This window comes from Lipotes vexillifer, unplaced genomic scaffold, assembly GCF_000442215.2.
Source record: "Lipotes vexillifer unplaced genomic scaffold, Lipotes_vexillifer_v1.1 scaffold116, whole genome shotgun sequence".
NCBI lineage: Eukaryota > Metazoa > Chordata > Mammalia > Artiodactyla > Lipotidae > Lipotes > Lipotes vexillifer.
The window spans coordinates 976127-1046907 of record NW_006786698.1 but is presented as its reverse complement, the minus strand read 5'-3'; the positions used below and the strand labels follow the sequence as shown (position 1 = coordinate 1046907).

Genomic DNA, 70781 nt, shown 5'->3' with positions numbered 1-70781 from the left:
GAAAGAGTGATTCAACAAAGCAAAGTGGAGCTTAAATTCTCATGGCAGAGATAAACAATAAACAAGTAAACAAATAAATAATATAAAACTACTATTAGCACCGTGAAGAAAATAAAGCAGAGTAAGGGACCAGTGAGTGTTTAGGTGAGGGTCAAGCAAAGCCTCCCTACTGAGAACTGATCAGAGAACTGAATGATGAGATAAAGCGAAGATCTGGGGGAAGAAAATTCCAGGTAGAGATAACAGCAAGTGTAAAGACCATGAGGCAGGAACCACCCTGGCTGGTTGAGGAACAGCAAGAAGGCCAATATGCCTGGAGCAGAGTAAACAGGGAAGAGGAAGAAATGAAAGTGCCTGATTTTGTTGACTGTGTAAACATTGGACAGGAGTTTGGAGAGAATGGAAATGAATTAGGAAAAAATTGTGAGAATCAAACATTTCTGTGGTTGATATCATAGTCTATAAATCAACCTGGAACAGAGGTTCTTAATCTGGGACACCACAGCTGCACTTCAGGCTTCCAGTCAGCATTTCAGTGGCCTGCCCTTAAATACAAGTCAACAGCCAAGGTCACGGGGCACCTGAGGAAAGACCCCCTCCAGAGAGGCAGAGTTCAAAGCACTGATAGACAAGGAAGAAGACAGTGCAGAAGCAGGAGAAATGCTATTCTGAAAAACCTCATTAGAGTCTTCAGGATGATAGGGAAGTCCTACTACAGAACTGCAGCAGCCTAGGGCAGAAGGATAGAGGGGTGGCAGAAATGAAGGTTCTAATAAAAAAATTGGAACTGATACATTATGTAATATGTTGCAGAATATTGATCAGAGATTCACACTTCTTTAGGAAAGTTTGAGAATGAATTAATTATAAATGCATAAAAAACTAAGCAAATGAAAAAATGAGACAACTATTATCTAGGAAAAAAATTTTAAAGAAAAATATATAAAACTTGGCTCAGTTTCAAACAAAATTTACATACTCATACACACTAAATATTGAATTAATTCCTTTTGGTCTTATAGGAAGTAGCCTGTATTTTGATAACTTTGGCCTTGAACAATTGGGAAAACTGATACTAAATGAAAAATACCAAACTAGTGTAACAATAAAAGAATAATATGGGAAAGTGAACTCTGTGTATGTGTGTGCTGTGTGTGCATGTGTGTGTGTGTTCTAGATGGGCTGAGGTTCATAACACCAAAAGAACTAGCTAAAAGAGTTGAAAATTTAATAATTAATGGCGACAATATTTGTGAGAAACATTTGCTATTGTTTATTTTATCTGAACTCTAAGTTGTGCCAAGTTTGTCAAAAATATTTTCTGACAAAATAAAAACCCAGGTTCATGGGCCAAGCCACCTGAAAACTAGCTAAGGTAGTCACTGTGTGCTCTTACCTGGGAGTTCTAAGAGCATCAGTAAGCAGAGAGACTACAGATCTGTATTTTTTTTATAAAAAGATAGGCCCTTAAAAGAAAAATTGTTTTAAAAAGTACAGCATCCACCAAATTGATCAATCACTGACAGCTGCCAACAGCTCAAGGTGAGGAAGGACCAACTATTACGAGACTCCATGAAAAGCAAATCTTGACTGTAGATTGGAAGAGTTTTTTTAACCCTAAACGTTTGACTGAGATACTTGATAGAAATTTCAGGGTTTATTTATGAAACAAAAACTTGAATGGATATTGAAATGTAGTGGGTTGAATGGAAGCTCCCAAAATGATAGGTCCGTGACCTAATCCCCAGAATCGGTGAATGTTACCTTATTTGGAAAAAGACTTTTTGCAGATGTGATTAAGTTAAGGATCTTGAGATGAGGAAATCAATGTAAATTATCCAAGCAGGCCCAAAATTCAGTGATGAGACACACAGAGAAGAGAGCAGACACAGAGGAGAAGGTGAGGTGAGCAAGGTGGCAGAGGTGGGAGTGACGTGGCCATAAGCCGAGGAATGCCAACAACCACCAGAAGCTGAAAGAGGCAAGGAAGGATTCTCCCCTAGAGCCTTCGCATAGAGTGCAGTCCTGCCAACACCTTGATTTTGGACTTCTGGCCTCCAAAACTGTGAGAGAATAAATTTATGTTATTTTAAGCTATTATTATAAGCCATCATTGTGGTGATTTGTTAGGGTAGCCACTGGAAATTATGAAGTGCCTACTGTTAGTTTCCAGTGGGTACCCTAACAAAGATTACATTTAAGGTACATAAGAGATTATACATCAAAAAATCAATATTAAGAGTGGAAAGGCAATAATACACATATATTTGGGATGGGCAGTGGGGAAGCAGGCTTTAAACATGCCTGTGATAATCCTTCAAAGTCTTAAGGTATATACTAACATAGCTTCCACTCTTCTTTTCAGTTGACTAGCTTCTGTGGCTTTTTCATTTTAGGCAAAAACGTACATAGATATTGCCATATAGATAATAGACATAAGCAGATTTATATCAGCATACAATACATTTACAATGGTTGATTCTTAACATTTTCAGAGATCTCTACTTCAAATGCACCACCACCACCTTGCTCCTCTTCATCTATCTCTTTATGGGTTTGGGGTTTTCTTTGTTTTTTGTTTTTTAAGATAAGGCTAAAACAAACCTGATAAGTCACCCTCACTAACATTTTAGTGGTGATATTTTTCAGGAGGGATTTGAATTTTATTAAGCGACTATTGAAAAAGAAAAAAGAAATCTCTTTATTGTTTTGTGAGGTCTTTTGTTTATTTCTTTCATATTTCAACTTTGAAAGGGCAGAAATTCAGGTCTTCAGAGACAGAGCCATCCTCACGTCACAGTAACATGGAGGCTTTGTTCCAGTTTACCTACTGCTGCAGTTGGTGTTTTAAGAAAGACCTGAGGTTCATATTTATAAACACAATTTGTAATTCTTCTCTTAGCCTCAAGTCAAAACAGCTGAAAAATGCCTGGTTTTCCTTCTCCAGACTCCAAGCCCCAAATCCCCATTCAATCTATAACCCCTTTTTTGTTTCTCTTTCTCTCTTCAAGATTAAAGTTCGCCTTTGGTGTTCATGCTTTCTTTACCATATTTCATGTATATAGACATCAACATGTGGTTGGGTCTATGTGAGGAAGCACTCTACGAAGAACAGTGTGGGTTCCACACTATCTAGAGAGGATCCAAGTGGAAAAATCTGCTTGTGCACTGAGTTTGTCAGGTAAACTCTCCTAGGTGGCTACTTGGTCATCATGCACACTCTGGGTTCCTTTAGGTTGGTGCAAACTATGGTGAGTAAATATATAATCTGAGCAAGGAAACAGAAGTAAGATGTGTTTTACTTCCCTGAGTCAATGCCAAGTACCTGCCTAAGTAAATGCTTTTAGGAAGAGATCCAACATTATATAACTATAATGATAAATCTAGTAAATAGGAAAGAAAAATACACAACCTATGAAAATTAATTAGTTTTTAAATTGGAGGTTAAAAGTTCACCCCCCATTCATTTCTGTTGGACTTCTAAATAATTAAACTTCACATGCATAATTGACAGCAAAAATTGTTGAAAAGTAAGAAACACTATCAGGAATATTAATATATCTCTACTTTGTTCAAAATCTCAGTAATATAAGTGTGCTTGGTTAATCTTGTAAAGATTTTATAAGATGAGAATTAGGCCCAATGTGCCTATTTTCTAAATCCTACTGACAAAGCTGAATTCAGCTCATTTACTTCCCCATGAATTATTGGATCACGAGTTAAACATATTTATTGAAATATTTTAATAGTGAATTTAAAGACATTTATAATTAAAAGGAAAATGTAGGTGTTAGTAACCTCTCCTCCTCCTCCTCCTTTTAAAAATTTCTTCCATGTGGAAATAGAAAAAAAAAGAAACTGTAACTTTAAGCAATTATAATAAATTAGCATAGTTCATGATTAGAGTAGCCTTCTGATTGATTATATGTTTTGAACTTAATTTCATCTTTTTTTTACAAGTACACACGTGCTGTGAGATAACAATCGTCATTTCTGCTTGCTTCTAAAATCTATTATCTTCTGATGTTGTGTAATCCATCTCAATTTTGATCCATGATGATTAGGAAGATACATAGAATCCACTTAATCCATCACCTTTTAAAAAATTCTAACTGTGGCCTGCCAAGAGTAGCCTTGGAGTTCAGAGGCTGATACAAACTCTTCTTTACTATTTCCTTAGGACACACTTCAGTCAATGCCAATTTCACCTTCCTGGAGTGACCAGAAGGCTTGTCCCTCTCTGAGCCTTTCTCCTTCATTTTCTATTAGATTTCCTCCAGGTATTGGCCTTGACCTCTGCTCTTGAGCTTACAAAGTCCATCAAAGTTTCCTGCCCTGGAACTTACTATCTCAAGTCCTCTCTTACTTCAGATCCTCCCCTATCGTATCGTAAGCTCTTTGAGGACATGGACTTTACATATTCTTCTCCAAATCCCCAATTCCTACAATTGCGCTTGGCACACAATAGATATTTAATAAACATATGTTCAGTGAATAAATTCTCACAGGCATTTTTAGAGTAACTAAAAGAACTTTCTCCTGCTAATATTGATCACTTTGCTTAAAGACCACAGGGAGCCTAAATGGAAAAGACAAAGAAGGTGAAGAAAACAGAAAATCCCATCCTACTAGAATAATAAACCACTCCTGGAAAGGGAGCCATAGGCCAGCATCTGGGAAGATAGAATGGGTGCTAATTGGGTGTGGACATATTGATTGATCACATCTACACCACAAACCAAGATGAAGTTACATATCTGAAATCTGAAAACAGAACTCAGTGGAAAATGCATTAGGGTATGAGCATTTGGAAAAGAAAGTTGACAGACGTGAGATGAATAGCCTTTCAAAAAGATGGCGTCACTATCAGAGGCCATGTGGCTGCTACAGAGATTAGGCCAAGATATTATCCTAGTCAAGTAATAAAGAAGCCACATCACAGAAAGGTGAGCTCACATTAATTTCCAACTATTGCAGTCTTCCTGAACAGGGGCTCCTTCTCTTCCTAGGCTCTGAATTAGTTTACATATAGGAAAAATATTTTGGTAGTGGGAGGGAGAAATCACTAAAACTATCCTTTGCATTTACAAGTTGTGGAGAAGTATTTGAACAGTGTTATACAAAAACAGTCTTTCTCCCAGTTCATCAAATTCATTTCACCTCAAGGACGCTCACTGGTACGTGGAAAGGAAATATGATATATAGAAGGGAATCTGGCCAATGGGGTGATTTGCTTAGTAGTCTGTTGGTAATTGAAAGGGTAGTTCAGGTGACTGCAGTCTGATGTTGATGGATGGGCTTCAGAAGGTCCCTATACCTTCTGAAATGATAGGCATATCAAAAAGGACAAATCTCTATTTTGAACCATATCTTCCTTCTAAGGAACTTGAATCTGTCAAAGGGAACCACGAGGTCTCAGAAAATGCTTGATGCTGCTTACAGAGCAAGTGGTCCCTTTGTTGGGCTAAGCACCTGGATTCTTTCTTTCAATATTTTTTTTTGGGAAAAAGATCCATGGTTTTCATCAGATACTTATCTGTACATAGAGGCAAAGAAATTGAGAAGGAAAGGAACTAATAGAGAGGAAAATTTTTTTAATAAGTAATATTGAATATTTCTGGACTCTCTTGGTATTTTTTGTTTTTTAAATCTCCGTGTGTCTCTTTTTTTTTAATAACGAAGACAGATCAACATCTCCAGGAAATTAAGATTCTTTTTTGGCATTTCCTCTTTTTCTTCTTTCTAGATATTTGTGCTTTGACATCGCTGCAAAGATCTTTTCAGAGCCAAGATGACTCATTCCTTTCCTTGAATTTTTCAATTTTGAAAGACAAATTCTCAGCCTTTTCTTTTTGAAACTCACCTCACAAATTTTCATTAGGGTCTTGGCTCACAAGAAACCCAAGTGGATAACATGTGCTCCTTGAGTATCAGCAAATGGCTAGTATGTGAGTTTATGAAGGGTTTAAACCTGTCTTAAGCCAATTTGCTCATTACAAGTTTTAGATTATTTGTTATAGTTACTGGTTGTTACCAGTAGAGGTAGTTGAAGGTTAATATCTACAAATTTGTCAACAGTGTATAATGAAAGTCAGTCTTGGACCAAAAATCTGCCACATATACATTTATTAAACAAATGTTTACTAGCAAGTGGGCACGAAACAGGATAAAACCGTTGATACAAACTCTTCTATAAATTCTTTGAAATCCCAGTTCTCTGTACTCTGAAGAGGTTTGAACACAAGTTGCATAAGAGGTCCGTGTGATACTGACACAATGTTCTGGAGGCAGGAACATTGTAGAGGCAGTAACCTTAGGGATCATCCTTCAGAATACAAATTACTAGAGTCTTATACCTTCTTCATACAATGGGGAGGGAATCTTCTAAAATATTTTTTCTAATACATATATCACAAAGCCACTAATTCTGCCAATGAGTGAACAGTTTTTAACCTTTGTTGTACTGATTAGCAAAGTCTTTGGCGTTGACGGGAGACCAAGACATCTGTAGCCCTTGTGGTATAGCTGCTTCTGGAGTGCAGCCTTCCTTAAAAGCAAAGAGGTAACCCCAAAATTGTGAATTTCTGATTAAGGCAATGACTACTCTAGAGTCGAGCTCAAATTAAAACAAATATGTCATCAGGTTGTCAAGGCTGAAGTGCTTTACAATAACATACAGATGTCACAGCAGCCGCTTAAGCTTTTCCCTCATTCTTGAGTCGTGCGCACATGACCTCTTCTAAGCTAAATCGGCTTCTCTGCACCTCATGCAAAGAGCAGCTTTGGGGGAGTTGGGAGGTTAGAAGGTTTAGTTGAAGGAAGGTTGCCCAGAGTTAGGGGGCAGTACCACAGCTTCAGAGCCAAGAAGAGGAACCTATCGGGGTCCACTCAGCAAGAAGGGCCCTGAATGTTAGCCCTGGCAGCTTAATGTCCAAACAAGTTCACATTGTAACATACCTAACATGGCTGGTCACCTTCCTCAGAGATTAGCTCCCTTTCTGACTGGCGATTTCTGGCAACAGAGCTTTCCACCTTCTCTGTCATCTAAAATCATAACCTTGGTACCTTTCCTCTCTGCGTTTTCACATCCATTCCATCCCAATGCCTGTCTGGTATCCATTTATGGTATTTCCCAAACTACGACATCATTTGTGGGGCCCAGTGCAAAATAAAAATGCAGTACCCCTGTTCGAAAAGCAGAAAAAATGATACCGTGAAAGGAGCTAAGCAGTCTTTCCCTCTCAGTCTTTCCTGGTGTTTTTTCATTTGTGATTCAATGAAGCATTCCCTCAACATAGGGTCACTCAGGGCTTCCCTAGTGGTGCAGTGGTTAAGGATCGCCTGCCATTGCAGGGGACACAGGTTCGAGCCCTGGTCCAGGAAGATCCCAAATGCCGCGGAGCAACTAAGCCTGTGAGCCACAACTACTGAGCCTGCGCTCTAGAGCCCATGTTCTGCAACAAGAGAAGCCACCACGATGAGAAGCCCGCGCACCACAACGAAGAGTAGCCCTCACTCGCCGCAACGAAGAGTAGCCCTCACTCGCCGCAACTAGAGAAAGCCCGCGTGCAGCAACAAAGACCCAACGTAGCCAAATGAATAAATAAATAAAAACATGACTACCCCCGCCCCATGACTACTGGCGGCCAGGTCCACTGTCCCATTAGCTGCTGGATCACCTTCCAGGCCCCAGGTGGGATCAGGAAATACCCAGTGGATGATGACCCGTAAGATTACAACCTGTGTGCCAGGACATGCTTAGTGGCTAGGTGGGAGGGGGACAAGAGCTTGCTCCCAGGGAGTTACCCACTGAATATGTTGTGGCCCTGCCAGCTGGGGCTGGGCCTCCAGGCCCCTCTGTGACATGCTGCAGAGCATGCATGGCCATCTGTAACCCTCTCCATGCCAGCAAGAGACCCCACTGGGGCAGAGGGTGGCAGTGATCACTAGGCCAGGGCAGGGAAAGGAAGCTGGGCACAGCCAAGGACACCAGGGGTGGGGCGTGAGGCTGGTGGTCGAGAACCCACCCTGGGGAGATGAGGAGGCTTGGGGAGGTGGATAGGATTCCTGGGGAACAGTGGCTGCATGCATCCAAAACATGCTTCATTGCCCCATCCAGATTTCACTTACAAAACACAGATTGAAAGATAAAATTGTTAAGAATTTTAAGACAGTGACCGCAGAGCATTAAACCCCAAGCTGGGTCCTTGTGACCGTGGGGCCCTGTGATGGTTAGTTTTATATATGACCACTTGACTGGGTCACTGGGCGCCCAGCTATTCGGTCAAACATTATTCCGGGTGTTAGTGTGAGAGTGTTTTAGGATGATATTAACGTTTAAATCTGTAGATGGAGTAAAGCAGATTGCCCTCTCTAATGTAAGTAGGCTTTATCCAGTAGGTTGAAGTTAGAATAGAACGAAAAGGCTGACCCTCCTCTGAGTAAAAGAGGATGCATCCTGCATGACTGCCTCCAAAATGGGACATGAGCTTTTTCCTTTTCAGACTCTGCCCAGGTCTTAAACCTGCTGGCCTTGGGACTGGAACTACATTAGTGGCTCTTCCGGGTCCCCAGCTTGCCAGCTCACCCTGCAGATTTGGGGACTTAGCCTCCATAAAAGCATGAGCCAATTACGTATATTAGCCTATTGCTTCTGTTTCTGTGGAGAGCCTGACTAATATAGGCTCTACATGACTGAGTGCTCCCCTGTAAAGCCTACCTTGGGTATCTTCCATACCCTTCAGTTTCTTTCGATTCCCACCTTTGCAAGGTGAGCTCAGAACTTTGTCTCTTCTTGGGAGCCCTATGCCAGAGCTCCCAGCTAATCTCTCATTTGGGGTACTTCCCTGTCAGAGTCTCACAAATAAAATCAATCATTGCCACCCTCTTTTAAGAAACGTCCCATGGTTCTCCTTTATCATAAGCTTCCTTAATTACATTAACACTTTGGGATCTAGCCTCAAAGTAAATTTTCCCTCAATATCAGCCATTTGCCCTCATTAATTTTATTTCCTTCATACTTACATTTGGGTACAGGGGTCATTTCCACCATGATACTTTTGCCCACATTTTTCTTCAAGCCTGAAATGAAGCCTACTGCCCTTTAAGGCCCAATTTAAGCTATTTTTTCTTTCACATAGCCCATGAGAAATCTACCTAACAGCAGTTTACAGTGGACTAACCTTCTTGGATCTCCTGTACTTGACCCCTGCCCTCACCTGTATTTATGCATTTCTTGTATCTACTGTCATAAGCTTTGGCATGTATTTTTCCCACAGTGTGACTACAAGTTATTCATAGATACCATGGTACATGGATCATGTTTCCTAGGATGATATTATGTTCCTATTAGGAGCTCAAAGGATATTCTTGAAAGGATGAATGGTTGAGTTAATTATTGCTCATTGTAGTAGCTTGAATGGTGCCCCCCCCCAAAAGATATACCCACATCCCAACCCCTGCACTTGTGAAGGTGACCTTATCTGGAAAAGGTTTCTTTGTAAATGTAATTAAGGATCTTGAGATAAGAGCATACTGGATTATCCATCGGGCCCTAAATGCAAAGACAAGTGTCCTTATAAGACACAGAAGAGGAAAAGACACAGAGAGAAGAGGAAAAAGACAGGAGACAATAGACACATTGATTGGAGTGATGCATTCACAAGCCAAGGAACGCCTGAAGCCACTAGAAGCTGGAAGAAGAAAGGAAGAATTCCCCCCTAGATCCTTGAGGGAGCACAACCCTGTCAGCCCCTGATTTCAGAATTCTAGCCTCCAGAACTGTGAGATAATGAATTTCTGCTGTTTAATCCACCTAGGTTTTGGTAATTTGTTATGGGCAGCCTTAGGAAACTAACATATCCATCTTTCCCTTGGGCTGTTTGTAGAATTGGTCTCCATTATATCTGTGTATAATAGTAGAACCATCTTTATCTTAGACACTAACAAGACAATTGCTGTAGGCACCTCACATATGTAGTGTTTGAAATGTTTAAAATCTCGGGTGCAAAATTGCTCAGGCTCTTTCAAAAACTGCCATTCAAATTACATGATTTTTCAAGAATGCTGTCTTACTCTAATAGTCAAAAATGCCTCATGTGTATTCTAAAACCTTTTATTTTGAGATCATTGTAGATTCACATGTACATTCACATGTAGATACCCAGTTGGTAAACTCAAATGGTAACATCTTACAAAATTATAGTGCAATGTCACAACCAGGATATCAACATGGATACAATCCAATGATCTTATTCAGATTTCCCCAATTTTAATTGTACTCATTGGTGTGTGTGTATTTATTTTATATAATTTGATCACCTTTATTGGTTCACGTATCCACGACCTCAGTCAAAAAACAAAACTATTCTTCTGCCGCAAGGATCCCTCAGATTGCCCTTTTATAACCATACCCACCTCCTTATGTCCCCACCCACAACTACCCTTGAGGATAACAAATTGGTGAATCTCAAGAGAATTATGCTGAGTGAAAAAAGTCAATTCCAAAAGGTTATAGACCATACGATTCCACTATATAACATTCTTGAAATGATAAAATTACAGAGATGGATAACAGGTTAGTGGTCGCCAGGAGGTGTGTATTCTCTTGAAAGTAAAAGTTATTTAAAATTTCTCAGGGGACTTAAAGTTGTCTTATACAGCAAATTAATTTTTTGATTCAGTAAATATTTAGGGAAATCTTTTGTTCGCCTGACATTATTTTGACACTGGGAATACTCAATCCTTGCCTTGGGAAATGCACTAAAATGTCAAATGAGAAGACTCTCATTATATGGAATAATATGTTAAGCCCTTTGGTGGGGAAAATGACCCACCATGTATGAGAGGCTTAAAGAGAGACACGATATAACTGAACAATTACAACAACAACAAACAAACAGACAAACTGCTGATGGAAATAATCAATAAACAATCTATAATAGGAATAGAAAAGAATTTTATTTGAGCCAAACTGAGGGCTATAGCCCAGGAGACACAGATTCAAGAAACACTTGAATTGTGTTCCATCTGACTACAAATTGGAGGAGGTTTATAAAGGCAAAAATCACAAGGTTACAGTTAGTTACATGAGTTATAGTTGGAGCTGGCAAGAAGTAAGAATGCTGGGACTTCCCTGGTGGTCCATTGGTAAAGAATCCACCTTACAATGCGGGGGACGTGGGTTCGATCCCTGGTCAGGGAACTAAGATCCCACATGCAGCCGGGCAACTGAGCCCACGCAACACAACTACTGAGCTAGAGCCCGCGTGCTGCAAACTACAGAGTTCACGTGCCCTGGAGCCTGCACGCCACAATTAGAGAAGAGAAAACCTGCACCCCACAACTAGAGAGAAGCCCGAGCTCCACAACAAAAGATCCCGCATGCCTCAACAAAGATCCCACGTGCCGCAACTAAGACCCGATGCAGCCAAAAATAAATTAAATAAATAAATCTTTAAAAATAAGGTTGCAGCTGGCAGCTGCTAGCAGATATTATTTTGAGAACAGCTGGTGGTGTCCTTGAATTCGATACAGTTTGGAAAATTCAAGTTATCAGTGATGTAGTAACATGTCTGAAACCACAGTGGGCACATAACTCTATTATGAATGCCTGAATTGCAGTTATTCTATTTTGATTTTAAGACGCATTCTTTTCTTTAATGGTTAAAGCAGATGTACAATGCATGTTTTACAGACCATAAGACAAACTGTGCTAGGTAGCATAAAGTTCAAGCCAAATCTTGTATAAGCCAGAATGACTTCCCCATACCTCAGTATGTGAAAATTTCTTCCATCAAAACAAACAAAAAAAAAAAAAAAAAAGAAAAGGGATGGGACTGAAGAACAGGTACAATGGTTATTACATAAGAAATAAGTAAAAGTTCTGTCTCCAGTAAGGAACTGTGAGAAACTGTGAGAGAATTCAGGAGATGAGTTGAGGATGTGAGAGAGTAAATAGTTTAGGTTAAGATACAGGTGCAGACAGTTAATAATAAGCCATGTGCCCTCTGGATTCCTGGAAAAGGGTAAATGCACCAGTGATGAGCTTGACCACTTAGGTCTACCATTGGTGATGGAGAGATGATAGTTCTGCTGGGTTGGATAGAGCCATGAGGTGTCATCTCCTATGAATCAGACAAGCTGTACATGAAGCAGCAGTACAGAAAACAGCTGAACAACAGAGCCTTACAAAGATGAGTCCCAAGAGTTTTAGGGAGAACCAAAGTAAGGCCGTGCAAAGTTCCAGAACAACTGGTAGTCTGAACTAATAAGCAGATATCTCATAAAAGTTTTGCAGGCAGATCAGGGGGACGGTGGGTGAGGGCATTTAAGAATTCTCTCATTCTTGGGCTTCCCTGGTGGCACAGTGGTTGAGAGTCTGCCTGCCGATGCAGGGGACACGGATTCGTGCCCCGGTCCAGGAAGATCCCACAGGCCGCGGAGCGGCTGGGCCCGTGAGCCATGGCCGCTGAGCCTGCGCGTCCGGAGCCTGTGCTCTGCAGCGGGAGAGGCCACAGTGGTGAGAGGCCCGTGTACCGCAAAAAAACCCAAAAAAACAAGAGTTCTCTCATTCTCATATGGCAAATGAGTTTTATCTCCTATACTAAAACTATACTAAATGTTTTCCACTACTAAAGAAAAAAACCCCAAACTTTGTCAGGGAATTGTTATTGTTTTCATTTATGGGGTGGAAACTGGCTTGGACAGAGGAAGCAACTTGTCTAAGGTCACCTAGCAGCTAGTGATAGAGCCAGCATCTAAATTCATCTGTCTTGACTCCAAATCCAGCCCAACTCTCCCATCTCAATGATTCGGTCAGGGAGGGGTGTCCTGGAGGTACAGAAGAGAAACGGAATTTGGGAAGGTGACATTATTTTGGAATCTATAGAAACTGAAGGTTAAATTCCCCACTCCTGGATTTTTAAAGTGAAGTGAGCAATTTCCCTGGCTTTTGTTTCAGGAATAGAGATGGAAATTTTGAGTATTGGATAGAACTCCACAAAATACCAGATGCTATATTTGAGCAGAACTTCTCTGAGTAAATAAATTACGCTTAAAAATATGTACCAAAACTCAGTGAGGCCACAGCAGTTCTACAAGAAACATTTCAAAATAAAAGTGCAAAAAATGAACAGGTTAGGGACTCATAAATATCCTTTCATATTTAATCAGGATACAAGTTCAGAATTCAGATGTGGTATCTTGGTGGGGGGGTGGGGGGGTGGTATTGAAGAAACTGCAATAGAAATTGACCTAAAATTAAATGCGGCTCATGAAACAAATTTTAGTAGGTAGACTGATTCCCTTCCCTATCTAGGTCATAGGTATATCAAGGAAAGGCATTTTGCACATACAGCCTTGCACAAGTCATACAGACTATAGGATTTGAAAGTCAATGGCATGGTCTGGGATTCCAGTGTTTCCAACTAATTCTTTGGACAGGTGATATTGAAATAAGTAACATTAGGAAAAAGGTTCAACAGATTTAAGAATGTATAAAACTACGTGAAAAGAACACACAAAGATGGCAGCAAAGCATGGAATAGGCTTTGTTTTGTTTTATTTTGTTTTGCTACTTGTATGTTTCTTAGACCTGCTGTAATCACATGTGATTTTGGCCTCCTGGAGTGTTGCTGAATTATGTTTAGTGACCACTAAATCCACTAGAGAACAGGTCTTGATGCAATACTATCCGTTGGAGGATATTTTGTTACCCATATTCCTGTGGCTTTGGCCCTTCAAAGCAAACAATGCATTACAATTTCATGTAACTAGAGATCTTAATGTTTAATAAAAATACCACAGTCACAGTGAATCCTTTTGTGCTTAGAGTAAAGGGTTCTCATATTCAGTTCTTAATCAAGGACTGAAGTTACAGACTGAAGCAATTATGTCTTAGGAAAATACAAAGTTTGTTCCGTATTTGTTCAGTTGCTTGTTCTCAGAGGATTTTCTAATAGATTTTTTTTTTTAATGAGATGTGGAAAGAAGTGTTTTTAGATGACTTTATGTGAGGCTTATTCATTCATTTAATTAGAGTTAGGGGTGCAGCCACATTTTCCCATTTGCTCTGTAGCAGTAAAAAAAAAATAATTTTCTCCCAAGGTCTGATAAATATATATTTTAAAATACCTCATAGACTATGTGAGTATTGTGTACATGCAAGATATGTGTTGTTTCTGCATGTGTGTGTGTGTGTGTGTGTGTGTATGTGTGTGTATTTAGGCTGACCTCTGGCTTCTGTATCTTTGCTTGGCATTACAAACAGGTAACATTGCCATATAAGATTTCAAAAAGTATTTTTTAGATTATGGTACTGAGTCAGACATTTTTCTAGCCAGTAATGTTTTATAAAACAGAATAATAAACTATTCTTCTGAAGAAACCGCTAGTAATCTTAATAATTGTTTATAATACACACTCGTACATACTTTCAGGGAAAGGGAAGTTTCTTTGCAGTCATGATTACAATACATATTTTAGATGTGGGTTACCATATTCAGTATATTATTTAATATGATTTATAACCAAGATAAAAATGCCAAATTTTCCCACACTGAAAGATCTATTAAAAGATCTAATCCAAACCAGAATTTCCTAGGGAGTAGCAAAAAGATATCATTAAAAAAAATCCACAATTTTATGGTCTCTATAATTTTCTTGTATGTTGCTAGAAAAGCAGTAATAGATGGAAAGCTAGAGTACTTCTTTATGTAAAAATACATTTGTTATAATGATTTCATTGTATCTTACATATGTTTCATGGTAAATTAAACCACTTATTTTGTACAGACTGTGTTACTTATGGACCAAATACAGTGTCATGAAATCTGTGGGCTTGCTAGTTTTTTGGGGTTTTTTTAGCGGTATGCGGGCCTCTCACTGTTGTGGCCTCTCCTGTTGCGGAGCACAGGCTCTGGACGCGCAGGCCCAGCGGCCATGGCTCACAGGCCCAGCCGCTCCACCTTATGTGGGATCTTCCTGGACTGGGGCACGAACCCGTGTTCCCTGCATCGGCAGGCGGACTCTCAACCACTGCTCCACCAGGGAAGCCCTTAGCTAGTTTTTTAAACGATACTATTTTGCTTATCTGAGGTATCTAGAGTAGTCAAGCTCATAGAACTGGAATGCAGAAGGGCTGCAGTGGATTGGAGAGACAGGAGGATGAGGAGTTATTGCTTAATGGGTCCAGAGTTTCATTTCTTCGAGATGCAAAGAGTTCTGGAGGCGGGAGGTAGTGCTGATTGCACAACAGTGTGAATGTACTTAACATCACCAGACTGTACACTTAAAAACAGTTAAAATGGTAAAATTTTATGTTAAAATGGTAAATGTATCTAAGGAAAGGAAAGGAGGGGAGTTTAGGGTGAGGCATTTAGGCAAAAGTCCATCTGACTCATTCAACACAGGCTGTGAGAAAGAGAAGTCAGGAAATTTGGAGTCTTTACAGAGACAACTAGGATTAAGCTTGGCTCAACTGATGACATGTTTAGCTTGGCAGGAAAGGAGTTGGTAGGATGAGAGGGTAACACTGGTGTCCCATGTCTTATACCTATAGGCTGGAGGAAGTTTGAGAGTCCTGAATGCACACTTCTATAAACATTCTGAACAACAGTTTTTAAGCCACACCTGGGTGTGGTATTTAACTTACTGTAGGTATCGTATTTGACACTTTAACTCTTGTTTTTATTAGTCTACCTCTGTTTCTTCCCTCCCCCGATATTCTTTAAAAGCTAGGAGAGTTCCTGGCTATCTCTCTACAAGTTTGACTTTACAATCCAGTATAAGCATGCTTTAATATTTTAATGTCATCCCACTCCTAGGACTGGTCAGCTTGCATTTATGCATGTATGTATGTATGTATTTGTTTATTTATTTTTACTTTGTCTTTTTACAAACCTTCTCCTCCATGTTTCAGTAACTTATCACTACATAAAAAAACTACCAAAAAACTTAGCAGTTGAAAACAGCAACAAACAATGATTTCTTGGGCTTCCCTGGTGGCGCAGTGGTTAAGAATCTGCCTGCCAAGGCAGGGGACACGGGTTCGAGCCCTGGTCCGGGAAGATCCCACATGCCACGGAGCAACTAAGCCCGTGCACCACAACTACTGAGCCTGCACTCTAGAGCCCGCAAGCCACAACTACTGAAGCTCGCGCACCTAGAGCCCATGCTTTGTAACAAGAGAAGCCATGGCAATGAGAAGCCTGCACACCGAAACGAAGAGGAGCCCCCGCTCGCCGCAACTAGAGAAAGCCTGTGTGCAGCAACGAAGACACAACGCAGCCAAAAATAAAGTAAATTTAAAAAATTATAAATTAAAAGAAACAAAAACAATGATTTCTCAAGATTCTGTGGGCTGGCTGGTTCCCATGTGGTACTGTCTGGGGTCACTCATGTGGTGCACTCAGCAAGGAGCTTAGCTGGGTCTGGACTACACAGATGACTTCACTCATCTACTGACTCTGCGTGGCTGGATGGTTTGGATCTAACTAGGCCTCTCCTCCACTAATGCTTCTTTTGTTGTTGTTGTTTTTTAATTTTATTTTTATTATTTTTTTGGCTGTGTTGGGTCTTCGTTGCTGTGTGTGGGCTTTCTTTAGTTGCAGTGAGCGGGGACTACTCTTCGTTGTGGTGTGTGGGCTTCTCGTTGCAGTCGCTTCTCTTGTTGCGGAGCATGGGCTCTAGGCGTGTGGGCTTCAGTAGTTGTGGCTCACGGGCTCAGTAGTTGTGGCTCACAGGCTCTAGAGCGCAGGCTCAGTAGTTGTGGTGCACGGGCTTAGTTGCTCTGCGTTGGCCTCTCTTTCTCTCTACGTAGTTTCTTCTCGTTCAGTAGCCTGGTCTGAGTTTCTTTATGTGATGACTGGATCCTAAGAAAATGGAAGCTTCAAGGCCCAGAAGTTACACAGCAGCACTTTAGCTGCATGCTGTGGGTCAAAACAAGTCCCAGGGCCAGCCTAGTTTGCAGAGGAGGGACACAGACTCTACGTAAAAGTGGCATGAATTTACAGGAATGGGAGGAATGTTGGTGGCTGTATTTGCAGGCAGTCTACTACTCCATATACAGATAACTGATGCCAAATGAAATATTCTGCTTGAGAATGGGTCCAATTAATATTCTGAGGCTTTTCATCAAGTTTAACCTTTAGCAATATTATATAATCTTTATGTGGGAAATAGTATAGTATAAATTATAGTTTTATATAAAACCTTGTACCCATTGAAGAAAGAATTAATTTTCTTTTTAAGTGAGCTTTGAGGTTTGAATTTTGGGCATGTGGGTTTAAGAGTGAGCCTTGAGGTTTGAATTTTGGGCATGCGGGTTTGAATCTTGGCTCTGCCACATACTAGCAGCAGGATCCTGGACAACTTTCTCTTTCTGTCATGCACCTTTCTTCTCTGTATTTATAGGATTATTGTGAGGATTATATGAGTAAATATATATAAAGTGCTTAGGAAAGAGTCTGGCGCAAAACAAATAATAATAAATATCAGCTTTAAAAATATAAATTATCATTACCTATTATGTAACATAGCAACACTTCTTTGGATTAAGCCTCTTGGAGCTGCAAAGTTTTCTGTAGTCTTATTAAACTCAATCACTAATCCTGACTATTTCTCCTGCCTCCCCACCTCTTGCCAAGTAAAAAGGTAGGTGAAAAAACTGGTTGCTTAACAGCTGCTCTAAAGAAGTGATTTACCAACTTTTAAACATTGCAATCCCTATGAAAAAATATAATTTACATTGTAGGCCAGGACACTGTAACCTATTCAACCACACTTAACACTGTACAAATGTTCCATGAAACAATACTTATCCTCAGGTTGTGCTGTGAACTCTGATGTTTTTTGTTCTATTCTATTTCAGTGAATCAACAACAAAATGCTGGTTGTGACCCCTATTATTAATTTCATTACCTACTGAAGGGTTCTAAGTTACATATTATGGTCATTGGATATTCAACACACTTTCAGTCCAGAAATTGTTTCAAGTGTGGTGCTATAAGAATATAGCATATGTCATTTTCATACAGGCCAATTTGGTTATGGAGCAAAAAACTTTTTTCACAAATATTGCCTGACCTCCCTAATCAAGAGGCTTCTAAATTCTTTCAGTGGGACCTGAGGAACTAGGGAAGGCATGGTGACAGTACATGTTGTATTTTGGTATCATAAGAAACAAAGTGCCTTGTTTGTTTGGAGCTAGATGCACTAGGCTGGAATTCCAACTTCACAACTTACTACCTTATATGTTTGAACAAGTGATTTAAACTCAACTTTGGAGTCTTGGTTTTTTGATTTGTTAAAGCAAAATACAGATCATATTGACTTCGGTTGAGTTGTGAGCATTAAATGAGAACACATTCCCAAAGGCCCATCAAGGTCCAAGCAAAATAAGGCTCTCAGAATGCATTTATTGCTTCCTCCTCCTACCATGGAACACAAACTTCCAAATTCATAGCTATTACTTAAGTTTTGTGTTTTACATTTTTGCAGGAAAGTTAAGACTTGGTAGAAGACTAACTATGGTTAGACCCTATTATTTCTTTAATGCAATTTAATTTCTACAACCATGTATTGTTCCGACATTCTACCTAATAATAGTTAATGATGAGAGTTATAGTTATTAATTATTCTGGAATATGTATCGGAATTATGAAACTATTTTGTGTTCTCAAGTTTTGGATAGTGGGACTTGGATTGACTTCTCAATTAACAGCACAATCGTGGGAAAAGGTGTGTACAGGAGAAAAACATTTCTAACTGTCGGGTTCCTAAATAAATGAAACAAAAGTGAGGTGCAAAATACAAGCACTACCTTTCTCCTTGGGTCAGACATTTGGGGTTACCAACGTTCCAGCGCTCCGACAGGTAGTATTTTCACCGTAGGTTAGTTAGCTTTTAAGGAGTCAGAAGGAACTCGCCTACGACCTTACGTTGATATGACCGTCTCGTATACCCTAGCTGGTGGACTTATAGAATGGGACTGATTACTTTAAAATTTCTTCCTTTAAGGTGGAGATTATGGAAGTGTGGGTCAAGGTGGCGTGTGGTAGGAAGAGGCGATACCTATCTGCCCTCTTCTGGGGTACAGCCTGCCGCCGCCCCTACGGCTCCCACGTGGCAGGTCCCGAAAGCGCAGCGCAGGCGGGGGGCGGGGCCGCAGGGCCCTCCCTCTCAGCTCTACGGCCCTTCCCTCCGGCCTGCGGGGCGACCGTAGAGGCCAGTAAATCCCAAGCATGAAAGTCCTGTTTAAATCAGCAGCCGGATTGGTCGCGGCGGGGAAGCGAGGGAGGCGGCCCAGCGGCTAGCTGGCTTCCTCTTGGCCACTCGCGGGGGTGAGGGGAAGCCGTAGGAACCCGGGAGGAAGCGGAGGAGCGAGCGGGAGGCGGCGGTGGCTCCCGTCGACCTCCGGCAAGACTGACCGCAGGGAGGCCGAAAAGCAGGCACGCGCGGCGGAGAGGCGGGCGGAAGGCCGGTGAGACGCACGGGGAGGCGGACGGAGCCGCGGTCGAGGGCGGGGAGGATGGAGGGAGGCTGGGGGCAGCCGGGCACCCACCTTCACCTTCCTCCTCTGCTCACCCCGCGACCGCCGGCCCGGGGTGTGCCCGGGCGTGCTCAGGTCGTCGTGGCGCGTCCCGCCGAGGGCAGGGCGCGGCAGGACCAGGGCACCAGAGCGTAGTTGGCCGGGGGTCCGGGCCGCCGCCCCCGCGCGGGCATCCCCAATACGGCGGCCAGTCCGCGGAGGGCGGGGCGGCCACTGCACCTGGCGCTCCGGCCTGTGACTGGCACCTGGGGCGCGCGTCCGGCTCTGGGGCTCCCGCTCGTGTTGGAAATGGGGGCCGAGTGCTCTAAAGAGGCGGGGATGGAGTTGTAGGTTGCATTTGAACTCTGAGGAGGGCGGTCTTGGCTCACTTGTAAAGTTTTAGTGTCTTCTGAGTTGGAAGTACTTTTTATTTTTAAAACCTATGTCGGCCCATTGGCATTCGGTGTCATTGATGGATGTGCTGTTCGTTCCTTTTTTTCTTTTTGTTTTTTCCCCATTTGTTTGCCGCTGTCCTCACAGTTTCTACCATATGTTACGATTTGTGACCCTAGATCTGAATAATGAGTGTTGGACTGACGTTGAGATTAAGATCTCCAGCTGTAATTTTTTGTGTTTTCATCAGCCTCTACCTTTTGCTATTTAAAATTTCGTGTCATACAAAACTATTTAATTGACAGAACCTTTTCTTTGTTTCTGTATGAATACAGTGATCCTAGATATTAGATTACTTACTAGGCACTGTGTCAAGTGCTTTCATATGCACATTTATTTCTTACAACCCATAGAGTAGGTCCGTTTGTGTATCTTTCCCAATTTTACTGAGAAATTATGAACTCCCATAGACGTTACGTAGAGGTTGATGCTGACAGTAGATCCCAGACCCCTTGAACTCTTAACCACTTTCAGGACTAATGGTATGCTGTCACATTTTACAATTTTACATGAAGGGAAACCTTAATGTTATTCATATAGTGCATCATTGAGTACAAAGGGATCTCCATTTAATTTAGAACATACAAGTTACTAACTCATGCCATTCTGCAAGAGATTGGCAGAATCAGCATCCGGGTTGGTCATATCATTAACTATCTCTTTTTAAAGGCTGCCAGTCTCTTGAGTTCTCTGGCAGTTTACTAATTAAATTACAGGGTTTTTTTTTTCCCCAGTGTTATACAGGTGTGAGAAGCTTTGTTTCACAGATTCTGTGTAATGTTTTCTCAGCTCATTAAAGACTAGCATTTCTTGATAGTAAGAAATAAAACGAGTTTCATGCAGTGATTCTCAACCTGGGGATCTCTCAGAATCACCCATAAATGAGGGTTTTTAAAAAGGACGCAGTCAGCCCCCTCTGCCCCTCGCCCCGCCCCCAAATCCCCAATGGAGGGGGCTTCTGTTTAAAAGGGAGTCAAAATAAGACTGAGCACCACTGGGTTAAAGTGACTTTTTAAATAAACTTAATATGTGTTACAATTAAAACAGAATTACTAACTAATCTTTTCATAATTAAAGAAGATACATTAAAAAGGGAAAAGTCACGAGAGAGGGTCAAAGGACAAAGAGACTGTTATTGGTGAAAAGTAGTCCCTGTGGGGAATCATAAGAATGTTATTTTTTTTTTTTTACCACATATTTTAGGTCTTAAATGGGCAGTCTCAGTATTCAACAATTTTTACATTCATTTAGACATATGAGAGTGCCTATATGTGCCAGTAATTATAGGTAAGGTGGATACTGTGAATAAGGCAGCCTGGGCCTTCACAAAGCTAGTGGGTTGGCCAAAAAGTTCATTCTGGTTTTTCCATAACATCTTATGGAACTTTAAAAGGTTTTGTGAATTTTATTCTGCTCCTAAAATAGAGCCAGCTGATGTTCTCTCAGAGGAGGAAATTGTATTCCACTGCCTCTAAATTTCCACAGTTTACCCCATCAGTATTCTTTCATTGTCTCCTTCATCAGCCTGTTCGTTTGATTCGAGCTATTTTATTACTTATATCTGCCTTATTTATAATCTAATTAATTTTCATCTGTTCATTATTTTTCTGGTCTCTGGTGAGTTTTAAAATTTCCTTTAAAAACTAAATTTAATCCACATAACATAAAATTTACCATTTTAAGTGTACAATTCAGTGACATTTAGTGCATTCATAGTATTGTGCAGTCACCACTTCTGTTTAGTTCTGCAACATTTTCATCACCCTAAAAGGGAACCTCATGTTCGTTAAGCAGTTACTCACCATTCCCCAACCTTTGGCAACCACTAGTCCGCTTTCTCTGTCTACAGATTTGTCTATTCTGAATATTCCATGTAAATGGAGTCACAAAATAGGTGATCTTTTGTGTCTAGCTTCTTTTACTTAGCATTATGTTTTAGAGGTTCATTCATGTTGTAGCCTGTATCAGTACTTTGTTCCCTTTTATGGCTGAATGATATTCCATGTATAGACACATATTACATTTTGTTTAGTCATTCATCCATTGATGGACCCTGGTGGGTTTTTGTGTGCCAGTGAGAAAAAGTTATGTGGACGTCTGTAGCTATGAGTCTGCATTAATTTTCATCATAAGTTCTGCATGGCTTGTTTAGATAGTATCATGGTTATCAGGTGTACTACTTGACTCTCCATACCATTCAGCATCTGCAGTTAGGTGATCATTAAATGTGTATTGAAGGACCTGTGGTCAACCAAAACATGAATTTTTTAATTGGTTCAGAAAGTTTTACACTAGAATCTTCTTACTACCAGTTCTTTGCAAATGGCTTCTAACTTGCATCTCCAGGGTCCTTGGGCAGATGGAGCCACTCTGCTCCTCCATTTCTTCACATAAAAAGTTTGACTGACAGAATTATGTCTGCCCTGGTGCAGTGAAATTCTGCAGACTCCTTAAAGACCGTATAAATGAAGTGAATGTATAGGGGAATTCTAAAACATTCAGAATAGGAACCTGTAACATCCCATCTGATATAATGTAAAATATTATAGTTACATGAAGAGGTGAAGATAGTTTACTAGTTATACTCTCCTGTAAATTTGTGCCTTTCTCTCTTCTCATTTTGTAGCGATTTGAGAACTAGACACTTCTTTATCCTGCTTATGTTCAACTTCTTATAGTTAACATGTAGTTTTATTTTTGCTGTTGTACTTAATGTCTGTTTCTCCCTCCCTTTCTTTCCATCTACCCATTCATCCATCTTTCTTTCTCCTCTTGGATGGTATAGTGTAGCATTAAAGTAGGTTACATTACAGCTGTTTAATCGACAGTTGTGGAGCTCTGAAGGAGCAGACAGAACAAAATTTTGTCTTGTTTTCTGTTTTTGGTATGTTTGCACTGTCAGTTACAGATATCTGATCCCCATTTCATTTCTTCAACTGGATTATGACTTTTTAAGCAAAATTCTGCTTTGGTAGAGAGGAAACTGCAAGAAAATATTGAGACAGTTTTAATTTTGCACTCTGTTGTAACCATTGCAAACAGGAATTCTCTTTGCTCTGCTCCTCAGCACATTATTTCTAGATTTATTCACTGCCCACCTCTCCCTCCTCACCCTCGCAGGAGACCTGGCCCAGAGTCAGGTTGATTTCCATTCATTGTGAAGGAAAGGATGAAGATTCTTGTCCTGTGAATTTTTTTTTTTTTTTTTTTTGCGGTACGCGGGCCTCTCACTGCTGTGGCCTCTCCCGTTGCGGAGCAGAGGCCCCGGACGCACAGGCTCAGCGGCCCTGGCTCACAGGCCCAGCCGCTCCGCGGCATGTGGGATCTTCCCGGACCCGGGCATGAACCTGTGTCCCCTTCATCGACAGGCGGACTCTCAACCACTGTGCCACCAGGGAAGCCCTTGTCCTGTGAATTTTACCTTTGGGCTTTTTTGGCCTAGATCTGACTTACTCCCCACCACTACCCCCAAACTTTTCTGTGTGTTTGGATTGGTGTACTGTTGGGCTGAAGTTCTCACATCTAAGCTGGAATGAGGATCGCCTGGGGAGTTTCGTAACCATGCAGGAGTTTTAATCCTCACTCCACGGGATTCTGGGCTCAGGAGTTTGCCTCGTAAAAGCCCACTAGTAATTGTGGTGCCCATGGTGTGTGTTATTTTATAGTTAGGGATTCAAAGAACCAGATATGATGTTTCATTGAATCTAAGATCTTTGTAAGGTACACCATTATTTTATTATTTTTAACCACAAAAATGTGGTTGTGAGCCTCATCCTGATTTAAAACTTGTTAAAATAAGGGAAGTAGTGTGTATCTTGGAATCAAAATACAGAGTGTTAGGTACCTGAGAAACCACAAGCTCCTCTTGTTATGGTAAAGGGTTATTACGAAGCTATGGGATAAAAGAATTATAATGTAACAATTCTTTAGACCTTTTACTTTATAAAATTTGTTTATAATAGAGTTTAATATGTGATGCCTGTACTTGACTCAAGTTTGTAACGAATATTATACTGATGACTTTGTTTTAAAATGCAAGGTAGCTGGATCATGGAGTGTAATGCACTCCAATTTGGCCCCATATTATTTTCATCCTACCCATTTCCAGTCTTTCACATGTTGGTGTTTCAGATCAGGTAAGAAGTCTTATTTTTAAGCTTCTGTGTACTTTAGCGATTTCCATTTTGTAATCACAGTCCATTAAAATATTTACTTAATGTCACGTTGACATTATTGTGGCTTGATCGTTTGATTTCTTTTTTATCACTTTTTTTCTGTTAGAGAGTTCATAGCCCTCATCAGTGCCAGCTAGCCGGTTATATGCATATACACCAGCCACCTACTGTCCTATAATGAGTAGTTTTAGGATGTTGTGGTGGTAATTGGCATCAGCACCAAGTCTGGGTCAGAGTAAACCTGAACTTTGCTTGCCAACTTAAATAGAAACACCATGGTGGTACATTGGGTCCTGAATGAGGGAATATCTGTAGATTAGGACAGATCTTTGCTCATCAATGAGAATTCATTGAAGAGCAACCCCTCCTGCTGTGGTGTTTCCTTAGTGACATCATTTTGGCAAACGAAATATTTTTGTCAGGAGAAACCTGCTTAACTATGTTAGATTTGGGATGGGGAAAGCTGAATACGTGTCCATTTAGTTTCTGATTACTTCAGGTATTGATATTTACAGAAAACATGGTTAAATGCCTGTTGATCAAGTGAAATATTTCAGAAATCTAATACCAAATTTCTGAAGAGGAACGACTGTAGGTCTCTAGCAAATTCACATCACAGTGGTGGAAGGAGTTGTCCTCTGGAATTCTCAGTGTAGGGTGAACACTGTTGGAATAGTTCTGCTCTTAGAGGGTAGTGTGCATGTGGTCTGGCAGGCTTGATTACTTCTCCCTGCACTAGTCACTGGGGCCAAGTCAGGACAGGCAGGGCACTTGTGCTCTTTGCTAACTGGTTTTTAACTCGAGGGACAGGTTGGGATGACAGTTATAGTTTGTCGTGTCTCATTCTTAAGAGAATGAAGTTTTATCCAGCTGCTGCAGAACAGATGGAAGTTTTCTGAAGTGTTACTCTCTCCAGGCACTGCCAGGAGAAGCAGATAAAAACAAAGGATAGCAGATTATGCTGGGTAGACAGACTGTGGAGGAAAGCTAAGTGCACCCAGAACATTTTGCGGGGAAGGGTGGGGTGCCTTCTGGTTCATTTGTGCTTTTCCACAGTATGCTTTTAATTCTGTTCCTGAGGCCCAGTTAGATATTAATCCTCTTTTTAATGTAATTTCAATGTGATGCTATTGTATTAAGAAAATAAGTAATGGTATTAGTTCAGAAAACTTATAAACCCAGGGTTAGATCATTTGTATCCCTCTCTTCTTAAGGTTTTCAATAGAACATTAACGTTTTCTTCTAAAAGATTTATTTATTGGTTCTATAGAGCCATTGTTTAGAAGGTTTTGGTCTGTTGCTCTGCAGGCTCACCGTTTTGAAGGCCATTTTGCAGGAGATCGGATACGTTTACATTTTCCTCAGTGATCTTTGGGAAAAGTGAATATATTCTTGGCATTACAGAATTATACAGATCTCCTTTCTTTCCCAAATACTTTGTTTTTAGCTCCTTTGCTTTTTTTTTTTTTCCTTCTAGTCAAAATGTAAGATTAGTTTAAAACCTGGGATACTTTTCTAGTTGTTATGTAGACGTCGAAAAATTTCCCTTTCACCATATAGGGTCATACTTACACTTTTCAGTGTCTGACACATGTGTGTTAAAATGGTAGATTTTTAAAACATCCATTCTCTAGGATTCTATATCAGAGTCTCCTACTAGAACTAAAATACTGTTAAGGTAGTAATTGGATTTTTTTTCTGTTGTTCAACAGAAAACACTAAATTCTATTAAATTCACAATATTTATAACACGGTGATGGCAACTCACGTATCATACTGAGTGTTTGAATGTTAAGATTCTTTCAGATGAATGCAGTCTTCTCACCCTCTTCATTTCGTTATTTCAGAAATGTATCCCTCCTGGTGAAGACGTGTGCATAGTGGCATCTGGGGGAGATGGGTACTTGATAGCAGTCTGCACCTACTATGGTGACAGCTTTCTATTAAAGCAAAGATTTCTTAAAACTAAATATTTGGAATTTTAAAAATTGATCAAACATCAGGTGCACAGTTACCCGTCCCCCCTTCTCCCTTTTTAAGCCCATCACAAAAAAATCACTTTTAAAGACTTTAGAAAACAGTTAAGATCTCGTCACCATCATTTTACAGTTAATGAAATGGGATATAATAAGATTAATTTTCCCTGTTTTTTTTAATGTCTCCTGGGATCGTTTGGAAAACATTCCTAGATTTATTCCCATCTTTGCTGTAGGTGGACAGCTTCATCTGTAGGAAGGGAAGGACTTCTTTTCTCTTGAAGAGGATCCATTATGTTGCTTCTCACGGAGTATATGCTTCTTCCATGAAGAGCAGTTGATTATGAAAGTGTGTGGTGAACACGTATAGAACACAGAATTCAGCGTTGTCTGATTTGTCCTGCTTCTGTACTAGTACTCCTAAGAGGACCCATAGAAGCCTTATGGGAATTGTATAGCCCACAAATAGCCCAGCAAGAAATGTTGGAATATTAGAGCATGGTCAGGGAAGTTTTTTATTCCTCTATTTTTAAAGTTTCTAAAATTTAGATTCATTTTTTATTCCTTTACCTCAGGTTGGCAAATTGTGACCTATGGGTCCACATGGGTCATGAACCAAGACTGGCTTTTATATTTTTAAGTGGTTGGAAAGAAAAAATCAAAAGAATAATAATATTTTGTAATGTGAAAATTTTATGAAATTCAGATTTCAGTGTGCGTAAGTAAAGTTTTATTATAACGCAACTGGGCCCATTTGTTTCCATATTGTGTATGGCTGCTTTTCAGTTAGGACTGCAGAGCAGAGTAGTTTGGATAGAGACTATATGGTCCACAAAGCTAAAGCATTTACCGTCTGGCCCTTTTACAGAAAGTTGCCAACACTTGCTCTATTTTATTTACATAAATGCAGGTATTTTTTGCAAATAGTTTTCTTTAAATACCATACTTTTGTTTGTAAGCATAACATTAGAAGAACTTACCCTTGTGACTTTAAGCTGCAGTATTCTTTTGATTTCAGTATTATGTCATCTTCCTCTTTAACTGATCTGGGACTGAAAATTTAGCCTCTTACATTTTGATCTTGAGAGGGGGTCTGGGTTCTCCAGAGAAATAGAACCAATGACTGTCTGTCTGTCTGTCTGTCTGAGATAGATAACTATCAAGGAATCAGCTCATGCAGTTGTGGAGGCTGAGAAGTCCCAGGGTCTGCTGTCGGCAGGCGGGAGTCCACAGGCCTGAGAGCTGGGAGAAGTCAGTGGTGTGAGTTTCGTCCAAGTCCGAAGGCAGGTGAAGACCAATGGACCATCTTAAAGACAGTAGGCAGAAAGAGCAAATGCTGCCCTACTCAGCCTTTTTTGTTCTAGTCAGGTCTCCCAGCGGAGTGGACAAGGCTCACCCACTTGGGGAAAGCAAATTGCTTTACTCAGATGTTAATCTCATCCAATAAGACCCTCACAGACACACCCAGAATGTTTAACAAAGTACAGTATCTGGGCACCCAGTGGCCCAGTGGAGTTGACACACATAAATTAGCCATCACAGGGCCTAAATGTACTTTGAATCTATTTGCTTGCACTTTTACCTTTTTTTTTTTCCCCTTAATCCTCTTGAAAAGCCCCAGTTCATATGAATATTAGAATCATCTGTTGACTGTCAGTTGATTGATTTAAAATTGCTGTCCAGGAGGAAACATTTTCTTCTACCCTTCTAGGTTCCTCTGCCTGGTCTAAAAATTAAATTAACATGAAACATGTTAGCAGAAAATCAGTAGTTCAATAACATGTGTACATGGGGGAGACCCAGGAAAACTGAGTCCTTAAATACTGTCTTCTGCTAAAGACTAAAGAGGAGGGATGTAGCAGCGGGTAGTGCTTTGGGACTTCAAAGGGGAGGAAGGCAATTCACGTGGAGATGGAAAAGCAGATGTTTGGTAAATGTTTGCTGGGTCTTGCAGTGGCAATGGGACACCTAGAGGAATTCTAACAAACAGATTTTGCTAGGTTCCTCCCTATCTACACATGTAGTTCATACTACAGTTATCTGTGGTGATAGTTCCCTTCCTGTTATAGACCCTCTATAAATTCTTCAGGCAGCTAAGGGGGAAGGTCAAAGAGTCTTTTGGGCCTTGACTGTTTCCATCTCAAAATAATTAACACACCACAGAGACACTTTGGGTTGCAAATTTTGTTTCCTTACATTGCCGTTTGGCCAGCACTGAGTTAAAAGTGGATTGAATGGAGTGATAGTTTTTTTATATTTTTGGAGTATAATTGGTAGTATTTTCTTCTGGCTTAATTAAGTAGTCGTTGTTTGTTAATATTAAATGTATCAGTGAGTGTGTCTGTATACTTCATTTTCCTTTGTCCTTTCTGTGTTGGATGAGTGTTCTTTTTTTTTTGTTTTTAAAATAACTGCATCCTTTAAAGGCAGTAATACAGTTATTGGATTAAGAGACCACAGGAGGAAAGGCAGGTGACGTTTCTGGAAGACAGATATGGAGTACAAAAAGGGGGCAGAGTAGAGTCATGTGACGATCATTGTAAAAATACAGTACGTTATATACATATTTGCACCATCAACTTTCAACTCTGAAATAGTGTTTACACTATTTTTACAATCCTGGTTAGAGAACAGTTTTTCATTCAAAGCTCGGCCTGTTGGCAAATGAAAATTTCGGGTGAATTCATAGTCCCATGAGGTTCATAGGCTGCATAGTCCAAGAGGAGGGTTCCAGCTTCTGTTTCATCCATTTTAAGTTCATTTTAATTTCAGTATTAAAAAAGTATTTAAATTTGCTTTTACAAAAGAAAATTCTCAAAGGAGGGGAAAAAAAACCCAACCATGGCCACGCTGTATATTCTTTCTTATTTTACAAACACTAAGGGCTGCAGCCCTCTGCTTCAAGGCCAACACTGGTGGCTGAAGAAAAATCTCACTAATGATTGTTTAAAACAAAACAAAACAAAGCAAAAAGACACAAAGACAAACCAAACCGACCTGATCATGGCACACTCACCCTGTGGGGCTGCCTCTCCCACCCTTGCTTCTGACCCCAAACTCAACGACTATTTCTCTTCTGGGGCAGGGCATTTGGTATTGAACCCTCTTTAACCTCCTACCCCGAGGAGGTGGGAGGGGGAACCCTTTGGCTGGGACACCATGTTTCCTCATTATTTGCAGGAGAGAGTCCGGGCCCTTAAGCCAGGTGTCTGAGGAGGTGGGATGAGGAGGAAAAAGGCAGGAGACCGCCGCCAAGTACAGACACACAGGTGGGAGGGAGCCCGGGCTGCACAGGCCTCGCCCAGTTCCCGTCAGGCTGCGTCAACGGGGTGGGCCTTCTCTTGGGCTCTGCGGACAGGATGGGGCCTCAGCCAGGGCCCTGGGGGAGGTGGGGGGAGCCCGGGCAGGCATCTCTGCTCCCTTCCCGGCTCAGCAGGATGAGAGCAGGACACAGGCTTTGGGTTCCACGCCCCCTACCCACAGTGGGGACGGACGAGTGTTCTAACACACGTGCTTAGTCATTTTGACAACCCATCAGAGCCCTAGAGTGGCTAGTTGGCAGCAGGGATTAGCAATTCTCAGAGCAGTTTGCAAAAGCCAAATTGATTGACATGGAATTTTGTCAGGAAGCTTCTCAGAGCATGGCAGGGAGCTGCTGGGAAGTGGAAGGGAAGTGGAATTGTTTATAGTATCAGCTTCTTTCCCTTCACATGACCGTGGACAAATCCCTTGACCTCATCTATAATGCCATAGGGCTGATGGGAAGATTACATAAAATAAGAATGTGTGTGACTTACTCTGCTGTTTGCATTATTTCCTAGTTTTTGTTAAATGGCAAGACCTTCCCTTCCTGGTGAATAATTGTTTTTATGGCTTGTTTTGTCGATATAGAATGGGCCCTTCTGATTTACCTGATGTAGCTCTGGTCCACTTCTCAAGGAAAGAATGAAAGTGTCACTTGACCTGTGTTTTTATCTGTTGTCCTGAAGTTGGTTGATTCTAGGACAATGCCTGTTTATTCAGGCCTGAATTTAAGAAAACTTAATGAATTAGACCAACGTAGACAGTTGGGCTAAAGGAAATGTTTAAATTATAAGAAATTCGAAGAAATGCGGTGTTGATCTGAGACCCTAATTCAGGTTCTCTCTTTCAATCCAGGTTACTCACTAAATCAGCGTTTATCCAGAAGGGTGCTTCCTTGCTCAGGGCAGCATGATGGCCCTGCTTGCAGTGGGCTCTGATGATTGTGCACTTTACATGTTACAACCTGATCTGGCTCAGTCATTGATCTATAAAACACTGAAACTTACTGTTTTGACCTAGACTACACTTTTGGGGGGCAAAATGTATTTTACAAATGTATTTCACAAATGTGCTATTGGGTTTTTGTTTGTTTGTTTTTTAATCTGTCTTAAAAACACTTTCCTCCTACCACCCATATTCTTATTTTGGAAATGGCTCTAATTTCTATATCTCTACTTTTTAATTAATATATAAGAACAGTTAGAAAATTTTCACCTGTTGCCTCTGAATTAAAGGGCTCTGAATTTTTAGCAGAGACGTTTTTCCTCCTTTTATTGCTGTGTTCATTTTCTCTGGACCTTTTCTACCTCCCCTTGGTTGTTGGAGGTTCAGTTTGAGGTATATACCAGACTCCATTAAGGTGGTTTACTTCCCCCCTGCCCCCCAAGATGATTCTATGTAAAGATTTTCTTTGTTTTTAATGTCCTCCTAAGAAGACAAGTTAGGGATGATTTAGAATTAGCATATTGTAAACAGATGCTCCTTGATTTGCTCTCAAATATATTCAATACTCTTTCCTTATGCCGATTTACACTCTTGAATCATTAATTTGCTTCTTAAGCAAACTAATTAAAAATGTGTCATGGCTGAGCTTTGATGAGATTTTAATTTAGAGATTTTATTAAATGTTATTCTCTGAGAAATTTAATGGAAAACATGAATTTGGCTAGACCATTGTAGTTGCTTGTATTGTGGTCTTACTAGTGTTAAGTTTAGAAGCAGGCTGGTTAGGCAGTCCAAACAAGGGGTAGGTACATGAGGCAGTGATTGTAATTGTACAGGTGTGACCTCCTCGGCAGGTAATGGAAACAGTGAAATAGAACATCAGGTGTCTGCTCAACTGCTTATCACTCTCCCCCCCAAAATTATCGCAGGCCACGTTCACATAAGAGTGATGTTATTTTGGAGTGTTAGCTGGGAGGAAAGGCGTATATGTGTGTTTTGAACATAATATTCAATCTTGCTGGAAGTCAAAAGAGGATTTATAGCTCGTTAGGGTTTTCATTTGAGAAGCCAAGATTTTTTTTTTTTTTTCTGCTTTTATGTGGTAACTTGTGGATACTTCAGTATCTCTTGTTTCCTTGTAGCGTTTTCCTGGCCTGTGGCTAAGTAACAGTGACTTTTCCTATTATGTGGAAGGTGTTCAGATAACTAACAAAGGAAATCAATAATGCTCAGTTCAGTACTAGTATAAATATAAATGTTGATATTTTCTTCAGGGTAGATTGAGCAGAAGGAAGGGAGTTCCCGTAAGAACATTGGTCCTTTTAGATGCTCACCACCTCCACCCCCGATAATTCCTTTTTGGTGAATAAGAAAACTGGATGTCTCACTCCCTTTCAGTGTCCTTCAGGAGTCTGCCATTGTTTCTATTTGAATCATTCTGTGCATTACTAGATCAGACATCAACATTGAAACATCAGTACTAAAATGCAGTCTAAAATAAAGAAATATATATTCTTGATTGATGCAATTCATTAATCGAAATTTTCTTTTGAATATCTTTCCTGTACAGTAGATTGAGTAGACTGTGGGAGCTGTCTAGCTGAACTTAAGCATGAATTTCCTATCAAACTCGTATACTTGCTTTCCCATTTTCTTTTTAAAATTTCACCTATCTTGAGTTATTTCTTAGGGGGGAGCAGACAAACATATATGCAGATTTTTTTTTCCAGTATCTACTTCTTGTTATTATTAGAATAATATCAGATTACAGTTTCTTCATTTGATGTATAACATACACTGTCAATAATGATGATTGCTGGAATATTTTAAATTGCAGTTCTATAGGTCTGAGTATGTTCTTTCACAAACTTAAATTGAAAACATGAAGAGGAAGAGGACCCCTGGTATTAAGATAAGGTGCCTTTCCTGTAAGTGCTTATCATAGTGACACCTGAATTGTGTCATAGGAGTGAGCCCTAGAGCAGGAGCCAGCAGACCTAAATCCTCACCCCATTTCTGCAGGTAATTTGTTCCCTGACTAGATAAGCAGCTTAACCTCTTTGGACCTCAGCTGAAAACTGCTGGTTTGGAACTAAATATCAAAAGTTTGTTACAGATGCATAATCACTGAGAACAGTAAGGCATCATTCTGTCCATGCTTGATAACAAGTTTTCCCTCCATCCTTCAGTTAGGGAGAGGGAGATAGAGCAGTTTTAGGCACAACCTCCTCTCCGGAGCTTTCATGGCCCAGTGGAAGGAGACAGGCCCAGTGCTAAGAGCTTTTTCATTAAATGTTAATATTGGTAGAATACCTAGAAATGTCATGACATTTACTTAATTAGTTTAATATATACACTCCAAATCAAACTCAATCTAGGGAGGAATGCTCATTCTAGACGTAATGATGTTTGCCTTTTCTTTTGATTTTAGGAGCTTATTTAATGAAAAGTGCCATAGACTGAAAAACCAAACATGAGGGTAGCAGGTAAGATACTTAATTCAGTAGAAATAATTTTGCTTTTTGTATAACCTGTTTGTTTAGTAATGACTGAATGAGAGGGTAAATAATCATTTTCTATGTTGAGTGTGACTGAATATAACAAACTAAATCATTATTTAGCCTTTTTACTTTTTTAGGTAGTTGGCAAATCATAAATTGGACGTTTAGTGGGTTCTACATAAGTTTTTTGGGGACACTTCTGTTGAAATTATTTATGCTAAATATTTTAAGTTATGGTTTTTAATGTTTACGTCCTTATACATTAAGCTTGTTTGCCTAATATAAAAATATAAATATATATGTATAATGTTCATATAAAGAACGATTTTGACAACTTAGGGAGGCTGATTTTTATTTTTGCTAAGTTGTAGCTTGTTGAGAAAAATGAATTGTGAACTTTAAAAGCTTAAATCTTTCCTATGTGTGTACATAAATTGAAACTAGTGTACGTGAAGAATTCAGAAAAATGTGTTTTGCGTAAATGACTGTTGTATTTGCTAGGTCAGGTTTAGCCTGCATAAGTGAGGTTATGTGTAAGGACATCTGTTCCTTAGGCAGCATACTGAGGAAATTTAAAAATACCATTTGGTGTTCATAGTATTAAGGTAGCTACCTTTATCAAAAGACAGATCCATAAATAACGGGAGAGGCTGAGACCTCTTCCTAACTATAGTGAAAACAAGTGTGATCCCTCCACCCTGCCCCTGTAGCACAGCCGCTGTGTAGAAGAAATGCACACTTTACATAGAAATTTCTGCTAAGTAGTGTGTGTCCATCATAGGTGACAGCTTGTCATTTCTCAAAATCAAGATAGTCATTCTTTTAATTATCATCTCACCAGGAAAAAAAATATTCTTATGGGAGTGTCTCTAAAGGTATGGTTCTAAAAGTATGTTACTTATTTAAGCATGGTGATTTGAAATAAAGCAAGTTTCTCTTTCTCATGTAATTCTACATTCATTCTAGTTGAAATTAACTTTGTCATCTAATCCATTTCTCTGATTTTGACTATTAATCCCAAGGTTAATTGATGAGTAATTATTTACTGAGTGCTGATGTTATATTTGACACTGTTCTTAGTATAGGTCTCAAGGGGACTACCTTTAATGAAGGAGTAAGGAAGATTAGCTATTAGTTTATTGATTGTAGACTAATCTCTTCTAATTAAAAAAAATCCTGGTTGCTTTGAAATATCCTATAGCCATTATTCTTACAGTGATGCATTAATATCTCAAGTTTATGCTTTTTGGTTTGTGAAAAATAGGGACACACTCAGATTAGTACAGTCCATGGCTGGAAGTAGGAGGGAATCTCATGGGTGGAATGGGAACTGTGATGTGCTGTGGGTAAGCCCCTCCCAGTCCAGAAGTGGATGGTGACAGCTCTGGAGGAGCCCCTCTGCAACAGGAGGTCCAGAACTCTACCGTTATGGAGGCTCTGCTGGTCTTCACCCGCCTGCCCCTCTCAGGGACCTTCTGCTTGTTCTATCACCAGTTAGTTTCTCCGCCTCTAAATTCTCTGTCTCTTAGAGCTTTTGTTTCCTCCTACTTCCTTTGATGGTTTCTTATTCTTCAATAGGTCTTGGTTTAAAACTAAATTCTGCCACTAACTAGTTATGTGACCTTAGGCAAGTGATCTAAATTTTTGACCTTGTTTTCCTTATTTGTAAAATGAAAAGAGTATCTTGAAAGGCTGTGCAACTGAAGTTGTGCTAATGAGGCACTTAGATCTGTAGTAGGCACTCACTAAATGGTGTGTGTATATTTTATATACATGTATGTATATGTAAATATGATGTATATTGTTTAGTGTAGGCTTAGGTTTAGCTTGGTATTGAATTTAATCCAGAACTTTTGTGTATTATAAACTTGGTGTCTTAATCCCTATAATATTTCAGTCTTGAACAATGAAGGTTTGGTACATCTGCTTTAAGGGACAGGGAAAGATTATTTGCACACGCCCATGATTGCTAGAAAATGAGATGTTAAGACTGTCATGTGACGTATAATCTTCCAGCCCTTGGTCTTAAATGATCCAGAAGGAATATGCCACCTGTTAACCTTTGGCAAACACTTGTTTAGAGTGTTACTGTGTATCAATACAAGGCACTCTACTAGATCCTGTGGGGGAAGAGTTCAAAGCCTAATGGAATTTTACTCGCTTACGTGCTGAAAATGTAGATGACTTGTAGTCACTCTTTTTATTCAAACAGAAAGTCACAAAAATTATAATCATCCTCATCAGTTCACTCAGTCCCATGTAATTAATATTTTTTTATCTTGATCTTTTGTTAGCACTTTTATGAATTCATCAGTTTTCCATTAGAGTTCTGAAAATGCTTATTCATTCAGTTCAGCAGTATAGTCAGTTACCAGAAACCTGTACTTGTCAGAGTCTTTTTCATGAAAACAGGAAGCAGTTTTGGAAGGGGGAGAAGGAAGAAAACAGGAGGGGGATGGGAATTGATTGGTTTAGTAGTTAGGCTTCCTCCTTGCCATCTCATTTCTGTATTTAGAGAGCATTTCTAAATAAAAATGAGTAGCTCTGAGAATCTCCTGCTTCTCAGCATCGTCAGCCCTTCTGAGCATCATCAGTTCATTCATTTCCCGTCCCTGTAAGGATACAGTCCCAGTCTCTACATTTATGAAGTTAGTATGAACACAGTTCTTTTTTACTCTTCCTTATCCGGTGAGTTGAGTTTTGGTAGTTTCCCTGAAGAATGTGGTAATTTGATGGTAGTAGAGAACCTTACAAAGCACTGGGCTCTGTCAGGATCCCTGGATTCCTGTCCTTGTGCTGCCGCTAAGATATCTGTAATCTTGGGCAGTTGCCTCACTTGTGGGCTTTTGTTTCCTTAAGTAAGGATAGTGAAATGACTGCTGATCTTTTAGATCAATATAAATTAAACTTTTGGTGAGAGAGGGGAATGGAGATTATATAGGCAAATATTAATATTGTTTCTGAATAGCCTAATGAGATGGCTCTGAAATTCTAAGAGTAAGAAGATGATGCTTCTTTCCTGTCATTTTTCATGTCCTTTCATATCTTGTACTTTTTCTTTCCTAGATTTGCTTAGCTGTGGAGAAGAAAGACAAGTGATGATTCACATTAAGCAGTTAATTAGTTAGTAGCAGTGCTAATTATTTGTAAGGCACTCAGAAATAATTAAACATATAAAGGTACGGAAGACTAAGAGTCTGTTCACAGAGCTTACCATGTAACCGTGTTAAATGTGACAGGTGCCGAATTCAGTCCTCCAGGAGTGGGGAAGCCGTGACTTAAACTTTGGTGTTAAGTATGAGGGGAGATATTTCGTTGTTCACCATACCAGGAGCACTTGTGTGCTTCAAGAGATGTGTGGGTTGGAGAGGACAGTAAGCCTGTTACATTTCACTTGAGAACTCATTGCCGAGTGGACATCCTGGTCTGTTGCCTTAGTATCTCTGGAAGGTTCAGCGTTTTTGTATCCTCTCTGTCTTGTATTGCCCTTTATCATTGAAAAGGATTGAGAATGTGTCATCCCACGTACTTGGTGGCGGTGTTCCATTGGCCTTGATACTTTTGTGTAGTCAGCCAGAAGTTGATAGCAGGTCATTTTTTTTCCATGAGAAAACTAAGCAGATGACTCAGGCAGTCCTGTGTCTAGGTTGCTAGACAATCTAATAATTGTTTGATCAGAAAAATCAATCAAAATAGATTGTTGGAACAGTTTTTGTTGTAACTCAAGTAAAATTAAGATCCAGTAGATAAGAAGTAGATATTTGTTAGTCTTAAGAATTTTTTAAATACACTTACGTTTTTCATGGAAATGCATAACTAAAAATTCGGTGGGCTCATAAGCTCATGTTGAATTATTTCTGCCCTTTATCTAGGTGCTGCAAAGTTGGTGGTAGCTGTGGCAGTATTTTTACTGACATTCTATGTTATTTCTCAAGTATTTGAAATAAAAATGGATGCAAGTTTAGGAAATCTATTTGGTAAGTTTTATTTCTTTTTCCCTTTCTTAAATTTTATTTGTGATGAGATTGTCTTTAAATTTTTACCAGTTATCGACATTGAGTTACTCTGCTGTTCAGGCTGTCTAGAAAAGAAAATGAAATTATATTGGTAAGTGTGATTCATTGGAATATTCTAAAATGTACAATAGAAAATCTTACAATTAATTCAATATAAAGCACGAATCTTCTATTCAACATTTTGAATATATTTAATGGGGCCTATTTTATGCATGCCTACAGACATTATTCATGGCATTCTAAATGCACATGCAAGAAGATATCACACCCTATTTGAGTTGGCTGCTTAAAAACTTGGAACCAAATCTAACCCTCAGTTAGCAAGTGATTAGGAGTCATGATAATGCATTTTAAATACCAGCCATAGAAATCCATCTCGCTTTCCTACCCTTATTTTCCTTCTGCACCATTTTTCCTTTTAGCAATTTATTTGATGCTATGTTGTAAATGTACCACTACAAGCTGCCTTAATTCAGTTTTAAACAAAATCTTTAAGTTGATAAAATAAGTTAACATTTGAAGTGTTTGAATAAGCTTTGGCTGAGCACTGTTTAAAGTATTAAAAAATAACTCATGAGAGGTCAGACTCTGAAACCTAGAAACAGTATTTTGACCTAGTAGGCAGAAATCGAATGAAACAACCTTGAGATCTCTGGAATAGTTGGTGAGTTTTGCTTTCCGTAAATGAATATAAGACCGAATACATTCCCTCTCACATCTAGTTTCAAGACTCCCTTAAACCAGTGTTTCTCAAACTTCGATGTCAAAGGAATCTCTAGGGAATCTTGATAAATGCAGATTCTGATTCAGTGTCTGGGATGGGGCCTGAGAGTCTGCATTTCTAACAAGATCCCAGGTGATGCTGATTTCCCATCCATGGACCATATACTAGGTATCAGGCTTTGGACAGTTCTGGCATGTAGTCCTCAAGTTTCTGTATATTTTCATTTCTGTACATTTTCAGGTGACTTTTCTTACAATGACTACTTAAAAGTACTTCCTTGTATTGCACTGAATTCTGCCTTTTATTCTCCCAAGTAATTTCAACCCACCGATCTTGCTTCTACCTGCTGGAGCTCCCTTCCACATTCATGGTCTCTTAAATAGTTGAGTTGTGGCTATTCTCCTCCATGCCATCTTTTTATAAGTGTTCATCTTACCAAGTTATAAAGTCCTCCCTTTGAGCCATTCTTCTTAATGCACTGTTTATTTTCCTCCTGTCAGTTTTTTGGCGCCCATCTTAAAATGAAGTATCCAGGACCGAGCGTAGAATAGCTGTTGCAAAGTGTAGTGAGAATTGTCTTGACTTCTCCTGGGCTGTGTGCGTCTGTTACTGCAAAGGGCCAGCCTGGGGTCCTGTGAGAGCACAGCTGGTTTCCGTTGAAGGATGGGGCACAAAAACATGGAAGACCTTGAGGACTTGTTCAGTGTTGCTGTGGAAACAGTGTGCTGTAGCTAATTCTTCTAAGCAAGGTTGATGGTAAGGGAGACAACTGTGGGGATGGTAGCTTGAGGCAGAAGTAAGTTGAACATGTTTTTCTTTTTTGAAGTAATAGAGAGGTTTTCACTTCTCTATAGGCCTCGGGCAAAGAGTCAGTGAATTACAAATCAATGGGAAGAGATTAAACAGAGAGAAAAGGACGATCCTGGAGAGAAGGGGGCCACGGGACCATTGGTACAAATGAAAAATTACTTTGGGAAAAGGCCCACTGTTTTCAGAGAGAAGAGGCTGGGTGTGGCCATAGTGTTTCCCTGGTTTGGATCTTCATCTCTAGTCTGGATGGTTTATTTGGACATTGCAGGGATGTTCTTGGGTCTATTTCTTATCTTTAATGTCTGCCTATGTCACCACTGCCAGAGCAATTCTCTTAAAACTCTTGAACCTTTAGTATTTCAGTGGAGAGTAAAATCTGAACTCCCTGCTAGGATGGCACTCAGTCCCCAGCCTGCCTCTGCCTTCCCCACCCATACTCCCCCACCCTTCCTGCCCCACCCTTCCTGCCCTCCCCCTCCCCCCCCGCCCCCCGCTGGCTGTGCCCACGTGCACGTGATCTACAGGCACAAACCCTGTCCTGTCCTTTCCTACCTCAGCCTTCGTTCATGCTTCCTCACCCCACGCATCTTTCTCATCTCCCCTTCATCTGTTAATCCTTCTCATTTTTCAGAACTACATAAATGCCCCTTCTTGGGAGAAATTGTATTTCAGTCTCCCTCTTTTCCCTGTTAGAATGTTTCTCCTTTTTCTGAACTGTCCATTATAATGCATAGTACTTATATCTCAATTTGGCCTGATTTTATTCTGCCTTATGTTATAGAATTTCTTTTATTCCTTTTCATGTATTCAGCCTCCCTTACTGGAGAATGAATGTTGAGAGCAGTAATATCTTAGTGACTCACCTAGCATCTAGTGCTGGGTCCTGTACATAGTAAATGCTGATTGAATGGAAAATGGATATAGGTAATTGAGGATTAGGATTTTTACATGGGGAGGAGGAGTATTTCCAAAATGGGATTCATTTAAAGCTGTATTAGTTGACAAGCCACTGGTCATCAGCTATGAACAAACACTGAGCTACTTTAACTAGGATAGTTGTCTTTCTTAATTTTGATTTTTCCTAATGTTATGAACATGCAAATTTTTATTGTATATTTTTTAGCTATTTAGTCATTCTTAGGGCAGATGGTTTATTTTGTTGTCATAACTGAAGTTAGGACAACTGAAGTTATGTTTTGTATCCACAAAACCTTATTGGATTCCAATCTATTGAATTGGTGAAAATTTAATTTGTGTGGTTATTTTTAATTCTTATTTCAGAATAATTCAGCAAAGATGGAGATATGGTTGTGTTTGCCATTTACTTAGCATCTAACTTAAGTTTAACTCAACATTGAGATTGTTTCTATAATCAGTATCTTAGAGGGACCCATGAGATTAACTGTAGTTCTTTTGGTGGTGAACTTTTCCCATTTTTCAACTTGTTGATATAATAACTTGATAGTTTATGTAAATTTACATTCAAGTTGATTATATAGTACTGTTTTAGAAAAATAAAACATTTCTAGAAAGGAAGAATGAAAAATTTTGCCTGCAATTAGTAGTTGAAATAACCAAAATAGATTCTGATTTTTTTAAACAATTTTTAACAAAACTTTTAATTTTAAGATAATTGTGGATTCACATGCATTTGTAAGAGATAATATGGAGAGATCCTACATACCCTTTACTCAGTTTCTCATTGGTAACGTCTTATAAAGCTACTTACAGTGTAGTGTCACGCTAGGACATCAACATGGGTACAATCTACCAGTCTTAGTTATGATTGTGGTTTAACATAGTGTTAGTTTTCAGTATGGATACTTAACAGCTAGTAAATGTACTGAAAACAGTCCAAAATATTTTTGCAGTAAGTACTTAACATTCTCTTTAGTCGATTTATTTTTACCTTTCAGATTTAAACCACTGAAATAGTATATACATATAAATTATTTGAGACATTATTAAAAACTAAAGTACAAAGTAGTTCTATTGGATTTCTTTAGCCTGACTTGTTGAAAGACATTCACTGATAAAACCAAATGTTTATTACCATTTCTTGAAGTGAAAAGCTGAATATATTGAAAGACATTAAGAATTAAAGCTATCAAGGTAGTTCGAGAAATGAAAGTTGCAGAAAAAGAGGGATTTTTGTGTTTGTGTGTTGTGCCCAAACTCTACATGTGGAAAACATCCCGTTTTATTTATGAAAATTTACCTTTTTGGCCTCCAGGTGCTAAAATTCTCAGAACCGCAGGCCAAATAGAGGGCTTTTGCTTGTGATGCATATTGGATAAAATTTGTTTTAATCTGAAAAGTTTTTCACAAGAGGCTTTTTTTTTTCCTTTGAGCATCTTCTCCCCTTACTCTTACACAAATTAAATGGAGGTGATGTTATTTCTCAAAAGTCTGATGATTAAGAAACATTTACCCCAAATTTTATCCCAGTAAAGTTTTTTAAATTGAGTTGCATTGATTTATTATTTATTTATTAATACCTCTTAAGTTTTCCAATCAAACCCATTTGACCATTTTAGAAGCTCATCCCTGGTTTTCCTTCTGTCTCCTTTTCCTCAGCCACACTCTTCCTCTGAGTGTTAGTTGATGATTAATGTCTCTAAGATTTCTCTCCTCAGCCCTCTCCTCATTTTAAATCCTCCCTTTGTGTGGCCTCATCATTTGCCAGTGTTCCAGTTTATATCTTCATCCCAGGTCTCATTTACAGCTGTGGCCTCTAGACTTCTGCCTAGGTCTTCTCCAAGTGTCTTAAAATTAACAGGTCCACAGAGAGCTCAGCACCCATCTCACACCCTATCTCCTCACTAGACAACAAACATATTGAGTGAGAGACAGTGTTTTTGTTCTTTGGCTCATGTAAATGGATAAATGAATACTTCTAAAGGCAAATGTCTGAGTGGTAAACTTGATTCCTCCCTTTCCATCACCCCTCCATCTGGTCTGTTCCACAGCCTTAGTTGTTCTGAGCCTGTCTACTTCTTTCAAACCCACAGTCACTGCTTTTGTTCAGGTTGCTACCCTTTTTTACCTGGATTACCTTAGCAGCGTCCTTGTCCTTGTGGACTCCTTGTCTCGAGTCTTGAGTCCTCTGCAGTCTGTTCTCCACTCTGCAGTCAGAAGGATGGTTCTGAAAGCTCCCTATCCTGCTTCCTGCTCCTGGCAGGACTAGTGGTTTTTATACCTGTGATCATTAGACCTCAGACAGTCCCATTTTGGGGGGGGGGGTGTGAACATAAGTCTGGATGCTAGAATGAAATATGGCTTTGAAAACTGGCTTTGCCGATTACTAATTATGCATAGAACAAATCCAGTTGCTAAACCTATCTGTTCTCAGTTTCTTTCTCTTTAAAACAGAGGTGATGGGCAAATCAACAATACATGCAAACGTACTTGATAGAGTGCCCCACATATGTGAATGAGCTGTTATATTACCCCTGTTTTGATCCCACTGTCTTCCCCATATCTGGCTATCATAAGTTGGGTATGCCAGCATTCCTGATTTGAACAATGTTCCTCTGTAAGCATCTTAATATCTGAGCCTGATGATACATGTTTGCTTAGGTCTAAGTGAAATTGAGACTTTCTTTATTTTTTTTAAAATTAATTAATTAATTTATTTATTCATTTATTTTTGGCTGCATTGGGTCTTCATTGCTAGTCGCACGCGGGCTTTCTCTAGTTGCGGAGAGCAGGGGCTACTCTTCGTTGCGGTGCGCGGGCTTCTCATTGTGGCGGCTTCTCTTGTTGCGGAGCACGGGCTCTAGACATGCAGGCTTCAGTAGTTGTGGCGCACGGTCTTAGTTGCTCGCAGCATGTGGGATCTTCCAAGACCAGGGCTCAAACCCGTGTCCCCTGCATTGGCAGGCGGATTCTTAACCACTGCGCCACCAGGGAAGTCTCAAGGCTTAATAGTCTACATGCTGCTAATCACTGGTTGCTAGTCACTCTCTGGCTTTCATTTTCTCATTTACGAAAGTGAGAGCATTGGACCGAACGGTCTCTAGAATTATTTTTCCCTTTTGTGACATCATTAAGGAAAAATGATATAATTAAGAAAATTGAAAGAATGAGCCCCAGCACCCTAATTTACTAATTGATCATTTTTTGTTTCCTTCAAGTCTTTGTCCTTATCCGTGAATATATTTAGTACTCACAGATAAAGTTTGTTTTTTGCTCTATTCCATGCATTAAACTTTTCCCATGTGACTGCATTGCATTTGTGACTTCAACGGTGCATAATATTCTGAGTGTTCTGTAGAGTTAATGACCTTCATTTACTTAGTCGTTTTCCTGTTTTTAAACATTTACATCTTATTTTCAGCTTTAACATTCTGTTCTCCAGTTTCAGTACTGGTTTTACAGGAAATTCGCAGTTATCTAAAATAGTACAGAACTAAAAACTAAGTGACTATTTATAGTCAAACAGCTGGCAAACATTTATGACACTGCATGCTTATTAGCTAAATCAGGAAATGGCTATCCACAATACTATTGACGATCTGAATTGTAATCTCCTGGGCTGGAATCAGATGTTTGTGCTTTTAAAAAACTCTAAGTGTAGATGTCCAGGTTGACATCTACTGCATTCGGGTTAAGATTGGATCAGAAAATTCTGGCTTCCTTGAACTGATAAATGATAAAACTCTTAGTAATGACCTTTTTTTATTATTATTATATCTGATACATTTCTATTTTAGGGAAATTAAAGCTTCCTAACCACCACTATCCCTCTTGTGTGCTTCCCACTCCCCAAATCTCTTAGCCTAACCTCTGAGATAGACAGGACTTTATATGCATATGTACACTACACCATACAGCAGCAGCAACTTTTAAACACCCTAATAGTCACCAAGTATATATTTAAACTCATTTAAAGGAAAGTTTGAAATACTGTATGATATCACTTATATATGGAATCTAAAAAGAACAAACTCAGAGAAACAGAAAAGAATGCTGGTTACCAGGTGTTGGGAGGGGGCGGAGCTAATGAGACATTGCTCAAAGGGTACAAACTCCCAGTTATAAGATTAACAAGTTTGGGGATTGAATGTACAACATGGTGATTATAAGCTAATAATACTGTCATATACTTGAATGTTGCTAAAAGAGTAGATCTTTAAATGTTCTCACCACAGAAAGGAAGTGGTAAGTATGTAATGGGATAGAGGTGCTAGCTACTATTATTGGGGTGTAGTATTATACCACTATATGTACCGGTATCATGGTAATCATTTTGCAGTTTTTAAATGTATCATATCAAAGTGTTGTGCGCCTATACTTACACAATTTTATGTGTCAACTGTATCTCGAGAAAGCTGGAAAAAAATAAAAAATGAATTAAAAAAAGTTAAGCTTGTAGAGTAACTTTCTGATTGGGATTTAAATTTATAATAACTAAAACTAAACATAAAATGTAAAGGTAAAAACAAAGTACTCTATCAATAACAAAATAATACCCTCCATAATTCCTCTACATAATTGTTTGTAGTGAATTATGTAGCCTAAAGTTACTTTCTCACTTTTTCTCTAAAGTGATATTCATGTTTTATGTATTGTATACTAAGCAATAATTCAAACACATTTTTATAGGCCTATTAGCTCCACACATGTTTAAAAGTGATACTTGCCAATAGCTTTATTCTTTCTAACGATAACTTTCTTTTCCTTAGCAAGGTCAGCATTGGACGCAGTTGCACGTTGTAAGTATTTCATCTCAATATTTTGCAGATGGTTTATTCTTTTTCTCTCAGGCATATGAGAACATATATTCAAACAATGGATATAGTTCAATGTGAGCAAAACTGATTTTAGAAATTATTAAGTTTTAAGGAAGCTATTTGATTGGACAGCTCAATATTTTGGGTATGTATTTATAATGGATATTTTGTTCCATTCGTGTTTTTTAGCTTCAGTATTATAAGTACAGAAAGTGTGTAAAAGAATTCCTAGTTAGGGGATATATGTATATGTTTAGCTGATTCACTTTGTTATAAAGCAGAAACTGATACACCATTGTAAGCAATTATACTCCAATAAAGATGTTAAAAAAAAAAAGAATTCCTAGTTAGAACTAGTATGTGAGCAGATATTCAGTGATGCATCAGGCTTTTTACTGTCCATTTATTTTGCATATATGGACTGGAAATACAAAGTAACAATTCCAGACCTCCCCCATCCTGGTTTTTTTAAATAAGCTTAAAAATAATTAGATAAAATATATTTACCCTCATGAAGATCATGTTACTTGTTCCATTTATGTCAATTGTTAGCTTGTTTCCTAGGAGGTTCCGTTTTGTTTTGTTTTGAACTTCTTTGAAACTCTCAGGAAAAAAAAAAACACTAGCATGTAGTTTAAGATATGTGTATCTTGGTGTTTTGCATAATGCCCGTTGTGGTTTGAGATATGAAACAAACTAAATACAGAGTCTGTTAACATTGTTTTCTTAAAATAAATTTTTTTTCTCTCCAAAGCTACAAAACCTCCCAGATATAAATGTGGGATCTCAAAAGCTTGCCCTGAGAAGCATTTTGCTTTTAAAATGGCAAGTGGAGCAGCTAATGTGGTAGGACCCAAAATCTGCCTGGAAGACAATGTGTAAGTATTTATCAATTTGGAAGTGTAACGTGTGCTATTAAATTTTAGCAAATTGAACTCGAGTTTAATGGATCCTTTGAAAATGTATTGGGCATGCCTTTTAGTAAATAAAAGTTATTTCCATTTCCATTATACAATTTTTCCCCACTCATTTAAGGAGTCTTAAAGTTCTTACATTCCATATTAAGAGTGACATAAGAACATAGCATTTATTCAGCTTCGTGTAAAGATGAGAGATTTCCTCTGAGTAAATTCTCTAGATCCCAGCTGGTAGTCATAGACACAAGGTGGCTATTTAATTTTGATTCTTAAGTAATAGGGGAAAAGTTAATTCATTTAAATTAATTAAAAGTTCAGCTCCTCAGTCACACCAGCCACATTTCAAGTGCTAATAGTCACGGACAGCTTGTGCCTACCCAACTGAACAGCACAGACAGAGAGCATTTCCATCGCTGCAAAGAAGTCCAAATAGGACCGTTTTTGTCAAATAGATAGCACTGCCCTAGATAATGAACACTTTATCTTACAAACCAACATCTTTCATCTTAACTGTTTGAATGCTGCTTGTTGAAGTATGAAATAACCCAGCAGTAACCTCTAGTCCACTGTGGCCCAAAACTGCTTGCCACTAAACTGAATGGTTTCCTTTATTGAGGTGCTCTACAAAGTATACTTTTTAGTTTTTTTTCAGCCTCCTACCCCAGTGTCCTTTGTCACTTGATTGTGAAGTTCCCGCCTGTGAAGTTGCAAACCTTACTTTTAGTTGGTTGCTTTTAATCTGGTCTTGCCTGAAAAATTAGGTATGTGAGTTTATTTAAGCTTCACATAAAATAATATATGTACCATTAATATGTAGAATAAAGAGTGAGGTAATTTTACAGATAGAAGGAAATGAGGCAGTTTTTCCCAGCATTTTTTGTGTCTTTTCTTTTTAATATAGAAGCGCTAACATTTTTATCCTAACCCCTTTTTCAGTTAACCATGCATAGGTTATTTAGCCTCTTAAAATAACACTTTTCTTATAAATTAAAGGCTTGAGCTAGGTGATCTTTAAGATCCCTACTCATTTCCTTTTTCCTCATGCTGATGATAATCCATTGTTAATCCATTGTCCTCTGATGTCTCGTAATAGTCTTGCTTTACTGAATTGAATTAAAAAGCACTTGGATTTTAGAAGTTAGTAGATTTTGCGTTAAATAACATCCTCCGCATTACCTTAGAGTGTTCCCATTCACCATTTTCACCTTTTTCACCTTGTTTGGCTAAAGGGGCCAGAAATTTCATTCTGATTAATAAGCAGAAGTTTTCTTAGAATGCCCAGCCCATGGTAGATTGTCTTTAGACACCTCTGCCCCCTTGAAGCATGGAAGTTTTAATGCAAAGAAGAGATCACACTCTAATGAAGACTAGCAGGTTCTCTATTCACAGATTAGAACAGGTTAAAAAGAAGAGAGAAGCATGTGTATGTGTATGTAGGCAGTGTAATCTGGTAAAATAAGTACGGGCTCAGAGCCAGAGAATTGGTTCTAGCATAGTGGGCATGTCACGTAGAAATTGTATTTCAATTCGTTTAACCGTAAAATTGAGACAGGCTACCTATCCATCCTCTTTTCAGGAATCATTCTGCCATTCCCATGAGAGGCTAAATAATTGATGGGATTTTACAGTTTTGCCTCGGGCCCTGAAATCTAGTCCTTGAGGAAGGACTGAATAATTGGCCAGGGATCCCTAGTGGAGAAATAGGGACAATTCACAGTCTAGTACCTTTTCCAGTATATTCTATTTCTGTATTGAAAGTTTTCCAGGGAATTCCCTGGTGGTCCAATGGTTAGGATGCTGCGCTTCCACTGGCAGGGGGTGCAGCTTTGATCTCTGGTCGGGAAACTAAGGTCCCGCATGCTGCGTGGCCAAAAGAAAAAGAAAAAGAAAAACAATAATAAAAGCAGATTGATACATGGCATATTCATTTGTAGTCAATGGGTACTTTGAGACATTAAATAGCATGTTTCCAGAAAGTTTTTCCAACAAAAAATGTTAAAGAAAGAGTCTAAGTTTTCTTAGCGTCATTCATTCCATTCACTTACTCAACAAATATTTGCTGAGCACAGTCCCTGCTTTCTTGGAGCATACAGTCTAGCAGGGAGATGGATATTTAAGAAGTAAATGCAAATAAATAATTAGAAATTGTGGCACACGCTGCACAGAGCAGCAAGGTGTGAAGAATACTTACGGGGGCAAGTGAGGTGAGGTCGAGGTGTCCAACTTTAGATTGAGTGGGTCAAGGAATAATTTCTCTAAGACAGTGATGTTTAGTCTGAGAACTAAAGGATAAGAAGGAAGACAGCCAGGTGAAGAGTGGGGGAAGACCATTCTAGACAGAAGGAAGAGCATGCTTGAAGGCCCTAAGATGGGACAGAGCTGGAGAGAAGTAAGGGCTAGGCGAGTGGAACTTACAGGCCATGCAGGGGAAGAGATGAGATCTTTTTCTGAGTGTGCTGAGAGGTTGCTGAAGGTTTTCAAACTCTGGCATGTCATCACTTCATTTACATTGAAGAAAATGATCTGACTGCTGGGTAAAATGATTGGAGAAGTAAAGAGAGCAATTGGAGGGCGATTACCATGGCTGCCATAGCCCTTCAATTCCACTCCCCCCCCCACACACACAGTTGGCAAGAGACTTTTTTTGCCTGTGTACCCACTGAAATATGTAAGTGAATACTAAAAATACGTAAGTAGAAATTTTAATATTTTCCTACACATGCTCTGAGCATATGCAAGCTAATTTTGGAGACTACTAGTCCAGATCATTGCTTCTCAGTGGGGGTGATTTTCTCCCCAGGGGACACTTGTCGAGGTCTGCAAACATTTGGGGACATCAGAGCTGTGGAGGTGCTGCTTATAGAGGCCAGGGATATACTTAAACCTCCTACGGTGCACAGGATAGCCCTTCCACACGAATTATCAAGTCCATAATATCATCATAGACTGAGATTTAGAAACCCCAGTACAGATAAAAGATGGTAAGATAGGGTCATGGTCATGGTTTTAAGGACAAGTGGATTCAGTCAAGATACATCATGGAGAGAATGAGACGGATTTCAAACTTCTCATTAGTTAGAAATAGAAAATCTCGGGTATAAATATCCAGTGGCACACAATACAGGAATTGTAGCTCTTTTTCTTTTGTATTAGAGAACCCATAGAGTTTACTAATATTCAAGATACAGCTTTTATTTCAGACATTTACTCGTATGATTTCAGTTTATATGAAGTTGATATTAGGAATAATACTTCACCTTTTATTATAATCTTAATGTTTGGTACAGAAATTATATGGCAGACTATTTTGAGGGATTTTTTCACATTGAGAGGCAAGATAGTGTTTTGGGCTGTGAGGTCCAAAAGGGTAAGATCAAGGATACTATGTAGGTACTTACATAATCATTTAAAATATAAACATTTTAAAAAAGTAAAAACCATTCTAAGGTCATGAGTGGTAAAACAAAACAGCCAGCCAGCCAGCTGGCTAGTTTTGACCCATGGGCTGTAGTTTGTTAAACCCTTCTCTAAACGAATCATTTTAAGATACAATAGCTAGAACACATTGGAGGTATTTGAAACAAAACTCTATTCAAAGTTGTAGAATCTATCAATAGATTGTATAATCATTTTTTTTAGCTATTTGCCTGCAGGTGTGGAGCGGTGGTGGGGCGACCTTCATATTCGTAAAGGATAAAAGAAAATATTTCAACTTGTGTTAGTAAGAGTGACTAACCTTTTATGCATTTAAAATCTTAGTGGTTTGTCCTTTGCTCGCTGTAGGTTTTCCCTGATAGAATTTAGTTTTTAAAACTTGATAAGCTACTGCCCTCTTGTGGGAAGCCTATGTCATAGTGCTGCTTTGTTGCCTTTATTTCTCTGCTCTCTGATAGACGCAGATGCCGTGACACTTAATTATTACCCTAACAGGTTAATCATAGCTGTGGCTTCTTCATATCAGTGATGGCTACAGCGCATTTCTGAAAGGAGCAGAACAAATGCATTTTGAAACTTCCCTCTTATGCAGCAGACTTGTTTGGTTCTTTTATGGCCCACCTTTCACAACTGGCCTTGCACACACGTAAAAAAGGTCTGTGTTTTATTAACTACATTTAAGTTTTAGAGAACAAGTGAAATTTTGAAGACAGATATGCGACGAGTATGGGTAAATAGTTAAATGTTACTAAGCTTTTACAAATCAAATTTTTATGCTTTTCCTTTTTTAATGGATCTTGGAGTAGAGTTTTTTTTTTTAACTTTTTAGTTTTGAAAAAATTACAGAGATCTCAGGCCGTTGCAAAGATAGTACAGAGAGGTCTCATGTGCTCTTCACCCATTTTTCCACGTGGTTATATCTTATGTATCAATAATTATAGTATAATATCAGAATGGAAATTATCAGTTAGTATAATGTGTGTGTTTAGTTCTATGTCATTTTATCATGTGTAGACTCATGTAACCAGTACAGCAATTAAGATACAGAATTATTCCGTCACCACAAAGATCTCTTTCATAACACCCTCTAATAGGCACCTCCACCATCACTGACCCCTGGAAACCACTAATCTTTTTATCATTTCTATCATTTTGATGTTTTGAGAATGTTATATAAACAAAGTCATACAATATGTAACCATTTGAGATTGGATTTTTTTCACTAAGGACAATGCTTTTGAAATACTTGTTTCTATTAATAATTTGCTCCTATTTTATTGCTAATATTCTGTGGTATGGATATACCACAGTTTATCCATCACCTTTTGTCCTCAACCAGACAATTTCAATGCTTCTAATTTGGGCTGTTATTGATAAAGCTGCTATGAACAGTCATATAGAGATTTTTGAATTTCGAATGCGTCTTTATTTCTCTGTAATAGAATGCCCAGAAGCTCTGGGTTGTGTGGTAAGTGTAATGTTGAATTTTGTAAGAAACTGCCAAACATTGTCCAGAGTGACTGCTCCATATTACATTCCTACCAGCAGTGCATGAGAGATCCAGTTTCTCTGTATATTTACCTGCATTTGGTATTGTCACAATTTTTTATTTCAGTTCTAATAGGTGTGTAGTGGTATCTCAATTATCTGTCCCTTATGTCTAGTGATGTTGAACATCTTTTAATGTGTTTTTTTCCCGCCTGTATATTCTCTTCAGTGAAATATCTATTCATGTCTCTTGTCCATTTTCTAATTGGTTTGTTTGGTTTTTTACTGCTGAGTTTTGAGTTCTTTTAATATATTCTAGATATGCATCCTATTGTCAGATATGTGGTTTGTAACTGTTTTCTCCCAGTCTGTAGCTAGTCTTTTCATTCCACTTACCAGGGTCTTTTGCAGAACCAAAGTTATTAATTTTAATAAAGTCTAATTTATTGATGTTTTTCTTTTATGGGTTATGCTTTATTGTTTGTTTATGGATTGGTGTTATGCCTACGAGCTTTTCAACAAGCCCTACATTTCAAAGATTTTTCTCTACATTATCTTCTAAAATTTTTATAGCTTTCTGTTTTACATATGAATCTGTGATCCATTCTACATTAAGTTTTGAATGAAGTATGAGATTCAGATTAAGGGTCAATTTTTTGGCCTGTGGATATCCGCTTGCTTCATTACAGTTTGTTGAAATGACTATCCTTTCTCCATTGACTTGCTTTTCCTCCTTCGCTAAAAAATAAGTTGGCCATACTTCCACTAGTACATTTCTTGGTTCCACTGGTCCACTTCTTAATTCTTTCTTTGTTCCATTGATCTGTATATCTATTCCTCCACCAATACTACATGCTGTTGATTATACTAGTTATGGAATAAGTCTTGAAATGAGCTAGAATGATGCCTACAGCTTTACTCTTTTTTTTTTTTTTCCAAAATTGTTTTTAGCTACTTTAGTTTCTTTGCCTTTGTATATGACATTTTAGAATAATTTTACCTCTATCTACAGAAAACCTTGCAGGGATTTTGTTAGGAATTTTGTTAAACCTATATGTTAATTTATGGAGAATTGACCATCTTTACAATGTTGAATCTTTCAGTCCATGAGTGTGACATGTTTCATTTATTTATATCTTCTTTCATCACCATTTTGTGTTTTTCAGCATAAGGTCCTACACATGCTTTATTAGGTTTATACTTAAGCATCCCCCCTTTTATTGAGCAATCATAGATGACATTGTGTTTTTAATTTCAGTTTCCTTGTGTTCGTTAGTATACTGACACCCAATTGATTTTTATATGTTGATCTTGTATCTTGTAATGTTGCTGAATTATTACTTCCAAGAGGTTTTTTGGTTTTGTTTTTGTAGCTTCCTTGGGATTATCCAAACATGCAGATGACAAACATGCCATCTGCAAATAGGGACAGCTTTATTTTCTTCCTTTCCAATGTATATGCCTTTATTTCCTTTTCTTGGAAGTCGGCTAGGACTTGCAATACTGTGTTGGGTAGTAGTGGTGAGAGCAGCCATCCTGGACTTGTTCCCAATTTTAGAGGAAAATCTTTCAGCCTTTCACCATTGAGTATGATGTTAAGCAGTAGTTTTTTTGTAGATTTCTTTTTTTTTTTTTTTAATCAGTATGAGGAAGTTCCCCTGTATTACTACTTTTCTGAGACTTTTTATCATGAACGGGTGTTGAATTTTGTCAGATGCATTTTCTGCATTGAGACGATCATGTGATTTTTCTTAAGCCTGTTAATATATAGTGGATTACATTAACTGTTCAAATAATTAACCTTTCATCCTTAGACTAAACCTGACTTAGTCGTGGCTTATGATAATTTTTTAAAAATATACTGCTGAATTCCATTTACTAATGTTTTGTTAAGGATTTTTGCCTGTATTTTAATGAGGCATATTGGTTTGATGTTTTCTTGTAGGTTTTGGTATCACTGTAATACTGGCTTTGTAGAATAAATTGAGAAGTATACCCTTCACTTGTGTTTTTAGAAAGAGTTTGTGTAGAGTTGGTGTTAATTCTTTTTTTAAAAACATTTGGTAGACGTCTCCGCTGAAACTCTCTGGGCTTTGGATATTTTGGAGGTGGGGGGAGCTTATAAACAAATTCAATATTTTTCATAGTTATAGGACTATTTAAATGACCTGTTTCATAATGGATGAGTTGTGTTAGTTTGTACTGGCTCAGGAATTGGTCCAGTTCATCTAAGTTGTCAAATTTACATGTGTGGAGTTGTTCATAGTATTCCTTTATTATCCTTTTGCTATGTGCAGGGTCTATAGGGACATCCCATTTCATTCTTTTTTTTTTTTTTTTTTTTGGCTGCATTGGGTCTTTGTTGCTGCACAAGGGCTCTCTCTAGTTGCGGCAAGTGGGGGCTACTCCATTGCGGTGCGCGGTCTTCTCATTGTGGTGGCTTCTCCTGTTGCGGAGGAGCATGGGCCCTGGAGCACATGGGTTTCAGTGGTTGCAGCGTGTGGATTCAGTTGCGGCATGCAGGCCCTAGGGTGCATGGGCTTCAGTAGTTGTGGCATGCGGCCTCAGTAGTTGTGGCACACAGGCTTAGTTGCTCCGCGGCATGTGGGATCTTCCTGGACCAGGGATCGAACCTGTGTTCCCTGCATTGGCAGGCGGATTCTTAACCACTGTGCCACCAAGGAAGTCCCCCATTTCATTCTTGATATTGGTGATTTGTGTCTTTTTTTTTTCTCTGTCAGTCTTATTAAAGGTTTGTTAATTTTATTGACCTTTTCAAAGAACCAGCTTTTTGTTTCATTGATCTTTCTCTATTTTTCTCTTTTCAGTTCCCTTGATTTCTGCTCTTTTTAATTTCTTCTGCTTGCTTTAGGTTTCTTTTTAGTTTTGTGAGATGAGAGCTTAAGTTATTAATTTGAAACTTTCTTTTTAAATGTGAGCATTTAGTGCTATAAATTCCTCAATCTCAGTACTCTTTTAGCTATGCCTCACAAATTTTAATAAGCTGTGTTTTCAATGTGTTTTTTAATTTCACTTCAGACTTCTTTGACCCATAGATTATTTAGACATATATTGCTTAGTTTCAAAGTGTTTGGTGATTTTCCTGTTATCTTTGATTTTGATTTCATTGTGGTCAGAGACACATTTGGTATGAGTTCAATTCTTTTAAACTTGTTGAGGTTTACTTTATGGCCCATGATATGGTCTGTCATAGTATATGCTCCATGGGTACTTGAAAAGAATGTGTATTTTGCTGTTGTTGGGTAGAATGTTCTTTAAATGTCAATTAGACCCTGTTGGTTAATGCTGCTGTTGAGGTCTTCTATACCCTTTGTAACTTTCTGTCTATCAGCTGTTGAGAGGGGTATTGACATGTCCAACTGTAATTGTAGATTTGTCTGTTTCTCCTGTCAGTTCTATCTGAGTTTGCTTCACATATTTTGTATCTTGATTGCTTGGTATTTTAATTGATGTTAATATAGCCACTCCTGCTTTCTTTTGTTTAAATAGCTTCATTGAGATACAGCTCATATACCATACAATACATTCATTTAAAGTATACAGCCAGTGGTTTTTAGTGTATTCAGAGATGTGTGCAACCATCACCGCAGTCAGTTCTAGAACACTATCATACCTCAGAAGGAAATGCTGTGTCCTTTAGCTATTGCCCTCCTGTTCCATTCCCATCCCATTCTCCGTCTCCCCTCCCAGCCGACCAGCCCTAAGTAACCACCAGGTTTACTTTCTGTCTCTGTAGATTTACCTATTGTGGAAATTCTGTAGAGATAGTATTATATAATACGTAGATTTTTTGTGTGATCAGCTCCTTCACTTAGAATAGTGTTTTCAAGGTTCATCCATGTTATAGCATGTATCAGTACTTCATTCCTTTTTATGGCTGAATAATATTCGATTGTACAGATATGTCACGTTTTATCCATTCATTAGTTTGTGGACTTCTGGGTTGTTTCTACTTGTTTCTTGTAGACAGCATGTAGTTGGGTCTTATTTTAATCCACTGGGCCAATTTCTCTTTTCATTTGATATGTTTGAACTATTTATATTTATTATAATTATTGACATGTTAGGGCTTAAGCCTGCCATTTTATTCTTTTTTTTGAGAAAATTGTCTTCTCGTATTTGAAAACTTATTACATGATTCAACAAAAACATCACACACATCATTGACAGACATATGTCTTTATTGCTCACTGTTTCAGCTTTTTCTTACTTTGTCTTACTCTAAATGAAATAGCATCCAACTTTTGTATTAGAATTTTACTCATTTATCACTTGCAACCATAGGTTAAGCACAGATGAGTTATATGAAAATCGCCTAACACATTCTGTGAGAATCAATGGCTAAGTGAAATTTATAATAAAGTATATATTTTATTATTTGTAAAATGTGTGCTACAGATCCTTTCTGTCAGTAAAATTTATACTAAACTTACGTCATTGGTTGGGAATGTAATTATTCACAATAGGTAAGAGATAGAAACAATCTAAATGTCTGTTGATGGATGGATAAAGAATAGATAGATAGATAGATGGTATCATATACGAATACGGTTGTGTGTGTTCACACATATGCAACTCCCCCCTCTCCACCAACCTCAACCCAACCTCAATGATTGTTAATCATTGAACAGCACATCACTGTGAATTTTTAGAATAAAAGGTACCTACAATTTTAGTTTAATAATTCTAATTCAACAAACTGAACTGATAACAAGCAAATGTTTTATTCATACCTTCTGTTTCACAGTATCTATTATCTTTATGTCATGGTCTGTGAGCTGCTAGTGGTTGATTACCGCAGAATGACATTACAAGTCTTATGGTTAGATGCAGTAATTATATGAATACAATATTCCTTCTTCTGGATATTGAGAAACTTTGCCTTGGTAATCACTAAGAGAATGTTCACAATTAAGTTAAATTCTTCTTGCTCTCAGATTATAAAAAGTTTTAGTAGCATCTCGCTTCTGTTTCATGTCACACTGATATTGTAGAAGGTAGAAAAGAGGTTACCCTTGTTTGTTCCCTTGAGGATGGTGCAGACTATGTGCATAATGTCCACATGTTTGAAGGATTTTCTAAAATGGTATTTCATAACCTGACACACAGAGCAGCAAGAAATAGCCTAGTATTTCAGCACTAATACTTTGTAATATATATTTCTATTCATGAAATCTTATTTAAGAGCATTGCTTTAAAATTATTCAGTGTTAGACTGTCTTCTCTGACTTGGTAGAGACCTTTCAGTCTCCACTGCAGTACTAAACAATTGTACGTATATATAACATCCCCAACTTTTTTTTTTTGTCATGGATGGCTTTATTTCTTTAATGTATGTTTATGTTCAGTATCTAATTCTAAATTTGTCTTGACTTTCCCCCTTCAGTTTAATGAGTGGTGTTAAGAATAATGTTGGAAGAGGGATCAATGTTGCCTTGGTAAATGGTAAGAATAATTATTTTAGCTTATGAATATACTCAGTGGATATTCATATGTCCCAAAGTAAAATGCACTCTAATATCAAGAGATCAGGTGAGAAAGAGCCAGGCTTGACAATAAAGCCCTCCCCACACCCTCCCAAAACACCAACTGTAGGTCGAGACTCTGCATCTCAGTATTTATAGCGTGCTTTCTTGGAAGCATCCAGCTTGCTGTCCAGTGAGTAGAGAACTTCCCATGAGATTGTCAGGATACAACCAATCTAACATTAAATTGATGAATCCTTGCTGCAGATTTTGGAATCCTAACATAATATAGATGGACGTGAATGAGGGTTTAGAGAATGACAGAGCGTGGTGGACTACTGGATGGGGTGTGGGGCTGAGTGAAGAGTAGGAGTCGATTGTAATTTTTCAGTATCGTCCACATTGAATCCTGAACATCTCGAGTGTTCTTGCAAAATCACATCTGAAAATATGAACCCATGAAGTGAGACTCAACTGCATACTCGTCTTCTCTTTCTGGGACAGTCACCCTTGTAAATCTGTATAGAGTGATTATAAACCACAGCCACCTTCTCCAGTTCACAGTGTAGGAAAATATTGTTTACTTCGTTCACAAGAGATACATTTTTGTGTTTCTACTTTCTTCATTTTCTTAGCTATAAAATGTTCTATACGTATTTGTCTATTTAATTGATAGCAAAAAAAATTTTTTCAAAGGGAATTAAATATAATTTTTTGGAAAGATGGCTTTGGCAATAGAAAATAGCATGGATTCATGTTTTTTTTTTTAAGATTTATGTATTTTGGGGTAATTTTAAAATAAGGGAAGATGGTAACACATATGGATGAAAAATATACAACTTCGAATGGTCTACAGTCAATAGTGAACTTCTGTTTGCTACTCTTCAGCTTACAGGATTAGTGAGAAAGTCCTATTCAAAAAATACCCTTTTAGAAAAAATTTTCAGATGCATACAGTTCAAATTTTAAGTACTTGTCATAATAATTCTTTCTCTGCTAATGAATTCACATCAATCATTGGATAAGATCATTTGTCTTATATAGTGTAGAGTATATTTCAGTTGCATAATTTGCTATGAATTCAATCTCTTTCAGGAAAAACAGGAGATCTAATAGACACCAGATATTTTGACATGTGGGGAGGAAGTAAGTATGAATAACATATAAGTGTTCTGTTGCTGGCACTGAATCACATCAATATAATGTAGCCCACTAATGAGAAAATAATGGTACTAATTTTGTGTTAGTTCATTTTATTACTCTTTCTTTTTACTGAATGTCTAGCTGTATTTAAGTGATCAGTCATACTGCATACACTTTGCTTTTTATAAAAATTGTTGGCGATGTGTAATTAAGAGCAATAATATCACAACTGAGATTTTAAAAAATCTGAGTCCTACTTTTTGCAGGACAACTAATTCAAAGCTTCGGGCTCTTGTAGGTTTCTGCCTGAAATTTCTAAAAAAAAGAATAAGTAATTTGAAGACGGACATAACCAGTGTAAGCATTCTTAGCTGACTGAATTGATTTCATATGATTTTTCAGTCTCAAAACTAAGTTTATAACCAAGATTATATTCAAGTAGATGAATATTTGAGAGAAGGAATGGAATTTCCTTTCTGGTTTACTGGACTAAGAACAATCCACAGATAATCTTCCTAATTTGGAAGTTCCTCAAGGAGCAGGTGGAATTTAGTCACCAGCATGCAGAGGGAAGGAACTGGCGCCTCGAAGAAGAATGTGCCTGAGAGAAGGAAGGCCAGCACTGATTTATCTTTTGATTCTTTTCTTAGTCGAGGCTCTCCCCTGCACCTCCCCATTCTCATCCGCTTTGTATATTCCCTGGAAGCCAGCAGTTGTTAGGCTTCCTGAAATTTATCTTGTTTTCAGAGCATTCAGCTTTCCTAATATTTCTTCAGCTTGTAATGAGATAATGCATGTATTATTTATTTTTTAAATGAGATCAGAAGAACTTTGCATAGCTGTCAAAACTGTGTAAACTTAAAATGTACCACCAGTTTAGATTCTAAAGGCGTAATTGGTTCTACCAAAATTTATTGCATGGAAAAACTCTTATAAAACTATTGTCGAAATCAGTCATGTGACCAGAAGCTCTGGTATTTCATCTCAGGTGGATTAACTACTGCTAAAAAAATACTCCTCAAATTAAGAAGAAGTTGTAAATTACTGCCATCTTTGGATTTAAATCGAAGTGATTTGTTAGCTGCTCTGTTACATTTTTTTCTGAATTAAAAATGCTGTTATTTTAAGATAGAATTCAGTTAGAGAAAATCTTTGGGATCTTTGCTGTGGAAAGAAGCTGAGTAGATTTGAAGGAACCCAGTTTTGAAGTAGTATTATACTTGGGGGCTGTAAGGAAACCTGACGTTGTAAGGAGTTCAAGATGTAGAATGATTTGCAGTACCTGATCAGCCTCTTTGGCATCATCAGTTTATTGTCACTGGAGTGGTGTTTAAGCCCTTCTGAATCTTGATATACTAGATGAAGCAGGTAAAGACTGCAATATTTACCTTAATTAGTTTGGCTTTTAGTGATAACTAACCTACATTCCTTCCCCTAGTTTACAGTAAGTAGATATGCCCAGGAGTTACTTTAAATCAGTGTGTGTGTGTATACAGTTGTCCCTTGTACCTGCAGGGGACTGGTTCCAGGACCCTTCACGGATAACCCATAATCTGCATATGCTCAAGTTCCATAATTTGTCCTCCATATCTGCAGTTATGCATCCACGGGTTCAACCAAGTGTGGGTTATGTGGTACTGTAGTATTTATTGAAAAAAATCTGCGTATAAGTAGACTCCTGAGTTCAAACCCCTGGGGTCAAATGTATACATATTTATATAATTTTTTAAAATTACAGATCCTTTTGTGCATTAAATAAAAGTTCTCTGTCTTCATTTTTAGGAAAGTATCTGTGCAATTTGCCATGTACTCAGGGAGTCCATGAGCCTTTCTCCTGCTCTGCTAAATTTCTTACTTTAATTTATAAGTCATGCTTTAATATGACTTTGCTATGGTTTTTTCATTTAGCCCCTGGAATATCAGTATAAAAAACATACAGGATGAATCAGGATTGGGAAATTTTAAGTTGATGGGAAACTTAATTTTTAACCTGTTCGTAAGATTTGTCTTTCTTTTGGTTACTCTACGTTACAAATTATTGATTTACAAGAACTTCATTTTTTATATTACTAACTTTTAAGAGATTATCATGATGTTTACTCAGTCATTTAAAAAAATACCCAAAAAACCAACCCTCAACCCTTTCTTTTTTTTCAGATGTGGCCCCATTTATTGAGTTTCTGAAGGCCATACAAGATGGAACAATAGTCTTAATGGGAACATATGATGATGGAGCAACCAAGTATGTAAACTTAAAAATTTATGCAACTTTTCAGAGTTATAATTTATAATAATATAAGAAATACATTTTCAATGAAAACATTTATGATATAGAGCAAAGTAATCCAACTTTCAGGTAAACACCATTAACATTTTTTTATTTTGCTTTCTTCTTTCTTGTATTTATCGTGATACCTTGTTGTGAAATTAGAATTACGTTGTACATGAAGTTTGTTATAATCTTTTATGTTCTGTTTTTAACAACTATATAGTTGTCTCTGACGACAGTATTCTTCAGTAGCATTTTTTTATGGCATTTCCCAAAGTGTGTTCCGTGAACACACTTTAAAGCTGTAATGGCTCTTTTAACCTTTTAATATGTTAAGTTTCTAGGTCATTTTACCCTCCTGCTTGCATTTCTTGGGCATTCTCTAGGTGATTATTGTCTCTCTTAAAATGGTGCCCCAAGTTGGACATAGTGTTCCCAGATGTGGTCTGGCCAGTACAGGGTACAATGGAGATGCTAGCTCACCAAGTTTGAGAAATTACATTTAATTCTCATGGAGACTGGTGTTGCATTCGTTTTCTTTTGGCAGAGTCACATCACATTTTTGGTCAACTTAAATTCTCAGATCTTCTCATTTGATCTCAGATTTTTTTTTTTTTAAACCACTGCCAAGTCAGGTCTTCCTCCCCATTTCAGAACTTGCTTTTGCTTAATATGAATAAAGGACTTTATATTCATATATCCTTGTTAAATTTAATTTTGCTGTTATTGGCCCACTTGGTCTCGATTCTGACATTTGTCCTATGAGGTTTCTATGGCCCAGGCTTCGTACTCTCTCCAGAGTCATTCAGGTGTCTAAATCTAAGTCATTGACAAACATGTTTACTACAGGCAGTGTGCCACCAGCTGGAGGCCGCCTCCAAGGGATTCATCTAGTCATCAACTGCAGAACTACTTTTCAGACAGTTTCCACTGTATCCTAATAGGCATACCATTCAGTTGCTGTTTAATTATTTTATTTTCTGAGACCATCAGATACTCACTTGAAATTCATGAACGATGCTAATTATAGTACCCTGATCTACTGCCCCAAAACCTCTTCTAAATCTGAAATATATGAGATGATGTTAACTTGGCTTTATTTATTCCTGCCTCCTTCCGGCTACTCCCTCTCTCTCTCTCTTTTAAAATTAATTAATTAATTAAATTTTGGACGCGTTGTGTCTTTGTTGCTGCGCACGGGCTTTCTCTAGTTGCGGCAAGCAGGGGCTACTCTTCGTTGCGGTGCGCAGCCTTCTCATTGCGGTGGCTTCTCTTGTCACGGGGCACGGGCTCTAGGCGTGCGGGCTTCAGTAGTTGTGGCTCACGGGCTCAGTAGCTGTGGCTCGTGGGCTCTAGAGCTCAGGCTCAGTAGTTGTGGCGCACAGGCTTAGTTGCTCCACAGCATGTGGGATCTTCCCGGACCAGGGCTCGAACCCATGTCCCCTGCATTGGCAGGCGGATTCTTAACCACTGCGCCACCAGGGAAGCCCTTCCTCTCTTTCTTTTCTTCTTCTTTGTGTACTACTCACAGGAGATCCATTCTAAAATTTCTACTCCATTCTAGAATTTTGCTAGGAGTTAGAATTAGTTTTATTGGACCATTGTTTTTAAAATTTTCCTTGTCTTTTTTGAAAACTGGAATATTTAACTAACTTTTAATGTCTTAGCATCTTCATTTTCCATGATGCTTCTAAAATAACCGACATGACCTTGAAGACTTTATTAATAAGTTCCTTAAGAATTTAAGTGTGTGACATGTGTGGGCCTGGAGGCTTAAATTTATTTTAAAGCACTTAATATGGACATTCCTGAACTACTTTTCCCTTTTTATGTTGATCGAAGAGTGTTTGCCTCCCTGGAAAAGACAGTTGTGCTTTGATCTTGATATTTTATCATTCTTGTGAAACAGTGGTCCCTTCATTATTTGTACTTAGCAAAAGTTCTCTCTGTGGCCTTCAGTAGTTGTATGAGTCGCATCTCAGTTTGAGCACTCAGGTCTTCCTGGTAGTAGTATTAAAAGTTTTATCATTAGTAGCATGATGTGCCTTGTATTTTTGCACACTTCCTTTTCTCAGTTTGAACCCATCACACAATGTAAGTGGACTCAGGGAGTTCAAACCCATGTTGTTCAAGGGTCAGTTGTATCTCCAAAATTAATGCTGTGTATAAATATATTAGTTACACTACACTGCCTTTTAAAGAAATGGAGCATTTTGATACCTACTGTATCAAACGCTCAAAATATTGGTTGTGTTGCATGGTTTTAAACTTCTTTTTAAAACATGAAATCATCTTTCACTTAGTTACATAAAAGATATCAAAAAGGAATAATAAAAATCCCCCAGATTCTACATAGGCAGATTTAGAAAACTTTAGAAATTATTGAGAAAGTTGTCTTGTTCTAAATCTATAGTTAGATATACATAGGGACATGCGGCAGGGCTGCCCAAGACCACCCCCAGGTTTGATGATTCACTGGGAGGCGTCACAGGACCCAGCATACAGACCTGCTCACTCACTGCTATGATTTGCTACAGCAAAGGGATACAAAGCAGAATCAGCAAAGGGGAGCTAGCAGAGAGCAAAGTCTGGAGGAAGCCAGGCTCGAGTTCCTCTCCCAAGTGGAGTGACACAGGACATGCTTAATTCCTCCAGCAACAAATTGTGACAAGACTATGAAATGCTGTCCACTAGGGAAGGTTATTAGAGACTCATGGCCCAGGGTTTTTACTGGGAGCTGGTCATGGAGGCACCCTCCGCCTTACATATCCCAAAATTCCAGACTCCCAGACAGAAAGTAGGTGTTCAGCATAAACTACTGTTTGTACAGTTTAGACACAGTGAACCATTCTGATCAGTTCTGTGAATGGGGGGAGCCTCCCCAAATCCAAGTTTCCAGATGCCAGCCAAGGACCAGTCTTGCTGTTAGGGCTTTCTAAGGCCTGTATTAACCCTTTTCTGCACAGGACCTAAGGGTGTTTGTTCTCATCGAAAAGTAAGGAAAGATTAATAACAGGATCAAAATGCAAAGCTAAGTTTTAAGTTGCTTCTAGATCTTTGGCTAAATTGGCTTAGTTTACTCATACAGATCAAAATGACCACTTCGGAAATTTAGAAGTACAGAAGGAAAAATGACTGCCCTTCAATGTATTTAATTGATGTAAAAATGTTTAGATAAGAAAAAAATTTATGTACTTCTGGCTGGGGGCCAGGCCTGCATTTGGATAACCACCTACCTTGCAAGCAGTTTTTGTGTATGAAGCAATCTCTTGGCATTTGTGAACCTATAACATTCAGCTATTCATGAGCAGCCCCGAAGCCTGTGAGGTGCAATTTGTGATTTTTCTGAGATGTAACTGAATCAAGCCCTGAGGCTTTCCTCCAGGAGGTTGTCATTACGCTGCCCAGTAAGCCTGACCTCTGTACTTCAACACCATTTGTTCTCGATAAAGCAGCAAAACTCACTACTAGTACTGATGATGCAGGTAAAATGTTCTAATTAAGGAGCCAGAAATAAAACATTTGGATAAACTAAGGATTAGAATATGACAGTCTGCAGATCCATAACCTCCTAACACGATTTAGAAACAAGAAAACAGGGTTCAGACAATACTTTCTGGGAATGTCCCTCTAATATACAAGTTGCTTATCACGTGAGCAGATGAATGGAAGTGATAGCTAATTCACGTAAGGACGGGTACAGGAAACACAGCTGCAGACAGACTTTGGGGAGAAAGCCAGACGGTGGTACACGTGGTTCTCTGTGAAGGTCTCAAAATCTTCAGAGGCTGAGACTTCATTGGTCCTTCTGCACAGCCATTTCATTTATTTTTATTTCCCTTGATTATAAAGACATCATTTTATATAGATGAGTCTGAAAGGCTAAATATTCCAGGGTGCCCCTGATTTTTCTCACTGATTCTAGTGAACTTCCCCCAGGAGGACAGCAGTGCCCAAGCTATGGTTAAAACAGCTCCACTGCCCCATGGATGTGGTTTGTATAATTGTGGAAGGCTAATAACATATGTAGCTCTTTCCTGTTTTATGAAGCTTTTTTTAACATAAAGTATACCGTTTATCTTCAAGTAAATTACATTAGAACTGTTGCGCCTCATATTTCTTTCATTTATACATTAAAGGAGCCAGCTGATATTAGCATGGGATGCTTCAAATAAGGCTGCAGGATAAACAGGCGCCTTCCTCACTGGCCCTCCTGCTATTTTGCAGCCAATGATCCTCCACTTATTTGCAAACATAAAACTTGCCTTGCCTCAGATTTTAGAAGAACAAACCTCTCTAATTGACCTATAAATGCCATCTTTTGGGCGATATAGAGGACTTACTGGCCAGATACCTGCACAGGTGTCCCTTAGTTATCTTTTTGTGTTGTTTTTTTTTTTGGCTCTACAACAGCACGTATCTTCTGAATTTCTTCTCCCTTTTGAGACAGAGGAGAGATGGAGGATCACTCAACATTAGGATAAGAACCTACACAAAATTCCTTAAAGGCATCTTTCAGTTAGCTGTTTCCCTAGCAGTTGCCTTTTGTCACTGCCCTTTCTTAGCCGCTATGTCGTTAATATTTTCATTTTTATTAAATAACCACTTGGCAGTTGTCTCTGAAGTAGAATTTATATCCCTATTCTCAAAATTCACTTTCTTTTAAATAAAACATCTGGTGTTAGAAACATCCAAATTTCTATCAGCATTTACCTTTATTCTATTCAAATGTAATTTACAAAGGGTTTAGTGGAGATTCAAAGTGATTTTTAATTTTACAAAGATGTTGGTTGCTTAAGATCTTGGATTAACCTGAATAGGCACCTGCTGACTACAGTTTCTCTTATTTATTTGATGGATGTAAATGAAAATGAATTGTTGTTGTGAAATAAAGACACCGAAAAGGTACTTCTAAATAGCATGAACTTGAAATTAATTTCTAGATTTCATGGCTTTCATCACTAAAGAATTCAAATAGGACTTCCCTGGTGGAACAATGGTTAAGAATCCACCTGCCAGTGTAGGGGACTCAGGTTCGATCCCTGGTCCAGGAAGATACCACATGCCTCAGAGCAACTAAGTCTGTGCACCACAACTACTGAGCCTGCACTCTAGACCCTGCGAGCCACAACTACTGAAGCCCGCACGCTCTTGGGCCCAGGCTTCACAGTAAGAGAAGCCACCGCAATGAGAAGCCCACGCACCACAATGAAGAGTAGCCCCTGCTCGCCGCAAGTAGAGAAAGCCCGTGCACAGCAACGAGGACCCCATACAGCCAAAAAAAAAAAAAATTCATTAAAAAAAAACCTCAAATAGTAGGAATGTTACTCTGATAAAAAATTATTTTTATGTTCTCTTATCTAAGCCAGCATTCTCTCATTCATTTCATGGTTGTATGTTAAGTATCCTAACTGTATCAGTATTACTTAAATAACATGCAGGGCACTACATTTATTGTATTATTCTTTTTCTCCCTCTTTAAGACTCAATGATGAGGCCCGGCAGCTCATTGCTGAATTGGGGAGTACATCTATTACTCATCTTGGTTTTAGAGACAACTGGGTCTTCTGTGGTGGAAAAGGCATTAAGACAAAAAGCCCTTTTGAACAGGTTAGTGTCTTAGGCTTTCATAATTAATGGACAAAAGCAGTTGTGTGAAACCATGCAGTGCCTATTGCTATCCCAGTTATTTGAAACTTAGATAAAGCAGACATTAAATATGTTCATGTGTTTTTCATAGGTTCTTGGTAATCAAGTATTTGAAATAACTGTGGCACTATTTTGATTTTAAACTTAAAAATAGTCAGTTCTGCATGAAAATTTTTTTCCTACATGACAATGCATTGGCATATGATTAGTTTTATCTTAAGCCTTTTAGGAAGTTGGTTATTAAAGATTTTAATTGAACTTTTGTTACTGTAATCAATTAAGTTTAGAAATATTTTAGAACTTAGTAGAATGTAAACCTACTTTTGACTAACAAATGATCCTTTAAAGACCATCTGCAGTGTTTTGTTCTTTCAGCTGTTCTTTGAAGGTCTGCTACTACATGCCAGATCCCAAGTGTTGCTCATTTAATATATTGAACAATAAATTATATGTTGATAGAAGTGTTACTGAAGTGAGTACACATAAGTATGTTATTGCAGATATGCAGTTCACTAAAGTTTAAAAACTGTATACTATGATTGTGTTCCAACAGCACATAAAGAACAATAAGGACACAAACAAATATGAAGGATGGCCTGAAGTTGTAGAAATGGAAGGATGCATCCCCCAGAAGCAAGACTGAAGTGGAGAAAATTGAAGGGACCATACTTTCACTTGCTAATGGGAAAGCCCTAACCGAAAAACTACATGTAAATATTTTAAGAGCATGCAGCCATCTCGGTGTGTGCATGACCATTATCTCTTTTGATATCAGGATTATTTATTGCTAACGTAAATAGACATCTTTGTAAATAATCATCATGATGAGCAAATCACTGAACCATTTCTAAGCACATCTCCGTAATGGTACAATGTTTAGACTGCGATGATAATGGCGTCTTTTAATTCTAAAAGCATTACACAATGGATAACTAAACAGATTTGGAAAATGTATTGATATATATACTAGTCGCTGTGAAAAATCTATCATGGAATAATATGGATTTTAGGGAGGAGACTTTGTTTTCTTTTATATATATATATGACCTTTTGATGGTAGTATCTTTTAAATTAAAAAGATATTGGGGGCTTCCCTGGTGGCGCAGTGGTTGAGAGTCCGCCTGCCGATGCAGGGGACACGGGTTCGTGCCCCGGTCCGGGAAGATCCCACATGCCGCGGAGCGGCTGGGCCCGTGAGCCATGGCCTCTGAGCCTGCGCGTCCGGAGCCTGTGCTCCGCAGCGGGAGACACCACAACAGTGAGAGGCCCGCGTACCGCAAAAAAAAAAAAAAAAAGATATTGGGCTAGTTGTGTGTGTAATGTTACTTTACAGTCTGACTCCCCTGTTGTATTTCTTTTCTTAGTCTTTCTCTTTCCGTCCCAAGAAACCTAGAAATAAAATATGAAAACTTGTATCAAATATGTGAAAAGCACAACAGAATTCTTCGTTTAATGTACACAGTAAAGAGGAAATATATGAATGTAGGTGCATCAGGGCTGTAGCTTGCTGGATTTTGAGTTAATAGTGTGCACGAGTTGATTTTGCATAAGCTATAGAGTGAGACCGCGGCGGGGGTGGGGGGGTGGGGGCGGGCAACTCCGCAGAGCTGAGGAACCAGGCCAAGTCCCTTCCCCAGCTTTGGTAGGCCATTCAGGACAGCATGTCAGTATAGTTAGAGCAATACTGGCCTAAGTTTTCCTTATTTAAGTGTCATCAGCAATGACCAAGTGGTTTGGAAAGAGGCATGTTTTAATGTCACAATAAGTTTGGATTGTAAACCAAGAAATTCTGTATTTACTTTCATCTAACTTCGTAAGAGTAATTTTTGCCCGAAAAGATAACGACATATTTAGAAAGGTCCTGATTGCTGATGGGGACTGATACCGTTTAAAAAAATAATTTTATGTGACACACAATGACTTTATACCCAATTCTACATAAAAATATAAGAGATCTACCTTTTCTTAACTTCAGATGTTCACAAAATGACTCAAGTTTTAAAAATATTTTTAGGGCATTAAATATCTCTTGTGTGTGAAGTATCTTGAACATAAAAAATGTAACAATCAAACTGCTATTCCCAGTAAAAGGCAGCACTTCAATTTTGGATCTAAATTTTAGATAACTTATATAAGAAAAACTAAAGTCAGTATTTTTTATTTTGCTGTAAACCAAGGTGGAAGTTATTCAGCTGTTTCTTAAATATCAGTGAGTTTGGGGGTACTGTTTCTTCCCTCAAACTGAATGTAATTCATGAATAAATGCACCTTACACATCTAAACAATTTTTGTAAACTTTTCAGATTTTTGGTGCTGATACGCTAAGTCACATTCAGCATGTGTGTTTTGACATTTAAAATACTTCCCTCAATTCTGTAAATGAAAAGAATGGCTGTTTTACAGTTCCAGGGATTGTGAAATAAGTGTTGCTTTTTTTTTTTTAAATAATGAGAATAAATACTCTTGGTTTTGCATTGTGAATTTTTTTTGTATTATCTGGCAAAGTAATATGCCTATAGACTTTCACACTGAGGTTTGTCAAGTGTGTATTGTACTGCTTAACATGCAAAATTAAAGTCATTCCTATGGGTAAACACACTAATATCCTCAGGATGTATCTTAACATGGATAGAATTTAAGTATCTAGACGGCAAGACATCCCTTTCAAGATAAGGACCATAACATGATAGCTTTGTGGAGGTGTGTAAAATGACAAAAGAAGGTATAAAGATTGGTTATGTAACTGCTTTCATGCAGCTTGCTATTGTTTCAATTCTGCCTTGTATACATATGTCAGCATAACTTTGGAAGCAATAATTTTACTGTATTTTATTTTCAGATAGCTTTTAAAAATCAGCATTGTAAATGCAGCAGTGTCATTTAATGTTCAGAATTTTCATTAAAATCAAAAATTTGGCATTGACACTTTGGGTTTTTAAATGGTGTCTAAGAACTTACGGATGTGTATTTTTTATTTGTAATCATAGAGGCTGTTAAAATTCAGCAAAGACAGTAGGAAAATAAGTGATATGGGGAAATTAAAGAAAAATTGAGCCAGAATCTTTATATTCTTGACTTTAATTTGATTAAAGTTTATCACTGTTCTTTCTATATTGTGTTTGTTTTGAAATGAATTAGCTGATACTTCATCATTTTTTGCCAGATGAAGCTCAATGCCTTTAGCCTGAAATGCACTTTATATTTAGTTTATACAAATTATAAATAGGTTGACCACCCCCAAAAGATGATAGTTTAATTCAGTTTCATTGACACTCCCCATTCTTAAATGAAAGAATGAGAAATGTGCTGTGTTCAGTTAGTAGAGCAGTTGAAAGTGGAAATGCGTTTACAATAGTTTAAAAAATGAATATGAAAGGGAAAAATTGCTCGTGTTGATCAGGAAAAAGATTTGCCACTTAACCTCTTCAGCTGGGCCTTCGACAGCAATAAGTGCATGTAAATCAGGAGTTGCAGAATGAAGTACCAGATCTTATGTTTTCTAAAGCATTCCTCAGAAGCGTTCTTTTGCTGTCTCTTCCCAGGATGATTTTTCTGTTGTAGACTTGTTTTTTGATTGGCACATGCCAATGGCTAGTTAATCTCTGTTTCCCTCAAAGCTCCCTCAATTTAACCTGGCCTCAGCCTCTACTATTGTCCCCGTCTCCTTCCTTGAGGTGCCAGTGAAATCAAGAGTTAGATGGAGTGAAAAGCAGGCAGGCCTGGCCCGGGAGTATCAGGGAGCAGCAAAGGATGGTGCAGCTAGCCTGGTGAAAGCCCGTCTGCAATCTAAGAGATGTCCTGCCCCAGAACCTTTCTCCAATCCATTGAGGGGCAGAGTACTGGAGGGCAGCTGTATTAAGGAAACACTTTCCACACTAAGATGACTCTTGTAGGAGTGCTCAGAAAGGCAGAGGGACTGCCAGCCCTTTGGGTAGAGACAGAAGAGAGGTTTCTCTTGGGTTTGTTCCATGGGTAGTTTATAAGCAAACGTAACACAGCGAAGACAGTCTTCCCGGTACAGCTGGTTCACAGGTACAGCGGGCTGCCATCGCTAAGCTCCCTGTTCAGCTCTGCAGAAATCATGCCTACCACCTGAGTGTATTGACAATTGAAAGAACAAGTTGAAACTCAGTTGGCAAAAGATACTCCCTTTATTAGGGAAAATTGATTTATGAACCTGCAAGCTTCTGATGTTCCATATAATCATCCCATATTGTTTCACTTGATAGCCAGAGAGGAGCAGGGCCTAAAATCTTAAAGAGGAGAGAATTCTGTAATCCGACAGGGTAGCCTACTGGCTAAAAGTACACAGACCTGCCTGAGTATGTGTGTCTGTTCCACCATCAGCTACATGAGGACCTTGAGAAAGTCAGTATCGTCTCCTATAAAACTGGGATAGAACTATGTATTTGTGGTGTTTACCAAAATGCCTGACACAAACTACTCTTTAAATGCCGCTGTTAGCATTTCTATTATTGCTATGTCTTTTGCATTCTAGTAATGTTTTAGCCATAGAGGAAAGTTAAGTCGGCCTCTAGCTTTCCAACCCCATCATACCAAGTGTTATGGTCTGAATATTTGTGTCCCCTCAAAATTCACACGTTGAAACCTAATCCCCAATGTGATGGTATTTGGAGGTGGGGCCTTTTGGAGGTGAGTAAGTCATGAGGGTGGAGCCCTCATGAACGGGATTATTGCCCTTATCAAACAGACCCCAGAGAGCTCCCTGGCTGGGCTTCTCTGCCATGTGAGGATGCAGTGAGAAGATGGCCATCTGTGAACAAGGAAGCAGGCCGTTTCCAGACACCGAGTCTATTGACACCTTGATCTTGGACTTCCTAGTCTCCAGAACTGTAAGAAATAAATTTGCTCTTTATAAGCCACCCAGTCTGTGGTGTTTTGTTATAGCAGCCCGAACAGACCAAGACACCAAGCCAGAAGGGAACCATTAAATGACAAGGTAGTAAGATCATGAGAGAGGCTACAGCTGTTCACCAGAGGTTCTCCTTAACCTCCAAGCCCCTGACTATATACTACCAACCCTTCCACTCTGACGCTGAACTCCCTTTCATGTGCAGAATTCAAGCTTTTGTGTATCTCCGTGCAGCTAGCATTTCAAATGATCACATGATATAGTTTCACTTGCTGGCCCCCCACAAGTATGTGAAGTTATGTGACTTCAGTCAGAGGCAGGGGGTGTTTTCCGATTCCTTCCTGTGGCAGCAGCTGAGTCTCATAGGACACTGCTGAAGCCCCAGCCCCAGAGAGCACACGAAAACCTCCAAACTCCACCCAACTCCTGCACACGGCGGGGTGGGGCGGCCATGAGGTCAGAGAAGATAACTGAGACTTGGCTGACCCCCTTGCACCCCAGCATTTGCTTCTTGCTCAGAGGGCCTGTGAAGGTTCCTACCTATCAGCAGGGGTGCCTGGGCAAAAGAAGAATTTTGAATGAGAACTTTGAAACCTCTGTTTGGTCTCTGGGATCAACACTTCCCTTATGTCTGTTATTTGAAATGTATTCATTGGACTTTCAAACACGTTCTCAGCAATGCATTGTGTGTTCATATGCAGTCCTGCTTGTCTACCTTCCATGCAGGTGCTGTTGCTACTGCTTGGATGTCACCTGATCAGATGAACAAGCTCAGTACTGGAGCGAGGAATTCTTTGCAGGGTCTTAGCCTTCTGCGTCACCAGTGGAATGAGATGGCGGACCTGGAAATCGGCTTCTCTGCACCCCCGTGTAGAGGGAACCTGATTAGAGAAGTACTCTGTGCTTCGTTTGACAAGAATAGAAATGAATTTCAAAGAAAATGTCTCGCAGGTCCAAGCTCTGAGCAGAGGAGAAGTGAAAGCAAAGGATGCTGAGGGGTAGAAATATGTTCAGTCTTGGGGAAGACTGTGGTCTCAGTGGTCCCTGAGGGTTGTGATTCTCATGGGGAGGCCCTGGGTGGAAGAAGACTGGTTGGTGAGGATTTCCTGAGGTGTGAGGAATGAGCCCGTGTGCCCTTGACCAAGGGGAGTGCACCTTTCCCGGGTGACTTTCTGTTCTCCCTCAGGGAGAGAACCTGGGATTTAAGATCAGTAAATGAGGTGACACTTCAACTCCTATAGAAATCTGAAACTTTTGGCCTGGGAATGGGGTTGAGAGCCAGTTCTTGGGGAACTGTTAAAATCCCATTATGAAGAAAAACAAATCCCGTTATGAAAATACCCTGGAGAAGTTTC

General features: G+C 38.8%; 1 protein-coding gene across 1 annotated transcript; it reads left to right on the top strand.

Moving 5' to 3' along the window:
• The first annotated feature begins 19330 nt into the window (after window positions 1-19330).
• Window positions 19331-65638, top strand: FAM3C (FAM3 metabolism regulating signaling molecule C). The gene is made up of 10 exons (XM_007459336.1): window positions 19331-19480; window positions 32812-32866; window positions 36754-36858; window positions 44119-44148; window positions 44921-45044; window positions 55414-55472; window positions 56588-56638; window positions 58793-58877; window positions 64388-64514; window positions 65107-65638. Exons 2-10 carry the CDS (start codon window positions 32854-32856, stop codon window positions 65194-65196), a joined length of 684 nt encoding a protein of 227 aa, XP_007459398.1. The 5' UTR covers window positions 19331-19480; window positions 32812-32853; the 3' UTR covers window positions 65197-65638.
• Window positions 65639-70781: the final 5143 nt, after the last annotated feature.

Excerpts from the sequence above, each read along its gene's own strand:
- FAM3C (XM_007459336.1), top strand. Across the intron at positions 45,045-55,413 it reads ATCTGCCTGGAAGACAATGT|TTTAATGAGTGGTGTTAAGA; the intron begins GTAAGTATTTAT and ends TTCCCCCTTCAG. Across the intron at positions 55,473-56,587 it reads CAATGTTGCCTTGGTAAATG|GAAAAACAGGAGATCTAATA; the intron begins GTAAGAATAATT and ends AATCTCTTTCAG.